The sequence below is a fragment of the Meles meles genome, chromosome 2, assembly GCF_922984935.1.
Source record: "Meles meles chromosome 2, mMelMel3.1 paternal haplotype, whole genome shotgun sequence".
In the NCBI taxonomy this organism is placed as follows: Eukaryota; Metazoa; Chordata; class Mammalia; order Carnivora; family Mustelidae; genus Meles; species Meles meles.
The window spans coordinates 185,441,881-185,513,969 of NC_060067.1; positions in this window are offsets into that span (position 1 = coordinate 185,441,881).

Sequence of the window (72,089 nt, forward strand, 5' to 3'; positions counted from 1 at the left end):
GTGTTCTTTCATCTCTGACCTAGGTTTGCTAAATAGAGAAGATTGGCAGCCCGGAGTACTGGTGACCATACCTGCTACTATAAAGGAAAAGTATAAATGAGAATAAAATGCATTTGAGAGAAAACAGAAGCCAGAGAAAGAGACAGAGAGAGAGAGATGGAAAGACAGAAAAACTATATTCTGATGCCACTGTTTAGCCTCTGAATCCACCTCTGCCTGAAATCAGAAACTTCCAGATTCTTACATAATTACATACATATCCATTTGCTTGAGCTGAATTTTCTTCCATTTGCAAGCCAATCATTTTAGGGCTACTGTTAATCCGCATATCTACCAAAACATATACTAATGAATATGAACAATCTTTACAGACTTCGACATGCTATATAAAAGTCAGGGATCATTTCTCCAAAATAGAACATTCCTCCTACACCAAATTGTAAATATGACCCCAGGTGAATATGCCCCTGTAGTATCACAGAGTGGGAAATTCTAGTCTAGCATATAAAAAAGTAATTTTTCTCTCAGTTTTTTTCTGAAACACTACATAATGCAAAATCCTTTTACAATGGCAACTAACAGTCTTCCAGAGTTGTAAAGTTGCAATTAACATTTCCTGGAATGTTTCATCAAAGACTTTTTGCAAAGCTAAGCAGTTTCAAATATGAGGCTGGTTCAGATATGCTGATTTCAGGGTTTCCTCTGGTCTCCAAATGCTTCAGGGTTTCAGTGACCTCAAAGGGATTGTTTTTAAGCTACAGAGGTAATCTTTTTTAACATTAAGATGTCGCTGGTCACACTCATATACTCCCTGATGGCTACATAATTTAGTTTTTCCATGATCATTACACTGGGAGGAAAAGACTTCCAACTAGGCTGAAGGTAGAGCAGATGAAGAGGGAAAAATGGAGGCTCAAAAGAGTACTCCAGGAATTTTAAACTTGGTCTTTTCCCACAGATTCAGAAGATCTGTGTTTGTGTCTTGTTCATCCCACCAAATAGGTGAAACAGGTCAGGGGCGCCTGGGTGGCTCAGTGGGTTAAGCCGCTGCCTTTGGCTCAGGTCATGATCTCAGGGTCCTGGGATTGAGCCCCGCATCGGGCTCTCTGCTCAGCCTCTCTCTCTCTCTGCCTGCCTCTCTGCCTACTTGTGATCTCTCTCTGTGTGTCAAATAAATAATAATAAAAAAAAATAGGAGAAACAGTTCAGATTGCTTAACTTTTCTGAATCTCTTCAGATCCACAAAATGAGATCAACTGTTTCTGTTAAAGCTTTGAGGAGATAGGGCAACTAGTTAAAGAGATGGTTAATATAACTGAAATATGGAATGTATTCATATTTATCTTAACCCTTTTAATTTGAACAAGCTCATTTTCTTGGTGAAGACACCATGGTCCATGATTTGGTCTTCAGCTTTGCAAGTCCAAAAATTAAACAATAGCAGCAGACAAATATACAATAAAAAAATCACAATAAGGGACTCCCCAAAACTAAATTCACTTGATACATAGCCTAAGCTGTTATTTATTATCACAATTTCAGCAAGCATCTCACAGCCAGCTACTTCATGGTCTCAAGTTTCTTGAGAAGCTTGAATTTGAACCAAAAAGGCCTTCAGGTGTATATGAAATGAGAGCAAACAGAAGTGGATATTTCTGAGAAACATTTCATCAGACCCCTTTAGCCAAGAACTTCCCACAGTGAACAGACTTTCCCATCCTTCCAGCTCATTATTCCAGCATTGCCAAGTTCACTATGTGTGAAGTACACTTCTTTGAGCTAAATGTGTTCTCAATGGCAATCTCCTTCTTTTCAAGAGTTGGGTTAAAAGATGCCTAGCCAAGATGATGCCCAAGTCCACCTCCATTTTCTCTTGCCTACCCTCGGTACAGCAGCTAAACAGTTGTTTCTTAGTCCCCTTGAAATCAGAGACAGCTTTTGGGGAGTTCTGTCCAGTGCATATAAGCTGAAGACTGGTGGGCCCTTCTGGGAAACTACTGCATTCCTGATACAAGAGGTAGGCAAAACATTCCCCCCCGTTTCCCTGCCTTTACTAGAGACATGATCTCTAAGGTTATAGCAACCAACTCTTTCATGATTCAAGAAGTCAAACCAACACCCTTTAGACAGCAGAGCAAAAATCTAAAAGAAAGTTAGGTTTTACTGACATCACTAAACCACTTCTAATCTGAACCATCTATCTAAACACTGTGTTATGATAGACCATTAAATAGTGTTACTGCCATGTTAAACCCTTTCTAGGTGAAATTGTGGTCTTTGTTTGTTTTTAGTAAAAGCATTCCTAATATTTATCAGCATCAATGGTTGATCTATAGTTAGGAGGCTGACACCTTGGGCCAAGGAGACATTGTACCTTGGAAACTTAATTAATTTATCTCAGGGCAACTGTATTTTCTGTATTTCCAAATTCTTAGATGGGTCCTCACTGTATCTCCCATGTATTGACTGCAATACCGACCTTAAAGGTTTATTGTGAAGATGAAATTACTTTTTTTCTTTTTTTTTAAGATTTTATTTATTTATTTGACAGAGATCACAAGTAGGCAGAGAGGCAGGCAGAGAGGGAAGAGGAAGCAGGCTCCCTGCTGAGCAGAAAGCCCAATGCAGGGCTGAATCCCAGGACCCTGAGATCATGACCTGAGCTGAAGGCAGAAGATTATTAACCCACTGAACCACCCAGGTGCCCCAAAATTGCTTTTTCTAAAAGTGTTCTAGAAACTATAGAGACCTACACAAAAGCAAAGCAGTCTTTTATGACTACCATTTGTAACATCTTCCAATTAAAAAAAGATTACAAGAGGATGTAAGAAAGCATTTGCTGTCTCCTAAATTAAAGTTATGTTTTGTAACATTCAGAAGTTGCTTACTGCTATTAATTTCCAAGATTTTTTTTAAAAGAGTTTATTTGTTTATTTGACAGATGGAGATCACAAGTAGGCAGAGAGGCAGGCAGAGAGAGAGAAGGGGAAGCAGACTGTCCGCTGAGCAGAGAGCCTGATGCGGGGCTCGATCCCAGGACCCTGGGATCATAACCTGAGCTGAAGACAGAAGCTTTAACCCACTAAGCCACCCAGGCATCCCAATTTCCAAGATTTTTAAGACAGAATCTATATATACAAGAAGACATTAGTCACTTTAATTTTGCCTCATTTTAAAAAAAAAGGTTTAATATGGATAAATATTTAAATAAAGATTAAAATAAGGCATATCAAAGTGACCAACCCACCATACTTACCCAGGACTGTCACAGTTTTAGCACTGAATTTCTTGTATCCAGAAATCCCTTAGTACCAGACAATTCTGCTGTTTGTTCCTGCTGTGACCCTTCCAATTTTGTCATCTTTCAGTCTTTTGAGGTGTGTTGCCTTTCAATGTTTCTACTGTCAAAGGTTCAGTGTTTCCATTTATTCGTACACTCAACAAGCATTTGCTGAGCCAGCTCACCTCTACGGCAGGCTCCATTGGTACCAAGAAGAGTAAGACATACTCAAAGAGTTCACAAACCTAGTGGGAAGACCTGACCTTGACACAAAATGGAATCATTGTAACACCACTTCAGACTGGCCCAATCCAATCTGGTCACTAATATCTATGAAGTTCTTTTGTAACTATCTGTTGCCTCCAGCAATAAGAGGCAGTAGGAGCTATTATTTTTCATTTTTTTAACCCAGCAAAAAATTACCATCAAGGCAAGTTGCGGACCAATTCTGGTACAAGTTGAAATACTTAGAAGCAAAAATTCCTCAAAATAACCATGAACAAACGAAAGAACAAAAGAACGAAAGAAAGAAAGAAAGAAAAGAAAAAGAAAGAACAATTCCAGGATGCCCTGCTCTCTGCCCTAACCACTCTGATAAAGACTTGACATCAAAGGTTTACTCCAAGAGAGGTAGAATTGCATTCTAATGGCAGGACAGGCTAACCTTTGAGTTACATCAGACAGAACAGCCGTGCCTAAGTCTCAATGGGCACTTAAACGCGAACTCAACTCAAAAGGGGTAACCCTGCTAGGTTTGCCAGATTCTAGTACTTCATTCACACAAGGGCAACAAAGTTCATAAACTTTTTTCTAGCTAACGATATACCTTGAGAAATGTTTCTTTCACCAAGAAAAAAATAAACTATTTTTAGCACTCTTTATGCTAATTAACACACCTCTGCTCTGTGGAGTTAGACATGAACTACTTGCCAGAACTACAGGTACCTCTAGAGTGTGAAATCTTTGTTCCAAAGCTTTTCAAATGCAGCCCAACAATCACTAGAATATAGATAAAACTTAATTTATACACACGAAGAGAGAGAGATGCACAATATGAAATATTTTAAAGTAAAATTATCTTGCAAAAATGTAAGATACTCAGTGATTATTCTTTTCAAATATAGAAGAAATCTCTGTGGCCAAACAAGATACTTGGGGGTCTCAAGGACTTGACAAGGCGACTCATGAATGAGGTCTTAAAAGATGAATATAAGTTTACAAAATGGAAGGAAAAGTCATGTTAAGCAGGACAGAGCACAGTGCAAAGTCATCTACATGAAAGGGCTTGCTATTTTGAGAAACAACAGGAACTGGCTGAAAGCTTACATACTTTCAGGGGTGGTACTGAGAAATGCACCTGAAAAAGAAATTGGAGAAGCCAAGATAGTGGCAGGATTTGCAGACCACACTAAGTGGTCTGGACTCCTTAGTCTATGTACTGGGATGATAACTTTTTTTATTTTATTTTATTATTTCATTTTTTAGATAATAGGATGACTTATTGCTTAGGTAACAATGGAAAGAATGGACTGAAGAGAGAGAGAGGTGAGGAAAGCAAAGCAGAGCAAGACATGATGTCGACTGAATTTAGGCCTCAGAATTTATTCATCCATTCAACATGCAACACAATATTAAATGAGCATCTGCTAGGCATCATGCTCTAGAGACTGGGAAAACCACATTGATAAAACAGTCAAAATTTCAGCCCAGAATGCCTCTCTGCCTGTTCTCTGAGGAGACCCTATCCACTGTTTTAAAAAGTCCAGCGCTTCCACCTATGCTACCCCAGGCTCTCAAACTGTGGGTTTCTTCTCTTTCTATCCCCATAGTCCATATCATGCTTTTAGGATGGCGTTTGCAGCATGTCATTTATTTTTAGTTATGGTAAAATCCAAAGAACATAAAATTTGCCATCCTGACCACTTTTTAACTATATGGTTCAATGGTGTTAAGTACCCTCACAACGTTGTACAACTAATCTCCGTAACTTCTTAATTTTGCAAAACTAAAACTTTATACTCATATTCCCATTTCTCATTTCCCCTGAGCTCCTGCTAACTACTATTATACTTTCTGTTTCTTTAAATTTCACTACTCTAAATACCTCATGCAATGCAATCGGATGGTATTTACTTTTTCTAACTGGCTTATTTACCTAGCATAACATGCTCAAGGTTCACCCTTGTTATAGCATGTATCAAAAGTTCCTTCCTTTTTAAAGCTATATAATATTCTATTGTGTATGTGGATATATATACGTGTGTGTGTGTGTGTGTGTGTGTGTGTAATTTCTGGTTCACGCTGAATTCTATTTTTGATTTTTAAAGGAACCACACACTGTTTTTCAGAGTGGCTATACCATTTTACAATCCCACCAACAGTACACAAGGGTCCCAAATCTTCGACATCCTTGCCACACTTTCATTTCCTGGTTTTTTGATAGTAGCCATCTTAATAAGCATGAGGTGATTATCACATGGTATTTTAATTATCTGTTTATTGTCAGACACTGACCTTCCAGAGAGAGAAAACCATGCCTTTTCATCCTGACTCACTCATCTTTATGTAACTGGTATCTAATCACAGGCCTGGAACATACTATGTTCTCAAAAAATGCTTGTTCAATTAATAAATATTGCCACTGTTAACCTCACAAGAACCTAAAGCTTTTTAAGGAATGAAAGGACAGGTGACTCACTGCAGCCTTATGCCCAACATGCTAAAGAAGAGAGGAGTCATGGTTGGAAGCTGCAGATGGTGGTAGTAAAAAGAGGAGCAACTGAACTAGTTTCATGACACTTTACAAGGACAAAGAGAGGAGGGAGACAAAATCAGGAGCTGAGCTGGGTCTGAAAAACAGCCCTGAGAGTTTGTATTAGAATTAAACCCTACCCGTACATATCCTCAATCCCTAACTTCTAGGAGACTGTATCTCCACCCATCTTCTCCTGTTTCTGGCTGTGAGTACCATTTAATATGTAGGAAGGGGATGTTTCTGTGCTCTTGCCACCTCGAGTCAGATCACTAGAGACACTGTGTAATTCCTTTTAATTAGGCTTTTGTGATCCAAACAATCTTGGAATACTGCTTACTGGCAAGATGGAGAATGCCATCAACTTTATCATAACTTTACGTGTGACAAAACCAAGATTCATCAAGAATATAAACAATGGGGGCGCCTGGGTGGCTCAGTGGGTTAAAGCCTCTGCCTTCGGCTCAGGTCATGATCCCGGGGTCCTGGGATCAAGCCCCACATCGGGCTCTCTGCTCTGCGGGGAGCCTGCTTCCTCCTCTCTCTCTGCCTGCCTCTCTGCCTAGTTGTGATTTCTCTCTGTCAAATAAATAAAATATATATATATAAAAAGAATATAAACAATGGCACAAGATCAAAGATTACCTCCCCAAAGGTCCTGATTCCTGCTCCATTATGGAGCTTGGCCTTGTGAACTTTATCAGCAATTTAAAGATGCATTTTGCATATTTTATTGCCAAGCTGTTAATATATTCCTTGCCCACAGCTCAGTTTTTCTAAGCCTAATTCCTGGCTTTATATTTTTTCTCTTCCTTCTTAATACAGCATCAGCAGTTCCAGAACTTGGTTATTGCTCAACATTCCACACTTCCAAAGCGTAGGTCTTCCTATTCAGTATATTCTTTAAATAATTACAGGTCTCTTTCATAATAAACTCTTCTCTACTTGTTACCAGTCTACATTTTTATCTGCTTTTGGTTCTGCCTTTAAAGTTGTTTCAGCAATGCTAATGATCACGAAAAAGATAAGGTCAGATTGCTTTTCTTCCCCACTCATAGCAGCTCAGAAAATGAATTGTAGCATTCTGCTTTCTTATTTGTGCAGGTAATGATGGATTCATTGTGTCAAAGTCTTCACAGATAATAAAAATTATATGCTTTTTGTAGATGTGCTAATTATCTCTTCTTGATCAAGAAAAAACATTGAATCAGCTTCCAACTACACAGTTTAATTTACACCCATACTTGAGGCTGGCAAAAAGCCACAGCTACTTCATGTCACTTCAGGTTTTGGCTAAGAAATTTAAGTATTTTGGAAAATTATTAAGAAATGCTTATAACAACTAATATATATGATTGATTGTTGAAAGTCACCATCATTTAACATTATAATGCTCATGTAAATGCACAGAAATGGTGAGGAAACCAAAGGACAAACAGGATGGATGGTTTGCAGTATCCAACTTGAGTAATGAGAACTAATTCAATCTATTTTGGACATGCAGAGATAACTCCGTTATTAAATGAATGTTTGCACCAGCAAAGGAACAAACCATATATTTTTAAGACATAAAAGCTACATCATTCCCTGGAGACAGAAAGAGGCCAGTATTTTCATGATGCTTCATGCACTTATTTCTTTATATTTGAACAACACTAAACCAGAACTGTTTGCAATTGCAGACTAGCTTTACTAGATTTTGTTACTTTTGATAACAGTTCCTTGTAATATTCTGAAAGCCCATTTAATCATGAAATTTGGTTTAAACCATATTTTAAGGGGGAAATTCTCTGGCCTTTAATTTATACATTTCAACCTCAAAACAATCACTCAGTAGAATTTAGCTTATAAAATAATACCTTCAATACTATGAAATATGGCCACTTTAAAACTAAAATGCTTCACTGTCAAGAGAGAGAAAATGAAGAGATGTAAAGACTTTTTCTGTGTACTTTGTTTTATTTTGGTGGAAACCAGATTTCTCTTCAATTCCAACCAATGGACATTCTCAAAATAAAAACTGGCTTGCCTTTGCTTCTAGAACATAAGTCATAAGCCAAGTAATTTTCCTCCTTTTCTCTTCTAATCTATCTGTCAGACACACAGACTTCCATGAAATGTTGCTGAGACATTTAATATGAGCCCACTAGAAGATCAAAGGATTGCTGAGCTCATCGCCACAGGTTGGTCAGGATATTGGTGGTCCTTGGTTAACAAACAATGAAGATATAACTTATGAAGTGGGAATTAAAATTCAATTGCTTTATTTTTATTTTGTTTTTAAAGATTTTATTTATTTGTCAGAGAGAGAGAAAAAGTACAAACAGAGGGAGGAGCAGGCAGAGGGAGAAGCAGGCTCCCTGGTTAACAAGGAGCCAAGGCAGGACTGACCCCAGAACTCAGGGATTATAACCTGAACATGAAAATACAATGTAAAACATAAATACAGTAGCAGTCTCTTATCCATGGGGGAATATATTTGAAGACCCACCCCCCCACCAGGGATGTCTGAAACCATGAATAGTACTGAACCCTATATATGCAATATTTTTTTCTACACATACATGCCTATAATAGTTTAATATATAAATAAGGTACAGTAAGGGATTAACAGCAAAAGTGATAATAGAATAGTAACAATGCACCATAATCAAAGTTATGTGAATGTGGTCCCTCTCAAAATATATCACATATCATTTGTGATGATACAAGATGATAAGATGCCTATAGGATGATATGAACTGAGGTGAATGACATGTGTGTTGTGACACAGCATTAGGCTACTGCAGACCTTCTGATCCTAAGTCAGAAGGAGAATCATCAGCTTCTGGACTGCGGTGAATGGTGGGAAAGTGGAACCACAGAAAGCAGAACCTTGGATGAGGGTCAGGGTATATCAACAGTATAAAATATGTTGACCTTGAAAAGCATAAAATATCTCAGTTTCAAAAAATTGATTGTATCACTCATCCTACACATGGATCAGAATTCCCTCTCACCTGATAATAGCAATAACTTGAGAAAATCTCCATGCAGAAAGTGGATAACTATTTCATGTGCCAACCCAGACATGTGCCCTTGACTTGGATTCTGGCCAGAGAGCCCCTGGCAAGAGCCAGGTTATTTCTGCCAATAGGGAATGGAGAATCCTCCCATGGTGGCTGCACAAATCATTCCTTCATGAACTCTACCTGGTGCCCCCCACCTGTTACTGATGCCATGTGTTGATATAAAAGTGCAAGATGCTATGGAACTTCCTCAACACCCATATATGTTGAACTCAGATGTATGAAGGAGATGATGCCCCATGAAGTGATATTTGACTGATGAAAGACAATTCCTTTCAGGTAAATCTGGTACCTTTCCCTCCCTGTATGACCTGTTTGGAGAAGCACCACCTTCCCATGACTTTTTTGATATTCTGTGGATTGTAGCTGTCATCAGCCCCATAACAACTCCTTTGCAGTTTCAGTCTCTCCTCCCTGTCTCTCTCACCTTTCAGTCCCTTTTAAATTCCTTGGATTACACTCAGAATAGAGTAGCCTCTAATATTTAGGTGAAGCACTGTTTTCTAAAGGACCCAAATGGAGACTCTATCTAACTAGAAATGAGAAAAACAAAAAAGAGTAATGACTGATTAAGGGCCCAGCTGATCATAGAAATTGTAAATTTATCTTCAGTCAGTAAATAGAGTTACAGGATTTTTTTTTCCAGAAAAGAAGTGAGAAAATAAAAGATGGGACTGGGGAGGGAGACAAACCATAAGAGACTCTTAAAATCAGGAAACAAACTGAGGGTTGCTTGGGTGGTAGAGGGGATAGGGTGGCTGGGTTATGAACACTGGGGATGGTATATGCTATGTTGAGGAGGGTATGTGCTATGGTGAGTGCTGTGAATTGTGTAAGACTGATGATTCACAGACCTGTAACACTGGAACAAATAATATATGTTAATTTAAAAATGGGTTTATTTATTCATTTAGCAAATTAAGCTTCTCCTAAGTGGAACTAATCTAATTGCAGGATTAGTCGTGAGAGATTTTAAGATACAAGAAATAGCAACCCACTGGGTTCTTGTTAGTCCTTCTTTAGGAATTAACATTATATGGTAGGATTTCAAGTCAAGATAATCCAAGATACAGATAGAGTAGTGTTTGTGAAGAATTGAGAGGGAAGTCACTAATACATCAGACAGTGAGAAGGGGCAAAGAAACAGAAGGTCCAGGTGAGATCAGAGAACAAGTCAATAAGTAGGGGGTATCAGACACATTTCAGATATTAAACCATTCTGGGTGACAGTAAAGTCCGGAATATAAGCATAATAGTGAGTAGTGTCAATGGAGTAGGGATAAAGATGGTGGAAGTAGAAGAATTCAAAGAACTAGAAAACAGGTATAGGGGTGATTTACCCGTGTGACTTGGAAATTTATAAGATAAAACAGAAGACGTTCACTTCTACCTTAGTCTTTGCTCTTCCCTAAACTTGTCTGAGATAAGAACCAAACTCCTGACTGAAACAAAGAAGGAAAAGTGCCAAATGCACCAGCTTCTCAGAATAACATGCATCAGTGCAGTAATGGATGAAATAAGACTTCACAGGCCTTTTCTGGATATAAATATCTTAACTATCACCATGTTAAGTCAATCCCCATGGTGAGAAGTGATACAAACAGGTCAACAGAAGGTAGGAATGAGAGGAAGCAAGGAATGAATTATTAGGAAACCAAATAGGAAGCTCACCCTGTATGATAAGGGCAACAAAGGTGGTGAGGAGGTAAGTCAGAGTGGGAAGGATACCAGGAGAGAAGCTGGAGAGAATACTATGTGTGTGGGCAATGAGAAGTATAGCTGTTGGAGCTACCATTGTGAAGACGGTGGGCAGGCTTTGCCACTCTCTGACTCAGTTACACTAGGAATGCAATGTCATTCCTAGGGTTAATGTGATGGCTTTCTTTAATTATGCCATTTCCTCTGCAAGCAATGCCAAAGTCCTCAAACTGAGAGATACTCGACCTTATTAGAAGACTCAAGAGTACTCATAATAGACCAAGCTGTGGCTTCTTACCTTGTAACACGCAGTATGGATGTGCCCCTCAGCAGTCTCCCAGGATCACAGACTTTGGAAGCCTGGGAACTGCATTCACCAGCATCTCCCTCCAGCAAAACTGCCAAGAAGAGGCCCTCATGGAGAATCCAGAATGGAGAGACAGAAGTTGTGTTGAAGTGTCTCTGGGGAGTGGACTTTCAGCTCAGGGTTGTCTTAAACCATGATCCAAGGAACAGCAGGGCCATTACTCTTTAAGCAGGGACCTCATAAGGGGCAGATCCGGGGAGACCCCTCTTCCTCCACCATGAAGAGTGGCATGGGAACACACTGCAAGAATCTGCTGGGTTTGGAGACTTCAAAAGGGACTGTGCACCAGAGACAGAAATGCTCCTTCACAGGCTGGGTGAGCTCAGAGTGTGGCCAGAGACCAGGGACAGTGATTGACTGCTTTTCTCTGAGGGCTCACTGAAGAGGACTCCCCTCCCTGAGCTCCCAGCAACTCCAGGATAGATATTGGGAAACTGCCATTTTCATTCTCGTCCTCCAAAGCTCTATGGAAAGCATTCCGACAAAAGCTACTGAGCACAAACCCAAGCAGATTACTTAGACTGGTGCCTGACAAGGGCAGTGCAATCCCATCTCAGGCAAAGACATTTGAGAATCAATACAAAAGGCCCTGCCCCCAGATGATCGGAAAGAACATCCAGCCAAGACCAAGTTTATGGATCAAAGAGAACTGCAAAACTCCAGAGCTAGGGAAAAAGAACATAAACAATTCATGTTTTTTTTTCCCCCCATGATTCTTCAGTCTTTCAAAGTTAAATTTTTTGAGAATCTGTACTCAGAAAATTATAGAATACTCATGAAAGAAACTGAGGAAGACACAAAGAAATAAAAAAACTTTCCATGCTCATGGATTGGAAGAACAAATATTGTGAAAATGTCTATGCTACCTAGAGCAATCTACACATTTAATGCAATACCCTATTGAAATACCATTAGCTATGGAACAAATAATCTAAAATTTATATGGAACCAGAAAAGACACTGAATAACCGGAGGAATGTTGAAAAAGAAAACCAAAGCTGGCGGCATCACAATTCCAGACTTCAACCTCTATTACAAAGCTGTAATCATCAAGACAGTATGGTAGTGGCACAAAAACAGATACATAGATCAATGGAACAGAACAGAGAGCCCAGAAATGGACCCTCAAATCTACAGTCAACTAATCTTCAACAAAGCAGGAAAGAATGCCCAATGTAAAAAGGACAGTCTCTTCAACAGTGGTGTTAGGACAGCCATATGCAGAAGAATGAAACTGGACCATTTCCTTACACCACATACAAAAATAGACTCAAAATGGATGAAAGACCTCACTGGATGAAAGATTCCTCACAGGAATCCATCAAAATTCTTGAGAAGACAGGCAACTTCCTGGACCTCAGCCCCAGCAACTTCTTCCTAGAAACATCACCAAAGGCAAGGGAAGTAAGGGCAAAAATGAACTCTTGGGACTTTGTCAAGATAAAAACTTCTGTGCAGCAAAGGAAACAGTCAGCAAAACCAAAAGACATCCAACAGAATGGGAGAAGATATTTGCAAATGACATATCAGGTTAAAGGGCTAGTATCAAAAATCTATAAAGAATTTATCAAACACAATACCCAAGAACAAATAATCCAATCAAGATATGGGAGGAAGACATGAATAGACATTTCTACAAAGAAGACATCCAGATGGCCAACAGACTCATGAAAAAGTATTCAATATCACTTAGCATCAGGGAAATACAAATCAAAACCACAATGAGATACCACCTCACACCAGTCAGAATGGCTAAAATTGACAAGTCAGGAAATGACAGATGCTGGAGAGGATGTGGAAAAAGGGGAACCCTCCTACACTGTGGGTGGGAATGTAAGCTGGTGCAGCCACTCTGGAAAACAGTATGGAGGTTCCTCAAAAAGTTGAAAATAGAGCTACCCTATGACCCAGCAATCACACTACTGGGTATTTACCCGAAAGATACAAACGTAGTGAACCGAAGAGGCACGTGCACCCAAATGTTTATAGCAGCAATGTCCACAATAGCCAAACTATGGAAAGAGCTTAGATGTCCGTCAACAGATGAATGGATAAAGAAGAGGTGGTACATATATAAAATGGAATATTATACAGCCTTCAAAAACCATAAAATCTTCCCATTTGCAACAATATGGATGGAACTAGAGGTATTGTGCTAAAATAAATAAGTCAGTCAGAGAAAGACAATTATCATATGCTCTCGCTGATATAAGGAATTTGAGAAATAAGACAGAGGATCATAGGGGAAAGGAGGGGAAAATGAAACAAGACAAAACCAGAGAGAGAGACAAACCATAAGAGACTCTTAATCTCAGGAAACAAACTGAGGGTTGCTGGAGGGGAGGGAGATTAGAGAGACGGGGTGGTTGGGTGATGGACATTGGGGAGGATATGTGCTATGGTGTTGTGCTGTGAATTGTGTAAGACTGATGATTCACAGACCTGTACCCCTGAAACAAATAATACATTATATGTTAATAAAAGAAAGAGATAAAGAGAGAGAGAAAGGGAGAAAGAAGGAAAGAAAGAAAGAAAGAAAGAGGAAGAAAGACAGGAAGGAAGGAAGGATGGAAGGGAGAAAGAAAGAGAAAGGCAGAGAATGTCTCTGGGTGTGACAGGGAAACAGGCATCATATGACAAACATGAGATTTTTGTGCTAGCTTCCAAGTGTTCTCCTGAAAATCACCTTCTTCAGTGTTGAAAAAGATGTGATGATTGGCATCTGTTTTCTGGATCTATGACCTTTTGATTCTCTAAAGGCTGACAGCGTACCTGACAGTCCACATGGCTTGTTCTGAACTTGGCTTTCCTGGTACTTCACAAAGTTCGAAAGCCTTAAATTCCCTGGATTAAATACCATTCTGCTTGAAAAACCTAGAGTGATTTCTGGTTATGGACAGAATTCAGACTGATACTTATTTATCTTTTTTTTATACCACCCATCTTAACATAGAAATTGGTTATTTTTTAGTGCAATAGTAAGTTTTAGGGCTTTATTTTTTCATAAGATATAGTTTTTTACTACTTCCATGAAAAGTGCCAGAGATTAAACATAAAAATATCTCTAAAACATTATAAAAATCATATTATCAGAAATTATTGGTATGTTGTTCTTGCTATTATAAAATCAAATGAATTCTTAATATTCTAGTTTCTTTGGAATAAATCCAACATTATACATTTCTAGCCTGATTTCTTCAGTACATAAATTAATAGAAGCCATAACATTCAGGAACTGGTTCCTTTGTAATAAGTGAAAAAAAATAAGGTAATGACTGTTTGGCATAAAATAAATACTTTCACCTCTTTCTAGGGAACGCTGCTGGATTCATGAAATAACTGCTTAACCATTATTAAGGCTATAGTAAAAACTGTTAATTAATGTTAATAATCTTTGTAATTTTAGGCATAATTTTAATTCATTTCCTTTACTCAAGCTTAAAATTACTAAATTACCCACTAAGAGTTCCTCATTTTTCTCACCTTTTTGTTAGAAAAATGTTTAGTATTTTTATTACCATTTCTGATATTTAAGAAATGAGAGTAATAGCTAGTACGTTAATAAGCATCTTCCAAGTTACAGACCAGATAAATCATTCACCTGATCTCAAACAAGTGTAGTTCATTTTACACGGAGAAGGACATGAGCCATGTACACCTAATGGCACTGGAGGGCAAGTCTTTGGCCACCATACTAGCTGCTGCCAAGGCAGACCCAGAGACCTCTGGCTAAGAAAGATTTTATTTTACTTTATTTTATTTACTTTTGGCAAAGAAAGATTTTAGCTGCTCCTTATTTCAGCCTCCTGCCTATATGAGTATTAGACCTAGTTATAATAATCATGCAGCTTTTCTATGAACATAATAAGAACAACTTAAAGAACAAAGTTGGTGGCACAGTGGAAATGGGAGAGAAGCTGGGATAAGTATTTCATTTCTGAAGGTGAATCTAGGGGAGTTCAGAGAGGGAACAGATGGGAAAAAGCATGCTGACTTCACCTGCATGTAACCATCTTAAAGACATCACAGACAATGCTCTGAAAAACTTCAGGGTTCAATACTGAAAAAATGAACTGATGATTTTGTGTGTGTGTGTGTGTGTGTGTATGTGCAGCACAATAACATTCCTAAAACTCTAAAAAAAAACTTGATCTGTTTTCCTCTGTCAAATAAATAAATAAAATCCTTTAAAAAATAAAAAGTAATAATAAATAATAATAAAATATCTTTTTTTAAAAGATGTTATTTATTCATTTGGCAGAGAAAGAGATCACAAGTAGGCAGAGAAGCAGGCAGAGAGAGGGGGAAACAGGCTCCCCGCTGAGCAGAGAGTCCGATGCAGGGCTTGATCCCAGGACCCCGAGACCATGACCTGAGCCAAAGGCAGAGACTTAACCCACTGAGCTACCCATGTGCCCCTAAAAATCTAAAATCAGAAAGAAGGGACAAGAGCTAATCACACAAGTACATACACTTATGGAAAAATTTCACCGTCTGTGTGTGGTTACCTTTTCAGTTCAAAAGAAATCACTATGAGGGTAATGCCATAGCAACTCTACTAGAACCGATGAACTGATCTTTAGAAGGTTTGCTGTGTTATCAAGGAAGTGGGCAGAGTGAAATCTTTATCCCTGATAAACACTACTGAATTTGAATGTGACTACAGATTCTAGTAATCAAAAGTGAAGGCAAATTTGAGGTCAGGACCCTTTCTACTTAGTTTACTCTATTCCCAACCACATTACAAATTCCTTGTGCAGGTGGTATTAAGGAGAATGTTAACAACTAGGTGTTCACTATCATGATTTTAAAAATTTTTCAAAAGGATGAAAATATCCTATAGAGAGAGAATAAAAGGGCCACCAAAAAATCCAAAAAAAACCCAAAACCTTTCTAAGCATGAGATTTCTCTTTTTATATAAAATTCATATATAGACAACATTTCATCTTTCCATATTATATAACCTCTATTCCATGGTTCACAAGGCCCAGGTACTATGGTACCAATCTCCATCCCATGTGAAGTTAGTAGGTAGAAGTTGACTATTCATGAACACAGAGATTCTAGAATGTGGGGAATACTTGGGATTTACTATATAATTATCTTTTCCAGAAGGTTGAGTAGTATAGAGAAAAGATGAGCTAAAAAGAGTTTCACAGGTTCTTAGTGAGTTCAACCACATGAAAAGTATTTGCTCTTCTAAATGATTAAAGGCATTAATATAATGGCTATGATCAGGAAGATAAAAGGGATTCAGGAAACCTAATATCAAAGGATATAGAGAATTTTCTTCCCTTAAAACTATTTAAATATGAAATTTCCTCCCCCTCAAAAAACACAAAAACATACATGCCCATAGTTGCATATATTTACTTTTTTGCACATGGATTTCACCTTTGATCAAAATTCCTATAAATACTTTGATTAAAAAGTATTTTTAAAATACTAAAAAACTAAGACAATCCTTATTTTATTAAAATTGAACTATACGCAATTCAGCAGTCCATTAAGGTAAGCATTCAGAAACATATTTGGCAGTCACTAAGAATGTTAACTTATGAGATTTACAGTTAGTCCTACATCTTGGTCTTCCTTATCTTCAGCCCAAAGTTTAAAACCTAGCTCAAGCCTTCTTTTTCCTTAGCACCTATTTCAATAAATATTAAATAAATGAGTGAAGGAAGGAATGAACATTGGAATTGATACTTTTTTTTTCCTATCCAAGTACCTTCCCTTAAAGACTACTATTTATTTCTATATATAATCTGATGTCCTAAAACAATTTTGTCCCAATAGCTAAGGACATAAGATAGAAGCCCCCTATCTATCAAAAAACACCTTAGACTTTTCTGAGATCTCCTAAACTCAGGCCCTCTCAAGTCATCAGAACACAATTGCCTGTTTTCAATCTGATTAGCTGATAATAAATCACAAACCCTAGCAAGATTTTTGTTTCAACTTCTAGATCTGAAATATGAAAATTTTATGGTCCTCTTACATGAAATTGTACTAATCCAATTCATTAAATTAGTTCAACCAGCTTTTCCTTCAGAAGGATTGACAATAAATAAGCTTGGGTCCACATCTTTGCTATTCTGCATTTAGCAGCCAGATCTGCTAAGCTTTCTGTATCTGAGACTCTTACCAGATACTATTCCATTCTGATTACATTCTTCCATTCTAGTAGACAATATTATTTTATAATGTAAGATAGTTGCTGCTATCTAAAAGATACACATAAGAGCAAATATATAATTAGCCTCTTTAAACCAGCAGGACATAAATAGACCATATTTCTAGGGTGACAGAGCAAGTAAAGAAATGTAAAGATGAATAGGAAAAGCCAAAGTTAGCTAATAAATGATATTCATTCATTAGCAAATGGTATTTACAAATCATTCAGATTCTCCCTCTTGCTAAATAAGTCATGGGATATGTTTTTGTTCTAAAGACAAAGTGATGAAGTCCAGATAAAAGAGTCACACCAAATCACCATTATTCACCACACATCTTTAGAAGGCTGAGAATGAGAAAGATAAAGAGAATTAATTCCTGATTTACATATTCTGCTAATAAAGTGGCAAGGTCTTATGGAACAAACACAACAGCTGCAAATTATGTAATTATGTATCTGTATGCAAATTTGCAGACATCTCATAAATGCTGGAACACTATTTGCAATGCTAATTAAGTGGCTTTTATTGCTGCTGCATAATTCCTACATGTGATTTGGTTCCAGATGTCATTGTAGCTTGTGAAACCTTTATTGTCAGGTTAGCTGAGGTAGCACACATTAACACCACTCATAAAAACTCTATTTATAATTAAATTACTTGCAGTGACTCAGTGATTTTTCATCATCCTCCTATCCAACTTTACTACTCATACAGTGTGTAGATTGAGTTGCAACTAGAACTTGGTCTAAAAGAAATTTCTCTGTATCTACATTCCCATACAAGTGGTTAATCTGTTTAATCTTATCCACATAAACTGAGTTAAGTGTCTAATGAGCATAGGGAAGTTCAGATAACAGACTAAAGCCAATAAGGATTGTTAGCAGATGCTACAATGTTTTATTTCAGGTTTTATGGTTGTAAGAAGAATAATTCCATTTGCTATAATCTAATACCAGTATTTTAATCACCTGAAGGGCTATCTATTTTGCAACAATACAAAGTGTTTTGAGAACCATACAGTAGAGAACTGGTAAAATACTTTTAATTTAAAAATAAAAAATATGGCATTATGAAAAAAGTATAAGGGTGCCTGGGTGGCTCCGTTGTGTTACATTAGACTTTTGGTTTCAGCTCAGGTCATGTTCTCAGGGCTGTGGGATTGAGCCCCATATCAGGCTCTGTCCTCAGCATAGAGTCTGCTTGAGATTCTCCCTCTCTCTCTGTCCGTCGCACCTGTGCTCTCTCTTCCTCAAATAAGGATATAAATATTTTTAAGAAAGAAAGAAAAAAGTATATATCAGACACCTACTCTGTGTATAGCACTGAAGGAGTTCCAAAGAAGTGTAATAGATCAGCCCTCAAAGAGCTTATAAATAGTTGGTAAGGCAAGACATAAAAAAAGATTTAGAATATAACACAAGAATATAAGATCCAATTGTTCAGTGGCAACTAAAACAGATGAATGAAATAAGAGATAGTTTTTAAAACTTTTTATTTTTTAAAGATTTTATTTCTTTATTTGACACAGAGAGAGAGATCACAAGTAGGCAGAGAGGTAAGCAGTGAGAGAGGGGAAAGCAGGCTCCCTGCTGAGCAGAGAGCCTGATGCGGGGCTTGATCCCAGGACCCTGAGATCATGACCTGAGCTGAAGGCAGTCGCTTAATGACTGAGCCACCCAGTAGCCCCCTTTTAATAACTTTTTAAATCTAATTATTTATTTCAGTCTTTTCCCCTACCAAAACTTTCATCAGAATCATTGACAATGTAAGAAATATAAACTGGTATTTTCATTGCTACTTTCTACTTCTTCTAAGAAGAATCAGGGCAGTTATATAACCAGCCTCTGATGTTTACAGGACTTTCTTTTAGATGATGGCATTATGGGCATACATCATAAACTATTGTAAGCAGATAACTACCTAATATAATAAGGTGCTGAGTGGGAATTTTCTTGATCGCTAGAGATGGCTCAAGCTCCAAAATAAAACTAAGGCACTAATAAATCCCCTACTTTAAAAATAAGTACCTGATAGCCCTGGTACGTGCTGGCAGGGCTTACCATGAGGCCGCAGAACTGGCAATACTACCATTAATCACCACCTTGCCATACCCTCTCCAGGCTACACAAAATGAGTAATGACTTCATGTACTGCTCTCCGTGAGAGAGCAGTATTCTAATTCTTATGAAGAGAGGAGGAGTTTAAGATTAAGGGAGTGTGCAAGAATGGGAATATAGGATATCATTCTTTGGTTTAATACTTACACAGTGGAAAAGATTCAGGTCCAGTTACTGCTACCCCAGGATGAGAGAGTCCCTATGAGAGCTTGACATCCACACCCAAACATTGGGAGCATATGTGAGTATAAAAATAAGTGCTCATCTCTCAGCCAAACATATTTAAAGGACAGACAAAAGAAATGGATCATTTCCCATGGTAGTTCCCACAGCTTGTGAGGGCCTACTGAAGACAATTGGTCGCTCCCATGGCTCCACATGGAAGCCCAAGGATGCTAAAGAAGTTACTCTACTGCTGGCAGGTAAAGAGGCTCCAGAGCTACAGATACAAACCTGGGTACATGAACCTCTGGTGCCAAATGAAAACTAAGCTACCCTATCCTCAGTGAGAATGGGGGCCAAGTTGAAGTTGTACATTAGTATGAGAAAACATGTGCAGGCACATCAACATCAACAAAATCCATCAATATCAGACTAAACCTAGACTAAACCACAGCTAGAACAATACCAATTCCTCTGCACTACCACGAACATCTTTAGATTCAATTATCTTCTTTCCTGTCCCTGCCCCAACATCAAAGGAGTCACCCTAGAATCAAAGGTGTGGAGCTAGAGGTATCTCAAAGCCAAACCATAACCAGCCCCCTTCCACACACATACATTCATACAAAGAAGGAAAAGATCAAAGCTCCAGGTGCATAAGGAATGAATTTTAAATCATGTATGAATATGAGATATGTGTTCTAAATGGACCAGAATTAAATTTCAATTTCAATAAGGATAAAGGATCAGATACATAACTATGCTATTATATCATTAAGTGTGTTGGAGGGAGGAGGGGGATGGATGGGGATTTAATACAGGGCATTGTAAAATATTAATTGAAAAATAATTTTATCTGATATCCCAAAAATATGAGAATCAAGAATATTGGACATCCTAATTTTTTCTACCTTCTTTCCTTTTCTAAACCTACTTCATTGCTGCCTTTCAAATGCTCTGTATTCAAGAAGAACAGCAATGCCCCAAGATTAGAAACCAAAAGAAAGGTTTGAAAACCAAAACCTCTTTTTTTAAAGATTTATTTATTTCAGAGAGAGAAAAAGCACCAGCAGGAGGGGCAGAGAGAGAGAAACTCAAGCAGACTCAGCACTGAGACAAGTCCAACATGGCACTCAGTCCATAATCATGAGATCACAATCTGAGCTGAAATCAAGAGTCTGATGTTTAACTGACTGTACCACCCAGTCATCTCAAAACACTTTTGAACAAAATTATCAAGACATACTTCACACACAATAATTGCTGCTCATTTAAAGCTCTCTGGTTTGGTCTGGTTCTGATGCTGATGGCCTTTATTGGTATTGAGATATCTACATAGATGGTATTCATGTTTTCCTCTCCTCAGTGTTCAATTTCAATGTGGCCTCCACTCTAATTAAGGAGAGGGTAACCCAGTTTTCCTTTGACACCATCAGGGGTTACTGGCCCCAGACCCCTGCTGTGGGTTTGAAACCTCATTACTGGGCAGCACTAAGGAAACATACAAGTCAATGGTTTTTAGTACATTGAGAATTGGACAACATCACCGCAATCATTCTGGAATATTTTTATTATAATAGACTATTTTTATCACCCTGAAAAGAAATCCCCACTAGCTGTCATTCTCTAGTTTCTCCAAATCTTTGCCCTCAACCTAGAGCTCTAGGTAACCAATAATCTACTTTCCACTTCTATAAATATTCCCATTCTGGACATTTAATATAAATGAAATCATATAATGTGTAGACTTTTGTGTTTGGCTTATTTCGCTAAGTACAATGGTTTCAAGGTTTATGCATATTGTAGAATATATCAACATTCTTCTATATTGATAAATGCTGCTATATTAACAAATAATATCCCACTATATGAATACATATTTTATTTTTCCATTCCTCTGTTAACACACATTTGAGTCATTTCCACTTTTTGACTATTATGAATAATAATGTATAAATATTCATAACGTTTTGTCTCTTTTTAGTGCAATCCTTATCTTATACTTGGGAAGTATTAATTGTTTTCTTTTCTTTTTTGTTTTTGTTTGTTTTGTTTTGTTTTTTTAGTTTATAGTATTACAGGTTTATCGTATATTTTTAAATCATCACATTTTTAGTTGTGTCATTATTCTTACTCTTAACATTGATTGCATCTTAACAAAACACTTCACTTAAAAAAACCCCAAATTTTCCAAGGTTTCTTTGTCTATTGGGCTTAAACATTTTTTTTTATTTGCGTATAGTAGGCACACAATGTTACTTTAGTTTCCGGTGTGCGACATAGTGATTCAGCATTTCTGTATGTTCTGCTATACTCACCTCAAGTGTAGCTACCATCAGTCACTGTATGACTCTAATATATTGTCACTGGCTATATTTTTTTTTCTTATTTTTTTATTTTTTCAGCATAACAGTATTCATTGTTTTTGCACAACACCCAGTGCTCCATGCAAAATGTGTGCTCCCTATTACCCACCACCTGTTCCCCCAACCCCCCACCCCTCACCCTTCAAAACCCTCAGGTTGTTTTTCAGAGTCCATAGGCTCTTATGTCTTGCTTCTCCCCTTCCAATTTTTTTTTATAAACATATAATGTATTTTTATCCCCAGGGGTACAGATCTGTGAATCGCCAGGTTTACACACTTCACAGCACTCACCATAGCACATACCCTCTCCAATGTCCATAACCCCACTGCCCCTCTACCAAGCCCCCTCCCCCCAGCAACCCTCAGTTTGTTTTGTGAGATTAAGAGTCATTTATGGTTTGTCTCCCTCCCCTTCCCATCTAGTTTCATTTATTCTTCTCCTATCCCGCTAACCTCCTATGTTGCATCTCCACGTCCTCATATCAGGGAGAACATATGATAGTTGTCTTTCTCCGATTGACTTATTTCACTAAGCATGATACCCTCTACTTCCATCCACATCGTCGCAAATGGCAAGATTTCATTTCTTTTGATGGCTGCATAGTATTCCATTGTGTATATATACCACATCTTCTTGATCCATTCATCTGTTGATGGACATCTAGGTTCTTTCCATAGTTTGGCTATTGTAGACATTGCTGCTATAAACATTCGGGTGCATGTGCCCCGTTGGATCACTACATTTGTATCTTTAGGGTAAATACACAGTAGTGCAATTGCTGGGTCACAGGGTAGCTCTATTTTCAACTTTTTGAGGAACCTCCATGCTGTTTTCCAGAGTGGTTGCACCAGCGTGCATTCCCACCAACAGTGTAGGAGGGTACCCTTTTCTCCGCATCCTCGCCAGCATCTGTCATTTCCTGACTTCTTAATTTTAGCCATTCTGACTGGTGTGAGGTGATATCTCATTGTTGTTTTGATTTGTATTTCCCTGATGCCGAGGGATGTGGACCACTTTTTCATGTGTCTGTTGGCCATCTGGATGTCTTCTTTGCAGAAGTGTCTGTTCATGTCCTCTGCCCATTTCTTGATTGGATTGTTTGTTCTTTGGGTGTTGAGTTTGCTAAGTTCCTTATAGATTTTGGACACTAGCCCTTTATCTGATATATTGTATGCAAATGTCTTCTCCCATTCTGTCAGTTGTCTTTTGATTTTGTTAACTGTTTCCTTTGCTGTGCAAAAGCTTTTGATCTTGATGAAATCCCAATAGTTCAATTTTGCCCTTGCTTCCCTTGCCTTTGGTGATATTCCTAGGAAGATGTTGCTGTGACTGAGGTCGAAGAGGTTGCTGCCCGTGTTCTCCTCAAGGATTTTGATGGATTCCTTTCTCACATTGAGGTCCTTCATCCAATTTGAGTCTATTTTCATGTGTGGTGTAAGAAAGTGGTCCAATTTCATTTTTCTGCATGTGGCTGTCCTATTTTCCCAGCACCATTTATTGAAGAGGCTGTCTTTTTTCCATTGGACGTTCTTTCCTGCTTTGTCAAACATTAGTTGACCACAGAGTTGTGGGTCTATTTCTGGGGTCTCTATTCTGTTCCATTGATCTATGTGTTTGTTTTTGTGCCAGTACCATGCTGTCTTGATGATGACAGGATTGTAATAGAGCTTGAAGTCTGGAATTGTGATGCCACCAACTTTGGCTTTGTTTTTCAATATTCCTTTGGCTATTCGAGGTCTATTCTGGTTCCATATAAATTTGAGGATTATTTGTGCCATTTCTTTGGAAAAAATGGATGGTATTTTGATAGGGATTGCATTAAATGTGTAGATTGCTTTAGGTAGCATAGACACTTTCACAATATTTATTCTTCCAATCCAGGAGCATGGAACATTTTTCCATTTCTTTGTGTCTTCCTCAATTTCTTTCATGAGTACTTTATAGTCTTCTGCATATAGATCCTTAGCCTCTTTGGTTAGGTTAATTCCTAGGTATCTTATAGTTTTTGGGTGCACTTGTAAATGGGATTGACTCCTTAATTTCTCTTTCTTCTGTCTTGTTGTTGGTGTACAGAAATGCAACTGATTTCTGTGCATTGATTTTATATCCTGACACTTTACTGAATTCCTGGACAAGTTCTAGCAGTTTTGGAGTGGAGTCTTTTGGGTTTTCCACATATACTATCATATCATCTGCGAAGAGTGATAGTTTGACTTCTTCTTTGCCGATTTGAATGCCTTTAATTTCTTTTTGTTGTCTGATTGCTGAGGCTAGGACTTCTAGTACTATGTTGAATAGCAGTGGTGATAATGGACATCCCTGCCGTGTTGCTGACTTTAACGGAAAAGCTTTCAGTTTTTCTCCATTGAGAATGATATTGGCAGTGGGTTTGTCATAGATGGCTTTGATAATATTGAGGTATGTGCCCTCTATCCCTACACTTTGGAGAGTTTTGATCAGGAAGGGATGCTGTACTTTGTCAAATGTTTTTTCAGCATCTATTGAGAGTATCATATGGTTCTTGTCCTTTCTTTTATTAATGTGTTGTATCACATTGATTGATTTGTGGATGTTGAACCAACTTTACAGCCCTGGAATAAATCCCTCTTGGTTGTGGTGAATAATCCTTTTAATGGATTTGTGAATCCTATTGGCTAGTATTTTGGCGAGAATTTTTGCATCTGTGTTCATCAAGGATATTGGTCTGTAGTTCTCTTTTTTGGTGGGATCCTTGTCTGGTTTTGGGATCAAGGTGATGCTGGACTCATAAAGTGAGTTTGGAAGGTTTCCTTCCATTTCTATTTTTTGGAACAGTTTCAGGAGAATAGGAATTAGTTCTTCTTTAAATGTTTGGTAGAATTCCCCTGGGAAGCCGTCTGGCCCTGGGCTTTTGTTTGTTTGGAGATTTTTGATGACTGTTTCAATCTCCTTACTGGTTATGGGTCTATTCCGGTTTTCTGTTCCTTCCTGGTTCAGTTGTGGTAGTTTATATGTCTCTAGGAATGCATCCATTTCTTCCAGATTGTCAAATTTGTTGGCATAGAGTTGTTCATAGTATGTTCTTATAATTGTCTGTATTTCTTTGGTGTTAGTTGTGATCTCTCCTCTTTCATTCATGATTTTATTTATTTGGGTCCTTTCTCTTTTCTTTTTGATAAGTCTGGCTAGGGGTTTATCAATCTTTTTAAGTCTTTCAAAGAACCAGCTCCTAGTTTCATTGATTTGTTGTATTGTTTTTTTGGTTTCTATTTTATTGATTTCTGCCCTGATCTTTATGATTTCTCTTCTCCTGCTGGGTTTGGGGTTTCTTTCTTGTTCTTTCTGCAGCTCCTTTAGGTGTAGGGTTAGGTTGTGTACTTGAGACCTTTCTTTTTTCTTGAGAAAGGCTTGTACCGCTATATATTTTCCTCTCCGGACTGCCTTTGCTGTGTCCCACAGATTTTGAACCGTTGTGTTTTCATTATCATTTGTTTCCATGAATTTTTTCAATTCTTCTTTAATTTCCTGGTTGACCCATTTATTCCTTAGAAGGATGTTGTAGTCTCCATGTATTTGGGATCTTTCCAAATTTCCTCTTGGGATTGAGTTCTAGCTTCAGTGCATTGTGGTCTGAAAATAGGCAGGGAATGATCCCAATCTTTTGATACCAGTTGAGACCTGATTTAGGACCCAGGATGTGATCTATTCTGGAGAATGTTCCATGTGCACTAGAGAAGAATGTGTATTCTGTTGCTTTGGGATGAAATGTTCTGAATATATCTGTGATGTCCATCTGGTCCAGTGTGTCATTTAAGGCCTTTATTTCCTTGTTGACCTTTTGCTTGGATGATATGTCCATTTCAGTGGGGAGTGTTAAAGTCCCCTACTATTATTGTATTAGTTTGATGTGTTTCTTTGATTTTGTTATTAATTGGTTTATATAGTTGGCTGCTCCCATGTTAGGGCCATAGATATTTAAAATTGTTAGATGGTCTTGTTGGAGAGACCCTTTGAGTATGATATATTGTCCTTCCTCATCTCTTATTATAGTCTTTGGCTTAAAATCTAACTGATCTGATATAAGGATTGCCACCCCAGCTTTCTTCTGATGTCCATTAGCATGGTAAATTGTTTTCCACCCCCTCACTTTAAATCTTTGGTGTCTTTGGGTCTAAAATGAGTTTCTTGTAGGCAACATATAGATGGGTTTTGTTTTTTTATCCATTCTGATACCCTGTGTCTTTTGATTGGGGGCATTTAGCCCAGTAACATTGAGGGTAACTATTGAGAGATATGAATTTAGGGCCATTATTAGCCTGTAAGGTGACTGTTACTGTATATTGTCTCTGTTCCTTTCTGATCTACTACTTTTAGGCTCTCTCTTTGCTTAGAGGACCCCTTTCAATATTTCCTGCAGAGCTGGTTTGGTGTTTGCAAATTCTGTCAGTTTTTGTTTGTCCTGGAAGCTTTTTATCTCTCCTTCTATTTTCAGTGATAGCCTAGCTGGATAGAGTATTCTTGGCTGCATGTTTTTCTTGTTTAGTGCTCTGAATATATCATGTCAGCTCTTTCTGGCCTGCCAGGTCTCTGTGGATAAGTCTGCTGCCATTCTAATATTTTTACCATTGTATGTTACAGACTTCTTTTCCCGGGCCACTTTCAGGATTTTCTCTTTTTCACTAAGACTTGTAAATTTTACTATTAGGTGATGGGTTGTGGACTTATTCTTGTTGATTTTGAGGGGGTTTCTCTGCACTTCCTAGATTTTGATGCTTGTTCCCTTTGCCATATTAGGGAAATTCTCTCCAATAATACTCTCCAATATACCTTCTGCTCCCCTCTCTCTTTCTTCTTCTCCTGGAATCCCAATTATTCTAATGTTGTTTCATCTTATGGTGTCACTTATCTCTCTCATTCTCCCCTTGTGTTCCAGTAGATGTTTGTTCCTCTTTTACTCAGCTTCTTTATTCTCTGTCATTTGGTCTTCTGTATCACTAATTCTTTCTTCTGCCTCATTTATCCTAGCAGTGAGAGCCTCCATTTTTGATTGCACCTCATTAATAGCTTTCTTGATTTCAACTTGTTTAGATTTTAGTTCTTTAATTTCTCCAGAAAGGGATTTTATCTCTCCAGAGAGGGTTTCTCTAATATCTTCCATGCCTTTTTTGAGCCTGGCTAGAACCTTCAGAATCGTCATTCTAAACTCTAGATCTGACATATTACCAATGTCTGTATTCATTAGGTCCCCAGCCTTCGGTACTGCCTCTTGTTCTTTTTTTTTGTGGTGAATTTTTCCGCCGTGTCATTTTGTCCAGATAAGAGTATATGAAGGAGCAAGTAAAATACTAAAAGGGTCGCAAAGACCCCAGAACAATGCGTTTTAACCAAATCAGAAGAGACCCCAAATCGTGGGGGGGGAAGGGGATAAAAAGAGGTTAAAAAAAAAAAAGAAAAAGTTCAAAAAGAAAACAAATAAAGAAAAAATATAAAAAAGAAAGAAAAAATATATATATTAAATAAACTAGTTAAAAATGTTAAAAAAAAGAAAAGGGTAAAAGTTTAAAAAAATTTAGCAGAAGAAGAAAAAAAATTGAAAAAAAAGTTAAATTAACTGCAAGACTAAAGAATCATGGGGAGAAAGCCACGAGTTCCATGCCTTGCTTTCTCCTCCTCTGGAATTCCACTGCTGTCCTTGGTATTGAACCTGCTTTCTTTGGTAGATGAACTTCTTCCTGGCTGGATTTTTTGTTGATCTTCTGGGGGAGGGGCCTGTTGTAGTGACTCTCAAGTGTCTTTGCCTGAGGTGGAATTGCACCACCCTGACGGGGCCTGGACTAAGTAATCCGCTCGGGTTCGCTTTCGGAAGCTTTTTGCCCTGAACGCTTTCCATAGAGTTCCAGAGGACGGGAATGAAAATGGTGGCCTCCCATTCTCTGCCCCGGTGGAGCGGAGAGCCCGGAGCTCCACTCCTCAGTGCACCCCCAGAGAACAGCGCCCAATCACTCCTGTATCCCCGGCCTCAAGCCGCGCTCTGAGCTCACCCAGCTGTGATTGGTTCAAGATAACCCTGAGCTGAGAGCTCAGTCCTCAGCTCTGTCTCTGTAGCCAGCTTCCCCATTCTAATACCTGCGAGCTCTGCGACACTCCAACACCCCCGATCCTTCTGTGACCCTGCGGGACCTGGGGCCACGCTGACCATGCGTGGGCTTCACCCCGGTTTAGCCTCTAGAGCAATGTCCCTCAGTGGAATAGACTTTTAAAAGTCCTGATTTTGTACTCTGTTGCTCTGCCGCTTGCCAGGAGCCGGCCCCTCCCCCCATGGTCCATCTTCCCGTTGCTTTGGATTCACTTCTCCACCAGTCCTACCTTTCAGAAAGTGGTTGATTTTCTGTTTCTAGAATTGCTGTTCTTCTTCTCTTCGGTCTCCCATTGGATTTGTAGGTGTTTGCCATGTTTAGATAATGTATCTAGTTGATCTCCTGCTACCTGATGTAGTCTCAGCCTGCTGCTTCTCCGCCATCTTGACTCCTCCAGGTATTCTTTTTTAAATGCTTTATAAACTTCACTGAAGCCATCTAGGCCTAAGCTTTTCTTCAGGACAAGTTTTTAAATTACTAACTATATCACTTTCTTTGTTATGACTCTAATTAGATTTTCCATTTCTTCTAAGTTCGTTTCAGTAGTTAATGTCATTCTAGGAATTTTTCCTTATTAATATTCTTTGCTACTTGGGACATTGTTATCTAAACTTTAATCCTTTAGACACAGTTTTAGTTCTTGAAACATATTTATAATAGCTATAAAAGTCTTCATCCTTTAAGTCCAACATCAGGACTTCCTTAATGACAATTCCCATTGATTGCTTTTTTTCCCTGTGTCTAGCCATACTTTCCTTTTTCATTTTTTGAGTTTTTTATTCTTGCTGTTGTAAATTGTACATTTTAGAAAATATAATTTGTCAATGAAATACCTCCTCTCAGGTTTTCTTTTGCTGCTATTTTGTTCTTGATGCCACTGTTTTAGTGACTTTCCAGGAGTAATTCTATAGAGACCGTATTCCCTGTAATTTGTGGCTTCTGAAGTCTGTGCTGGATAACTTAATCATTTTTCAGGGATTTCCTTGAAACAGTAAGTTTCCCAGACTTTGTACAAGTCTGTGTGTGTGTGTTGGGACATACAATCAACACTCAGGTGGTTTACAACTATCCTTTAATCTTTACATTCTCCTGATTCACAGCCTCAAGTAAGTCGGATGCAAGATATTTGGGACCTCTCAAGTCTTTCAGGTGTACACACACCTCTTTATTTGTACATGGCCTTTTAGATCCCTAGGAATATAATGGAACTTTTCAAAGGTCCCTATGGGTATCTCATTATCCAGATATTTAAGATTTTGACAAGCCTCTTATTTGTTCCAAGTGATTATCACAGACCCCAGGAGGGCAATGTTAAACAATGCAGTGTTTTAAACAAATGCATTGTGGATAAAAGAACTGAGTCAAATCAAATAATGACAGTAGCCTACAAATGGAGCTTTTGAGCGACATACTATACAGATTAAAGAGTGACAGTGATCTGGGAATGAGACTTCTTGATGGGCTCCAAACCCACTGTGATCTCCAATTGCTGCAAAGTTGCTGGTTTTCACAGCTTCAGTGGTTGAAAGGCTGCTGGTTTTCAAGTCTACTACAAAGCTGGGGAGAGGAGGATGGAAGTAAGTTACAATACCACCAAAGTTGCTCATCTTACCAAACTTCCACACTTTTTCTTGAGTAAACACCCCTCAGATGTTCCAAGTTTTTAGTTGACTTCCAGATTTCTGAAAAGGTTGGTGATGAACAACTTGTGCCACCATTTTCATTGTTTTTATGTTAGGGCAGATTTATGGAGGTCCTCAGTCCACTATTTTACAAGTCTTGCCAGAGTTAATGTATGTTTAATTTGGGGTATGAACACTGAATATTTTTTTTCTGTAAATTTCTTAGTTTCATTTCCAGAGATGCCTGGTTGGCATAATCAGTTAAATCTGACTCTTGGTTTTGGCTCAGGTCATCATCTTATGGGTCAACCTAACAAAGGCTATTATCACATGACAAATCAAGGATAGTGAACTCATTCATGATTGTATAACTAAAAAATCCAGAGAATAAGATTTGCTGTCCCCATCAGAGATTCCAAGGTACTTGTCCTTCACCTTTGCAGTCTACATGCATAACACGTACTTGAAAGGTAGAATTTTTAAGATGTTTAAATAAACCACATGGATATGAGTACTTTCTCTTTTTTTCATCTGCAATATATTCTTTGATTTCCACTTTCTAGAATGTTTACTACTGCTTAGCTGGTAGAGATAAAAAATGAAATGCTCAAAGAAGAAAGGAAATAAGTGATAGAGATATTGGTGGATTAAGAAAATTGAACCACTCATCAAAATAAAAGAGATGGAAGATTATCTGGGAAACTGCCATCTGGGAAACTGCCATTGAATATGTGTATGTAGATCAACCTTACCCTCTCTGGGTTTTGGCATTTTGCACAAGTAGCAAACAATTTCCTAAATAAAAAATAAATCAATCCTGGGTGAGGACAAAGTATTATTGATCTAGGTATACCATGTCTGTCAAAACATCACAGTATGATTTGTGAGAGTACATCATTGTGGTTTTCCATGATGTTGAACTCAAAAGATGAAGCTGTCTACTGGGCATATTAAATGTATCTTTAATAATTCCATATAGATCCCATCCATAATTTTATTTATTTTTTTCTTAATTCCATAGATGTTTTATCCTTTTTATGAAGTAAAATTCAGTTTGATTTCAACCTTGACGTATTCCCAGTTCTTTTAACCCTTAAATACAAATATGTCTCAAATACAGCCTTATATACTAAGTAGAGATAAATAGGGATCACTTTCTTAGATCTTAAGGCACAAACTGATCTGGAGCCACAAGAACTATAAAAAAGCCCACTGAAACTATATGCTAGTAAGCCCAGAAGATCACCAGTTATCCAAGTCTCATGTTCTAATCACATTTCTACCCAGTTCCTTATTATTATTTTTATAAACTTTACCAGTCCTTTCAGAATGATTACTCCTTTGGATGATATACTGGGGTTTTTGCTTCTTTTTGCTCTAAGACTGCCTTTTAGAGTACCCAGTGGGTTCTACTTTTGGTGGCTCTGCTCTAGGAGTGGTACAATTTACCAATCCAAACTGTTCCATATACTGTTGCCATACTAAATTTCTTATAGTGATTTTTTATCTGTTACATATCTGCTCAGAAATCTTTAATAACTCCCTATTTCATACTGTACCAACACAGAGCCTCCACAGCTTTCAAGGATTTCAGATTCATGGTTGAACCCTGGTAATCCAACATAATTACTTGCTACTCCAAAACCCATATCACCCAAAGCAAATAAACTGATCTTCCATTATCTTCCCCCAACTGACCTTAATATGATTCTTTATTTATCGCCCAGCTTAAAATGATTTTCTTCTTGTTAATCTATAAGTGCTGTTTTTGATGTTACTGTTATTTGTGGGGATATTGGTTTTACATTTTATTTACCAATGATAACTAAATATGGTGATTATAAAACTTATTGTCCAAACCAGGACACTTTTAAAAGTGGAGTACTATTAATGATATGGCTGGACAAAATGCAAAAACCAGAATGCTTCAGACAAACTGGAACAGTCACAAGCAAACCAGGTCTCTTAGTCACCTTGTAAGGCAATCTGTATATAAAATTTTTAAAATAATATTGCACACAAATTACAAAGTTATTGAGCAAATTATAACTCTACTGTGGATTCATATTTAATTACCAAGGAGAGAAAAAAGCAGCTATAATCTTAATAGCTTAGACAAATGCAAACCAGACTTTAAAATACCTATTTCTTAGCCATAGATGTTCCCTGTTTGGCTCATCATAGTAAGCCACTATCTTTTAAATAGATAAAGTAAATCCAACATATCAACAATTTCTATATTAATTTGGAATGCTTGATTTTTTTTTTTTTTTGCAAGCTAGTTGAAGAACCCATTAGTAGGAAAGTGGTGCTACTTTTATCCTCATCTCATAAAATCTAGCTGCTCAGAGAAATTCAAAGTTCATTTCATGACCAAAGGTGAATTAGCCAAAAGTTAATATAAAAGTTTAATTCAGTTAATCAAAACCAATCCAATCTACTTGGTCTGTTTAGCTTTACAAAACACTGATAGAAATCTCTCCATAATTAGTCTTGAAATATTAGGCATTATTAATTGAGACAACTGAAAAAAAGGCAATTGTTTTAATCACTTAGAAGATACCCATATAACAAGACATCCATCCCAGAGAATTGAGGAAAAAGACGGGCCTCATATAAGGCAACCACATAGTTTTCCTGTGAAAAGGACAGACTAAGGGAACATAATTCTGACCAGCTGATGATAGCCCAAGGGAAAAAAAACTTCATCTCTTTCAAGAACAGCCAGAAAAAAACCAGCTCTGAGGCAGAAGACAGAGCCCTGGTTGTGGTGCCAGTGGACCGTCTCATAAAAACAACAATAAGACGTCAATAATACCTGTATTTAACATTTATTAAGCACTTACTACATATCAGGCAATACTAAACCTTCAAGGCTTCTTTCCCCATACTTAATTATCAACTGAAATTCTGCTTTCTCCTTTCAGTACCTGGAGACTACCCTGATCAAAAACTATGTTAAAAGGTCGGTGGAAATGAGTTAACTGAGAATGTCCCAGAACAAATGTTTACACAGCTATTAGACAGTGTACATGATTACATGTCCTTGGGCTTATTAGTCCCTACCCAACAGAGATGGATTTTATAGAAGTTATGACTCTGATGTAAAACTAGTTTGAGATGTTTTATAAGTAGCCTGGGAGTTCCTTTCACCGTTACTCAGGCACTGCGCAGTGTCTTTATTTCTGTGATGTGAGTGGCTCTCACTGGCTTTCATGTTCCAACAAAAAAGCCATTTACCCTGCTGTGGGAGAAGTGACCAGGTGGGAAATACTGTTAATTCTGCATGAAAAAAAAAAAAAAAAAAGATGAGACTTTAACAAATGTTTCAGCTTTTCAAAGTCAAAGCTTTGTGTTCCTCTGGCACATCATGCACGTTTTCAGGCATTCCCAGAGAAGAGGCATTTATTTGGAGCTGCTTTATGCAGATTCATTTTCTCTGAATGCACCAGAGCAGAGACACCGTCAGTTCTTTTGCCAACAGGCTGGCTTCCTTACAAAGGAGTTGAGTCACAAGCCCGCAGGACAGGCAGGCCTCACAGAGCAGAGGCCCCTCTCCTGAAGGCGGCCACTCTCTTCCTCTGCACCAGGAGAGGCTGACCCACATGACACTGAATTCCATCAAATTCACCCGGCACCTGCCTTCTGAGCTCACTATGCCACCTTGAAGCTTATAAACCTCAACTCTGATCCTATCTCCAAATTAAGGTTGGGAGAAATTAGGGAGCAGAAAAGGGAACTGAGATGGCAGTCATTACAAGAAACTACCCCCAAATCCTTTTGTAAATCTACAAAAGAGCCAAAGCCAGAGCAATCACTATTAGAGTTTACTTTGCATAATGACCTTGAGAACGCTGAGATACTTTGAAGCAGATCTGCAAATCCGTTCTTGAACTCTGAAAGAGTTGAGGAGTACTGCCAAATTTTTCAGACCCCTGAGGTTGCCCACCATTGTTGGAATGTCATGCAATGCCCTAGGGACATAGGTGCGGCCTGAGGTGCAGGAGAGGGCGCCTGGGTGGCTCAGTGGGTTGAGCCGCTGCCTTCAGCTCAGGTCATGATCTCGGGGTCCTGGGATCGAGTCCCGCATCGGGCTCTCTGCTTGGCGGCGAGCCTGCTTCCCTCTCTCTCTCTCTGCCTGCCTCTCTGTCTACTTGTGATCTCTCTCTGTCAAATAAATAAATAAAGTCTTAAAAAAAAAATCCCTCCTGAAGGGAGCACAGCTCCATCCGGCTAGCATGACAGGAGCTGGAGAGGAAGAAGAGCAGCCTGCCATTCAGCAGACTTGCTTCTCCAATGTACTCTAACTGCTGTAAATAGGGCACTATAGATCCACTAACTGGAAGTCAGGGCACTCAGTGGCTCTTTGCAGACACATTGCTGTGACTGCGTCCCAGAGGGCTCTTGACGGTGACCCAGGGACTAGCTCAGTGAAACACCAGGGACCAGGACCAGAAAATCTATACTTCATCACCCTTCCATATCTAACAGCACCAGCACAAAGAAAATAATCTGCAAGGGCCTGGACTAATAGGCCACCTGACAATAAAATCCATATTGGAAAAACTTCCTTTCATAAATCCTGAGATATTCAGATCAGGATTCCCCAGCAAGATCTTCCTAGGGTTTAGAGACCCTGATATAGGACTGCTCTATTGATTCCAGTCCCCACTCACTCCTCCTACTAGACGCTCTTCAGGGCCTTGATCGTGAAGAAGCTGAGAGATAAAAGCCACACGTGGTTTTTGAAAATAAAAAGATTTCATTGATCAGCCTCTTGCACCATCTTTCACCTAACAAGCCTCTGCTACTTTGGAACAGCCATTTGTTGCTGAGCACCTGCCAGCCCCAGGCACCGAGAGAGGTATGGCAGACACAAGGAACAGGATGGACATCTTGCTCCCCTGGAGTATATGGGCTAGTGATAGAAGTTCACAGCAAATACACCTACAATAAGACAGTTATGTGGTGATGAGAAGGAGGAAGGCATGAACAGAGCTCTGAGACAGAGATAACATTGGGACAGAGGATAAAGGTTCCAGGTAGTGTGCTCAGGGGAGGCTGCTCTGAATCGCTGAGACTTCAGCCGAGACGAGAAATATGAGAAATGACCAGACATTGGCAGGGAAGAGGGAAATGAGCTCCTTTCAGAAAGGAAAGCAGTAAGCCTGAACACTAGAACTAAAAGAGAGTTGACATGAGATGAAGCTAAGGAAGTAGGTAGGGACCGTATCATGCAGCCCTGAGAATCTGGGAGAGAACCTTGCTTTGTACTTCTGTATAAAAGAAAACCACTGCAGGGCTTTACTCAGGGGAAGAAAAGGATGAAGATCAATATTTGCTGAATGAAGGAATGAATGAGTGGATGAATTCATCTCTTCTTAACCTCACAGTGGACTGTGGATGGAGTCTGTGGATCTTGTGTCCTCTCTCCCCCCACTCTCTCCTATTACTGTCTTTTTTTTTTTTAAGATTTTACTTATTTATTTGACAGACAGAGATCACAGCAGACAGAGAGAGAGGAGGAAGTAGGCACCCTGCTGAGCAGAGAGCCCGATGTGGGGCTCGATCCCAAGACCCTGAGATCATGACCTGAGCTGAAGGCAGAGGCTTTAACCAACTGAGCCACCCAGGTGCTCCCTATTACTGTCTTTTCATGACTACTTTTGGCAGTATGAAAGCCAACTCCTTTCTCTCCCTTATAACTCACTTCTTTCCACACAAATTTGGACCACACTGGGAGAGGAGAGCCACGTGCCAGTCTGGTTATCCTTTGAAAGATATGGAGACCTGCAGAAGTGCTTGCTGACTTTTGTATTTGAATATATATATATATTTAATTTGCCATTTGCTCACCCTAGCCGCTGTCCTCTTCCCTAACCATGGGAGTATTTATCTCTTAGAATGGAAATCCCAAACAGCCTCAGTAACTTCTTTACTCCAGTTCTCTGTGCAGATATGCTCCCCAGCTCTGCAAACCCAGAAGCACCAAATCTGCCCTTTTGTTCCTGCTTTACAGGTGTGCTTACAACCTCCAGCAATTTCCTAACATCTCTCTGAGGAATGGATTTTATTTGGACCCAAGTTTGTATCACAAGATTGGCATGGAAATCTCAACTGATCACAGCCTTTCTGCATTTTGAAAGTATCTAAGGTCTGACCTCGTCTTTCTATAGCGCAAGAGAAAGCCTTATGGCTGCTATCTAAACACTTCTTCATGCAGCGCATATTTTGCATAAGTTAAATAGATAATGGGCTGCTCTAGGGTTGTATAATGTTCTGCATTTGTTTTTCTTCCCTTTATCCTTTTTTTTTTTATCTCCTCTAGGTGATTCATCAGGCACACTTTCTTGAACCAGCTGTGAGAGATTAAGAAATGTTATTTGCATTTATGGGAGGATTTCTCAGGCAAGGAACAATCTGCCTGTTGAATACATTCATGTAAATAGAACAAATGTTTTAAACCTGAGCAAAACGAAAGCAAGGGGCACATGAGAGAGGGAAAAAAAAAATTCCTCTCAGCATGAACCATGCAGAACTTTGATCTTAACTTCAAATGAGGCTGGGTCTCACCACGTGTGACAAGGCTCTCCATCCAGGATTTCTGCAGCTCTGGTTAGAATTCAGGCTTGCGCTAACAAGGCTTCCCTTTCTCTTTCAATTCCACTGTTGCAGTTGTGGAAGATCCTTCATTCAAACCTGTCTCTCACAGGAGACCGCAGGGTGTAAGGGAAGTGCAAGGAAGAGGAAAAAAAGCACTGGACCAGGAGCTGAGAGGCCCAGGTTCTGCTTTCACCTGGGCCAATGATAAATATAATTATTACTAATAAACTTAAAACTCAAGGCACAATTTTCACCACCATAACAAAGCCCATATTCATTGCCTTATATGTGTCAAGTACTGTACTAGGCATTTTATTAAAATATACCCTTAAATCTTCCCAATATGTATCTTTTTAACAAATGCAGAAACAGAGACTTGGACAGAATAAGTGATTTTCCCATGGTCACTTTGCTAATTATGGGACTTTGATCAGCTAATTAAACTTTTCTAGGTTTCCCTCAATCGTTGTTGTCTTTTGTTTTTAATCTGAAAAATGCAGAGCTGAAATGGGTGAGCTCTATGGTTTTTTCTAACTCCACGGTTATTTCATTAGACCCATGAGGTGTTTCTCTGCACTTTGAGTTCTACCAAAACAGTTCTGCTACCCCACTCACCTGAGTCTCTACCACCTGAACAAAAGAAAAAGAAAGGAAAATAAGGCAGTGGTGCTGTAATGGAAAATCACTCCAAGTACAGCTTCTGGTTTCTAGCATCTGTCTCAGAGCACACATTCAGGGGTGGCTCTTCGTATCGGTTGGTGTGTGGGGACATCAGTCGACTTGCTTATTCTTAAATTTTCACCAAGTTCCTAATCTCTTCATTTTTGAAGGTGTGGGTCTAGATAACCTCTAGAATAGCTATACATTCTATTATTATATATCTAGGAAAACTGAAACACCAAATTATGAAAAGCTACAATAATCAGCATCAGACTCAGACCAGAAAAAATTTCTTTTATTCTGCCTCTCCTTGTTAGCTAGTTCCTTCCTGCTTGCTTTGCTTTCTAAGGTAATCTATAAACACACATGGGCATCTTTGTTCTCAAGGCCTAACATTAAGAAAATTATAGAAAGGGACAAGCAGTTCGGCAAATTTCAAGTAGAAACGGTGAATGGCCTTGAAATCTCTAGACAGTACAGGTGCACCTGGGTGGTTCAGATGGTTAGGCATCTGCCTTCCGCTCAGGTCATGATCTCTGGTCCTGGGATGGAGCCCCACATTGGGCTCTGACCTCAGTGGGGAGCCTGCTTTTCTCGCTTCCTCTGCCTCTCCCCCTGCTTGTATTCTGTCTCTGTCTCTGTCTATCTCTCAAATGAATAAATAAACTCTTAAAAAAAAGAAAAAAGAAAAGAAAGATAGTACAGATGTGAGATCACAAATGCAAGGGTAAAAGGGAACAGCAAGTTCAGCCCTAAATTTTCCCGGGATTATACAGTGTTCTGATTGCTGTCTACTTACAAGCAATAAATAATACTGAAGTTATATATATGGGTGTGTGTGTGTGTGTGTGTGTGTGTGTGTTTGGGGGGGCAGAGAAAGAGAGATGGGTAAATTATTTGAAATATCACCATTGGTAAATACTAGATTTGATTCATTTTGTTGCTTTGTTTTGTTTGTGGAAGAACTTTGATGTCACACAAAACTAAATTGTGATATAAATCCCACAAATTTCCATTGAAGAGGAAAGCTTTATTTTTTGAAACTGAATATAACTCCTGTCCTCAAAGGTTGCAGATAAGTCTTTGAGTTGCTGATAATTTACCCACCAGTTGAAAAGCTTTATTCTTCAGCTTTGGGTCCACACCTAGGGCTGAATATTTGCTTGCCAGAGTTTAGAACTGAGTGGGGATAAAATCAAAGCCCAGTTAAAGTTCAGGGACCTGAAATTTCTGCTATGAACCCCATGCTCTCTGCGTATCCCCTTCACCACACTTTTCTTTCTTTCTGAAAATAATCTGACTAGTTACCAATTATTTACTTTATACCATAAAAATGCAATTAAATGATAGAAATAATTCAAGACTTGCACAAAAATCTTAACTGGAAACTGATTTTTAGGTATCCTAAATGTTTCAAAACTATTTCCAGATATTTTAGTAAACCCTTAGAATTCCGGGCCAGAAATGTATTTAGTTAGTTAGAAATAATTTCAAACTTTAAGAAATGCTGCAAGAACCTTATTGACATCCACTCTCTGGTAAACCTAACTCAGAATGACATCAACTCAGAAATGCAGAATCAGAAGAGAGAGAAAGATTACTAATGTTACTTTATCTAAAATCTATTTAAAGTCTATGCCTGATGAAATTAAGGTATCCTTCTCCTCTGGCATCTTGGACCTGGACCACAGAAGGAGGAAGGGAAAACTGGATGGGAAGAAATCAGAGAGGGAGACAAACCATGACAGACTCTGGAATCTGGGAATGAAAGTGAGGGTTAAAGAAGGGAGAGGGGGTGGGTGTGTTATGCCCAAGTTTTCGTGTCCAAGAGACCACCAAGGAGTCAAGCACCGATGCAATCACATGAGGGTTTATTTGACAAGCTTAAGCTTGGGCCCCAAGTATACCTGACACAGCAGAGTAGGGACTTTGACCTGAACCAGATTACAGTCAGAGTTTTTAAAGGCAGAGTAGGGGTGGACTGGGCGGTGGGTGAGGAAAAAGGGGATTATGGATGATGTAAGTCTCTAAGGAATTTTGGAAGCAAGGTCTCCAGGACCTTGAGGGGCTAGCTATTGTTGGGAGGAAGGTTATTTATTACCAATAATAAAAATCATCTTGTGAGACCCTTTAGATATATATCGGTGGGCCATATGCTTGGGAATGATTCTCGACATAAAGTTTCCTAAAGGAATTATTAAAGTAGACTTACAGGATCCTGGTTGGACCTGTTGCAGCAGGGGGTCGGTCAGGCTAGGATTGTCACAGCAAAACCTCAAGGTGAGGGCAGTTGAGTCCCCAGGGGAGAGCCACTCTGTCTGTTTCAAGGGCTTGTCAGTAGGTAAGGAATTTTAATGATTTTCCTCTGCCTCTGTTTCCCACATCATGTGGATGGGGTAACTGGGTGAGGGATATTAAGGAGGGTATATGTGGTGATGAGCACTGGGTGTTATATGCAACTAATGAATCGTTGGACACTACATCAAAAACTAATGATGTACTAATTGAACATAATAATTTTGAAAATAATTAATTAAAAAATAAAGTCTATCCCTGAACTTACCAATTACAGGCAATAATAAATTGTTTTTCCTTTAAAAAAAGCTGATACCATGCAACCTCCCCCCACCTCTGCCCCACTGTGGGACATGTGTGTGACATTCTTCCAGGAATCTCCCAACTAAATGTTAGTATCTTTGCTAGAGGGGAAAAAGGAAAAACAACCTTAACCTGACAATGGCAAGGCCTCTGGTACCTTGTTGGTCCTCTTTAGTATATGAAAGTTCTTTTGAAACCTCCCTTTTCCTTACCTCCCCAACCCCAACCCCATAGTATACAATCAGCCACCCCTACAACCCAGGTGCAGCACTGCTTTTACTGCCCAAGGGCCCTCTCTTCATGCTTCAATTAAACCACGATTTTGCACAAGAAAGAAAGAAAGAAAGAAAGAAAGAAAGAAAGAAAGAAAGAAATCCTGTAAGAATAAAAATAGTACAAAGAACACCGAAACACCTTCAATAAGATTAACTAATTATTAACATTTTTTTAAAGATTTTATTTATTTATTTGACAGAGATCACAAGTAGGCAGAGAGAGAGGAGGAAGCAGGCTCCCCACTGAGCAAAGAGCCCCATGCAGGTGCTCGATCCCATGACCCTGGGACCATGACCTGAGCCGAAGGCAGAGGCTTTAACCCACTGAGCCACCCAGGCTCCTCCTAATTATTAACATTTTACCCCACTTCTTTTATCATGTACTTTCTAGCTGTCTCTTTACTTCTATACCTCTCCATTTCTCTCTCTCTCTCTCTCTCTCTCCATGTGTGTGTATAAGGTAAATTAGTTAAGCTGCATATGTTGTGGCCTTTACACTTCAGTTATATTTCCTAAAAACAGGACTATTCTATGTACCCTCAATTTCAATTTTCAATGTGAATAAATTCATAAAATACATTTATGCATTACTCTTATCTAATTTTCTATTTTCCTATTTTTTTAAGATTTTATTTATTTATTTGACAGAGAGAAACACAGCAAGAGAGAGGGAACACAGCAGAGGAGTAGGAGAGGGAGAAGCAGGCTTCCCACTGGGTAGGGAGCCCAATGCGGGACTCGATCCCAAGACCCCGGATCATGACTGAGCCGAAGACAGACGCTCAGTGACTGAGCCACCCAGGCTCCCCTATTTTCCTTTTTTTTTTTTTAATATTTTATTTATTTGATAGAGAGAGATATCACAAGTAGGCAGAGAGGCAGGCAGAGAGACAAGAGGAAGCAGGCTCGCTGCTGAGCAGAGAGCCCAATGCGGGGCTCGATCCCAGGACCCTGAGATCATGACCTGAGCCGAAGGCAGAGGCTTTAACCTACTGAGCCACCCAGGCGCACCCCCCCATTTTCCTATTTTTAAAATTGATCCAATAATGTACTTAATAACATTTTTTTTCTCTTCCATATAGGATCCAATCTAGAAGCAGGAATTACAATTACTTATTGTGTCAAAATCAGATTTTCTAATATTGTAATGGTGCTGCATAAAAACTTACAATTTTAGTTTAAAAATTAAAAACCAAACATATTAAAACAACTATAACTACAATAATATGTTATTGAATGCATAATTTTAAAAAGATGTTACTCGCAACATAAAATGTGAGGAGTAGAAATAAACATATAAAGTTTCTATATGCTACTAAAGTTAAAGTGTTACTAGTTTTAAATAGGATGTTACAACTGGAAGAGGTCTCATGATACCCACAAAGGAAAAAACCTGTAGTAGATACAAAAAAGCTTATGTAAAAAGAGTCAAAGAAAACTACCAGAAAAAAGTCATTAAATCACAAATGAAGAAAGCAAGAAGAAAATGATCTACAAAATGTCCCAAAAAATTTTTACCAAAAAAGCAATTTTAAGTCATTACTTTTCAGTAACTAATTGAAATGTAAACGGATTAAATTCTCTAAACAAATATCAGAGAATGAATGAATGAGTAAACAAACAAGGCTCATACACAAGCTGCCTACAAGATACTCACTTCAAGGACTCACATAGATTAAGAATGAAGGAATGATGGGGCGTCTGGGTGGCTCAGTGGGTTAAAGCCTCTGCCTTCAGCTCAGGTCATGATTCCAGGATCCTGGGATGGAGCCCCACATCAGGCTCTCTGCTCAGCAGGGAGCCTACTTCCTCCTCTCTCTCTGCCTGCCTCTCTGCCTGGTTGTGATCTCTGTCTGTCAAATAAATAAATAAAATCTTAAAAAAAAAAAAAGAATGAAGGAATGCTAGAAAGTATTTCAAGCAAATTGTAACTACCATATGATCCTGTAATTCTATTTCTGACATAGATCTGAATGAAATGAAATAACTACCTTAGAGGAGGTCATCTGCATCCACATGTTCACTGCAGTATTTACAATAACCAAGACATAGAAACAACCTAAGCATTCATCAACAGGTGGATAAAGAAGATGGAGTATATATATTCAGTAGAACACTATTCAGTCATTAATAAGAAAGTAATTCTGCCATTTGCGACATGTATGAAACTTGAATGGGTTATACTAACTGAAATAAGTCAGACATGGAAAAACAAGTACTGTATAATCTCTCTCATAGGTAGAATCTAAAATCATCAGACAAGAAAACAGAAGTTGGTGGTTGCCAGGGACAGGGTGGGGGATATGGGTGAATGTGGTCAAAGAGTATAAAATTCCAGCTATAAAATGAACACATTCTGAGGATCTAATATATACACGGATGACTAGTTAACTATACAATAACTATACTGTACTGCATAGCTGAAAGTTGCTAAGAAAGTAGATTTTAAAAGTTCTAACCACAACCACCCCTGAAATGGTAACTATATAAGGTGATAGACATGATAAGTAACCTCACTGTGGTAAACACTTCACAATATATATGTATATTGAATGACCACATTGTACACTTTAAACTTACACAATGTTATATATCAGCTGTATCCCAATAAAGCAGGATTTTTTTTTTTAATTTTAAAGTCATGGAATTAAATGGAAAAGAAAAAAATAATTCCACAAATAACACATTTGGCTTCACATATCTGTATTTCTGCATGGGATGAGGGACTTACCTTTGTTTGGGAAGTTCTATTTTTCAGGATTTTTTTTAAAGTTTTTATTTATTTATTTGAGAAGGAGACAGGGAGAGGGACAGAGGAGAAGCAGACTCTCCACTGAGCAGGGCACCCAACATGGAGCTCAATCCCAGGACTCACGGATTCGTTTAGGAAGTTCTACAAAACAATTTTGCATTTGGAATCTTAATTAATACTTTCAGTGATTAACCAATTGAATTCCTTCTTTTCAATCATTAAGAGTAATAAACTCTCCACAGACATAATTTCTAAATCATTTGAGTTAGTTCCTTGGAGGGAAAAAAAAAAAAGAAAAGAAGCTTCAAAAAAAAAACATAAGGGCCTCTCTTATGTGAAAGTCTAAAATACTTTCTAAATGAAAGTGCAAAGCAAGGTCCTTCCTTTGAGATTATTCTTCACCAACTGTTCTAATTAACATGGCTACTAACCACACTAACCTAAATAATCCACAGTATAGACAAATAAATATTATATATAATTTAAAATGTACTCAAAGATGATCTATTTAGAAAAAAAGAGAAGTCGAGAATCAGTTTAACTTTATGTGATCTTCAAATCATCAAATTTAAAAAACAACAAAAGTTAAAAAAAATTTGTAAATTCCAGGGGAAAAACTCTTCATCAACTTTTGTCTAATGTCTAAAACACAGCTTTGACTTACCTTGTAAATGTTAATGATACGGGCCATCTGCTTTTTGTGACAAAGTGAAGTGGTGATTTATTTCTATATCTTCATCATGTGAATAAAACGCAACTCAGATTGCATCAAAGAGGAAAACCAAATTACACACTGGGATGAATATAAACACAAAGTTTCCAACATCTTCGAAAAAGAGGCAGGCCTCAACTTATTACAATTCAAATCACATTCAGGTCAGGTTGACTAGGGTTTTTATAACATGAAGTTAAAATTAAAAAGTAAAAATTTTAATAAGATTCTCCAATAGAATAAAGTATTCACCAATCTGTGTCATAATCATTAAATTAAAATTCTATTCAACAAATAGAAATCAAACAATTAAAAAATTAGCAAACAATTTTGGAAGAAGCACAGGAACATCTAATAAAAACTGTTGGGTGCTACTAAGAATGAAAGAACAGATGATGAAAAGAGAGAGGAAGGAAGGAGGGAAGGAAGGAAAGAGGGAGGGAGACAGGGAGGGAGGGAAGGAAGAACTTCATTTGAAAGCAGCGATTACTTTGTACTTTTCTGGACATCTAAGGAAACTATGATTTCATTTCTTTGACTTTCAATTTTTTTTTTTTTTATTATCAGATGCCTCAAACACCTGCAAGTTTTAATATAATCAAATCTTGAATAATACACATTTTTGGAAATCCCTCCTAATTTTTCTAAGTCACCAAGCTAAATGAAGTAAACTTAGTGCTTTCATTCTGTCATTTTTTCCCCCATTTATTGCTAATGCTACCTCCCCTTGTTTCTTTAGATCAAAGAAACAAGTAAGTAACTCAAGGAACATGAAAGTGAATTATTGGTCTAATGTTGACCTCATAATGGTATTCTCTAGAGAAACCAGTAAAAAATCACTTTTGGTTGAAATTAATCATCTCAGAATCTTGAGAAGATTTAATATGCTTTCTTTTATAGAAGAAGATGACAACTGATGCATTATTGGGGCATCTGCTTTCGAGTTGCTTTTCCAGATGGATGCACACCTAACATATTTATTCTAGTTGTTCTCATGAAAAATTACTTCGTTTTAGGAAATGGCTATTTCAATAACAGACTAACTGGGTCTCTTGAACACCAGTATTCTCAGTGTCTTAGTTCTTTTTTTTTTTTTCCAGTTAAAATAATAATAATAATGCCTAACTCCTAAATTTTATCTGGCTTAAATCAGATTTGTAGATATACAGATCTAGAAGTTGGAACAGTGTTCAAAAAATTTATATAAATACTTATAAACATTTGTTGCATTTGAAAGTCTTGGTCTCATTAGGAAATACATTAATCATATACTAAAACAAAGGAAAAATTATAATTAAAAATAGATCAGCAGTTTTTAGAGTTAAGTATAGGAAACGTCTTTAGTTCTTTTAGATTTTGGAATAAAAACTGGTCTAAAAATAGGCCATGAATTTATTATTTGTCATTGCTATTATTGTTTGGGAGGGAAATTTGCTGCTAAGGCCTCAAACCAAAGACCAAAGTCACTAATTACCATGCATTCAGAGTTCAGATTCTGCTAACAATTTGCTAAAAGTTAAGGCCAGTCTTGCCCAGTTTACTGAGAAACTACAATTCAGAATGGCCTAACAACTACCACTGTATCAAAATAAAGAAGAAATGAGTATGTAGTTAGAGGGATTGTTAGAAAAAACTGATTGTAGATAAATTCCTCCCTTTCCTCCATTGCAAGGAAGGGAAAGCAAGAGAATCCTCTATAAAGATGGCAGTACCTAGTGATGCCTGGGTGGCCCAGTTGGTTAAGGTATGAGAAGGAAAGGGAAACAGGCTATGCAGAGGTAGAAGGAAGTGTACAAAAGGTCAGTCTGGAGCTTACAGTGGGAAGGTCCTTTTCCCCTAGTAGCCCTCTGAAGAGTCCATGTCCCCTTAGAGAACCAGCATTTAGGAACCCTCCACTTAGATGCATCAGAGCCCAACCAATACTCACTGAAGAATGAGAAAAAAGCAGCAACCCACACAAAAGAAGACTGCATCCATCTTGGTTAACCAAGGAGACATTTTCCATTTTCTTTCTTCTACATTCCCTTCAAAACACTGAAGACATGAAGCTATCACTAAGAAGGGAGAAAGCTGATTTATGAAAGAGCAGATGAATCTCCCCTACCTTCCCCCAGACAACAATGACAGGTCTAACTGCACTGGAAGAAGAGGAGTTCTTCAGTGGAATATCTCAAACCATTCCTAAAATGTATGTAAATGTGAAGGACCAAAATTAATGGGACAGTCTTAAAGAGGAACAAGGATGGAAAATGTACACTTTCAGATTTTAAGACTTTCTATGAAGCTGTAAGTAGTGTTGGTGCAAACACCCGTGACTAAACCAGTAGTCAGAAGAGAGTTCTGAAATAGGCCCATATTTTTAAGGTTACTATGACAAATAATGGTGTCGAAGCAACTCAGTATCTGCATGGTAGGACGAAAAAGAACCTTGACACCCATCTCACATTATGCACAAGAATCAGAGATGGATTGTAAACCTAAACGTGAAGTGCCAAACAATAAACCTAGAATCAAGCTGCATGCCAAGGCATCTTAGGAAACTATAGCAAACTCAAAGAGAACCATAGGATATTTCACATTTGTGAGACAAACACAGCAATATAAACTTCTATTAGACTCTTAAACTACCAGCTCAAAGTCATACACAGTTTCAATATTACATTATGCTATATTACATACCCTATTTATCTTTGCAAAACTAGGTGTTCAGGGGTAGCTTTCAGACAAAGTACTGTGCAAGAATTAATGTGGAAAAGGTTATGAAGGTGTTGGTGTCCAATCCAATTCCTAGACTCCAAGACTTGAGAAGTTGTACAGCGTGATATACATATATCCCATTATTAAGTAATGGTGGTGAAGAATAAAATTAAAATGATATTTTAAAGTAAAAATATAATTTTTATTTTATTTAATTTGTATTCTTTTTTTAAACATCAACTATGTTTTAGGATATAAATCCTTATTAAGTGGTTTGGACCTACCTGCTCAATAAACTCAATTGTTAGGTTGATTCTTTTAGCCTATTAGGTCTCTAAAAATATTTCTAACATATTAAAGTCTCCATAGACCAAGAAAGTATGGGAAACTCTTTTGTAGGAAAAAAAAATATGGGGGGAAACATATTTATGACCTTGGGGTAGGCCAAAATTTCTTAAACAGGAACAAAAAAACACTACCCATAAAATTTAGTAAATTAGATTGCATTAAAATTAGGAATTTCTCTTCACTGAAGACACTGAAACAAAAGGCTAGCCATAGATTGAAAAGATATTCATGATACTTATACTTCAATAGAAACTTCTATCTAGAATATATAAAGAACTCATATATCAATAAGAACTCAATTTTTAGATATACAAAGAACTTGAGCATTTTAACATCTGCTTCAGCAAAGCAGATATTAAAATGATCAATAAGTATAAGAGAGAAATCATCTTCATTATTTATAAAGGAAATGCAAATTAAAGCCTTCATGAGATACCACTACACACCCACCAGAATAACATGAGAACTGTTAATGCCAAGTATGGTTGCAAATGGAAAACAATAGGAACTTTGGTGTGTTTCTGATGGGAACATACTTTTACTCAGTTTGACGATTTCGGAAAAGTGTTGACAATATATATTAAAGCTTAAACATATACCTATACTATAACCCACGGGAATTCCATTCCTGGCTGTGTATGCATGAAAAATGAATGCATGTGTCCACCAGAAAACACCTACAAAAATGTTTGTAGCAGGTTTATTTGCAATAGCCAAAAATCAAGTCAACACAAATGTCTGTTGACAGGAGAATGGATAAGAAAGTAATGGTATCCTCAAACAGTAGAATATAAAGGAACTAACTACTGTTTCACACAACAATACAGATCATTCACAGGCTCTGTGTTGCATGACAGAAGCCAGGCACTACAAAGCATATATGTTATGATTCCATTTACATTGTGTTCAAAATCTGGCAAAACTAACTGGTGATTATTGAATTGAGAATAACAATGACCTTGGAGGGGGAGCTATTGGCCAGGAAGGAACCAAATATTGGTGCTGAAAGTGTTCTCTATCTTGATCTAGGTGGTGGTTACTTACTTTATACATATATAAAAATCTACTGAGCTGCCATGTTATTTACACACATTCACAGACACACATATACACACATACAAAATACCTCAATAAGAAAATCAGAACTGAATTCTAAACAACAAAATAAGGCAATTCGGAACAAATTACTAGAATATTACATAATCTAATGGAATTATTAAGTGTAAAGGCATTCAACCTAACATAGTTAGTAGCATTATTTACAGATAAAAATATTACATATTTATATCCCACATAATTTGATATCCTCAATATATAGGTCAGTAGTACAATATAGCACTGTGTTTCCAGTAGGAGTTTTTTGGGTTCTACCTCCTTACTTATTATCTGTGTAGCCTGATAAATTACCCAGCCTTTTTAAAGCCAAGAGAAAGTGTTACCTACACATACTGGATTACTGAAACAATTAAGGAGACAACACGTGCTTGGCAAAGGGTAAGCACTAACTAAATGTTTTATCATTACATTATTTTCATTTCTCTTTCACAAACCACTGGTAAGCCCACATATGTTTCCTATCAGTTTATGCAATTATAGCACCATCTTTTGAAGTTTAGTTACTAATTTAAGTTATTTTGATTGAGGCAGTTTTAAAGCCAGGAAATTAGATGGAAGTTGAGAAGAAAACAGGCAGGTAGCATTCAATGCATGAGAATGAACAAGAATAAAGATATTTGGAGTACAGCTTTGAAAAGGAAAAAAATAATGCTAAAGCACAATAATCCTATTCCTGAATTCCTATACCAGTATCTACATGCAGGAGGGTCTAAAGTTCATCTCAGCAGAACTAAAGCAATACAACGCTATCTATTCCAGAAGAGGAGTGAGAAATATCTAGTCAACTCCACCATTATTCATCTTAAGAGTCCGAGTTATTGTATGTCTGATGCCAAGATGACACCAGATAAGTGGAGAGGAAAGGACTCATCATCTTGGAGGTTATAAAATCACTGTGGCAATGAACATCTAAACATGTGGCTAGGAAAAAAAGCAGCACACTTTGACTCAGTGTACGTAATTTCTGTATCAAAGCAAAATTAATTTCAGTCATTTTTTGAAACTGAAGGAGTCTGAAATTTTTTAGCAATTACTGGATAATAAACAGAAGTCAGTCATATTATACACACTAACTTAAGACATGTGAAATGTTTTTGTAATCACTATGCTGTTTTATTGGTTTTCATAAACAGAAAATTATTTATAGCTTCGCTCAAGACCTTAGGCTCTCAACCCTATTTTGTGCCCGTAACGTATTAACCTTTTCTACTGGGAATTCTCTTAACATATGATTATTTCATGATGTTGATCCTCACAAAAGGGGACATAATGCTTTAGTAAAGCATTATCTTGAGTCAATACCTGCAACTCTTAAGATTTCTCAGTCCATTTGAGCACCTAGAGGATTTTTAATTCCTCATTATTTGTGTTGAAATAATGGACTTGATTCTCTTTCTCTCTGACTACTAATCGATACAAACTAATTTCTTTTTCCCAGGCTGAACTAGTTTTCAATGGCCAAAATCCCTAGCAAGTGTATCTGTTAGCCTTAAGACACATTAATACATTAAAGAGATGCTTTCTGCATTGTTTAAGGTACAATTTTATGGGTAGTAATGATGAATATGATCTCTTTCCTATGGGCAGGTGAAAACTGGCTGAGCATGTTGTCCTTTCCAACAAGCCCCCTCTGCATGCCCCTAATCCTGGCCCCTTCATATTCTGACGGCTTTTCAGCTGTTAGGATCATATCCAGTTAGAAGGGACCTCTAGGGCAAATGAGGACAAATTAAAAGAGTAAAGAGCTCGGAGACATTTGACCCCTCCCTCATGGACCCTGAAATAATAAAAAACGAAGAAACTTAAGAGACCAGCGACTTGGGAAAGAATGTGAGGAGTGTTTGACATTGCCCAGGATGGCACAGCTAAGATGAATACACTCGCTGTTCTGGAACAGGCAACACGGGATTGCAGCCCCAGCTGTGATAATAGGAGGACGCTGACCCGTGACTACATCTCGACTGAATTGCAGGCCTTGAATCTAATCATTATGTTAAGAAGAGGTGTTGAGCCTCCAAGAGGAGGGCAAGTCTGGAAAAGGAGACATGGCAATATGTTAAAGCCAAACTATAACCCAAAATCCACAAATACATGTCATCCCACCTGCTATTTGTTTCTGCCAGAGCTGTCATCCAGTGATCTGGAGATGAGAAAGGGGAGCAACGCTTTTACAAGAAGTAATAACGTGTGGTGTGAAATTGTGTCTGTTGCTGAAAGGCCATATTCCTGTGCAGCACTATTTCCATCCCTTTAGGCGGTGCTCCATGAACTCAACACTTATCTGAGACACACACTGGTTCAGCAAGCGAACAGTGTGCGGATTTCTACTCTCTGCTGTTTGAAACAAGAAAAATGACGAAGCTGTGTTCCTTAAATCTTGAGCAATAGCACACACTGAGAAATATGTCCTACTAAAAATGAAAATTTAGTCTCCTAGAAAGTAGGCCGTAGGCCTATTAAACATGCTTAGGAAAATCACTCCCAACGTCAGCGTCCCCAGGGATCTCCAGAGCTCATCAGGAATAGCAGCTGCCTCTGGGAAGTGAAATTGGAGACCCACAGAACTGGGGAACAGCAGGCAGAGGAAGCTTGCACAGTGCACCTATTTGTACCGTATGGATGTATTGCCACATTGTGTATTCCCTTGTATTAGGCCAGAGTCCAGTGATTATAACAACTTGCATTTATAGCATTTATATCAAAATTGGCAATCTTAAATACCTTTTATATCCACTCTCTCATTTGAGACTCTGTGAGTTGCATGAGTTTGTATTATTAGCTCCATCTGACCAATGGGGAACTTGAAATCAAGGAGCTTTATATGTTTTCTATGCAAATATTGGAGGACAGACCAAAATCCAAGTTTCCGAACACTAGTCCAATCCTCATTGGACACGATGTTGCTTTTAAGAGAGAGGGAGGGAAATGAGAACAGAAAGTCCAATTTTTTTTTCCTTCAGAGGAGAACAGTCAGAATTATCAGTTTTGGAGAATATTATCAATAAACCAACCAAGGTGATGCCACTAAGATTTCAAAATCTAATTCAAATAATTTATATTATTAGGGAATAAAAAATTTCTTCCCCTTGTATTTCATTTACCAAGCATAAATAACAACATAAATTTTAGTTATCTCAGAGTGATTAAGAATGAATTTTCTCCTATCATTTATAAGGCCAAACCATATTTCTAATATGAAACTTAATCTGAAAACTTACCAGTAAATACACTGCTCTTATAATTAGGTAATTTAAAATTATATATGTATTTGGAAATGATCAGCTCTAAGCACAATTTATTAACAAATTCGGTTACTGTCATGGCTAAGAAAGCAATACTAATCCAGAAACTGCAAATATAAAAGGGAGCAACTAAAGGCTTATAGGCTCTGGTTTGCATAGCAAACAGTAATGGTTTGCATTACTATGGTTACCATAGTAATGGGTGTTCCTAATGCATGAGTGAGGCCCACATAAGCATCCCAAAGACATTGACCACATGAGTTCCAGAGCCCTCATCAGAGACCTTCCATTTCTGTCTCCAGCCTTTCAGTATAATTTATGTGGCTTATTAACACAGATGGTTCCAGCCCAATCATTAAGCTCAGGTTCTAGTTTCCATCCTTCTGTTGGTGCCCTTACTACAGATTTGAGATCAAGTGAAGGTCTCTAAGCCTCACAACCTCACACCTTGTTTCAAGTGGGCCTTGGGGACGGAGTGTGTAGAGAGCAGGACAAATCTCTCTTTGCAAATAAAAAAAACCACTCGGGACACAAGACCAGAGCAGGAATGTACTCAGGTGTACCACACACACCTGAACTTGATTGTATACTGTTACCTTCTGCCCCTTAAAAACCTTTCCTCTGTAGTCAAACAAATGTTTCCATCTATCAGCAGAACTTTATGCTAGGAGACTCACTACACAGGGAAACTCCAGGGCTAGGACTTTCTATCTCATTTGTTGTTACATTCGCAGCAGTCAAATAGGATCTTTTACATAGTTCTTCTTGAATAAATTAATTAATAAACTAATATTGAGGTAAGAATATATTTAGAGAGAACAGCAAATACCCACTTGACCATGGTTTAGATTATAGAATGGGAGAACAATGAGATCTTACAATTAAATGTGTGTAATAAATGCTTTCTATATATCTGATTTGGTCCTTACAGTGGAGACATCATATAATCAAAACTGATCTCACTCAAAATGTCTTCCCAGTTATTAAAACAGGTTATTTGACTTCATAGTGAAGTTTCTCTCAAACTGCCAAGCCATTCCACTAAACACAGTTCAGTGTTAAATACTGCTGATATAATTGGAAATTCATGGATTATTATTTTCAAATACTGTGATTTAAAAATAGAATAAATAGGCTTGCTTTAATTTCTCCCATCAGTTATGATTAATGTCCCTGAGAAGTTTAGGGAGGCAAAGGGCAAACATTTGCTTATAACATACCAAAGGGTTTTTAAACAACTATAGATTATGAATATCAGAAAATTAAATATTAAAAGTTTTAGGGCATGTTTATTCTTATACTACATATTGGAGGAGATTTAAAAATAAGAGCTATCATTGACATTCTAGCACCTCCAAGGGGAGACTCTGTCCCATACATCACCCGTCTAACCCATATGAGTCACCACACAGAAACCACTCATTCCCTTGATTCCCTTTAAATGATCCAAGAGAATGCTTCAATCTCGAGCATGCACAATTGGTATTCATTTTGCACTGGACTTTAGGGGAATGACCTTACAAGGAACTAATGGGCCTTGCTTCCTGAGAATCTCTATCAGGGCATGTAACATAAGATAAATCATAGCCAAGGATTTCTCCAAAGTTTCCTGATGAGCAAACCATGACCTTTTCAAGTGAAAAGTGATGGATTGAACTAGGAAAGCAATATGTAGATTTTTAAAAACAAGGCTGCCAAGAAACCAATGATGTATCTACAAAAGTTAGCTGTAACACCTCACAGGTGTCCTTAGCCGGGAAGCAAAAGGAAAAGGTTACATGTGTCTGAAACAAAAGAACTGGTTCAGCAAGATATGAAGCCAAACCTAAGTTCACCATAAGAAAATGTTACATGGCCCAGGTCTTAATTGTCACATCAAAAGTCCTCAGTGTTCCTGGAAAGGTGGGTGTCCAGGTGTCTGTGTTCTGCATGCAGCCTGTGTTCTGCACCTAGGGCCTCTGAATTGGCTGCTGAGTGGAGACTGAGCAAGAAGCCTTTCAAGTCTATGTTGAACAGAGTAGTGTAAATCCCTTTAGACAACTCTCCATGGTGTGAATTTATGGAGTCCCATGTGGATTATGACTTTTATAATAGTCACTTAGTTAGTTTTATGCTCACATCACAAACTTCATTACATCCTAGCTCTTGAAGAGCTTTGTACCTTGAAAGAAACAATTCAAATTCTTTAGTCATCATCTGACTCCAAATCCACAATCTTAACTGTCCAGAGGGAAGTCTGAGAATGTGAAGTGAGTTTATGTCTCTGTAGAAAATAAACATTTGCAAAGGCACATCTGCTCTAATTTTATTTTTCTATTGAGTTAATATAATTGGTGGTTCCTTATGTGTTAACTTTCTCACAGGATCCAATCACAGTCTTCTGTTGCATTCCAATTGCACTGTCAGGTAGAGCTACAAGACATTCCAAATAGACCCCAGACAGAAACTGGAGACAGGGAAGAGGGCAAGTGTACAGGCACTGTTCTGCTGAGGCATCAACCCTTTGGTACGTGAGCTGGGGGTATTTCTACTTAGTAATGCCTGTCTTGCTACTAAGGTGAAATGAGAAGACAACCCAGCAGAAAAGTCCCTTTTCGGGGCACCTGGGTGGCTCAGTGGGTTAAAGCCTCTGCCTTCAGGTCAGGTCATGATCTCAGGGTCCTGGCATGGAGACCCGTTTTGGGCTCTTTGCTCAGCGGGAAGCCTGCTTCCCCCTCTCTCTGCCTGCCTCTCTGCCTACTTGTGATCTCTGTCTGTCAAATGAATAAATAAAATCTTTTAAAAAATAATTAAAAAAAGAAAGAAAAATCCCTTTTCTTATGATAAGCCTTAGACTCTCTCAATAGAAAGTGTTCTGATTATCCTAGCTTTGACACAGAGAATGGTGCTGAGGTCTTCTGCTTTGAATGGACCTTTAGGTCCCTTGGCATTTGTTTCTCCTCTCCCTATACTCATCCTAGGTAATGTCCTCCCCTGATTCTCTACCAGGCCAAGATCTCTCCCCAAGTCTTAGTCTGTTTGCTCTCAGATTAAACTGTGCCTCTCCCTTCCCCTCCTCTGCTCTGTAGCCCAGAATATGACTACTTTTAGCTGTGTCTCCTGGGATCAGAAGCTTTGGCTTCTGACTGGTGTTCAGGAAATGGAAAGCCCAGGCAGGAGACCGGACTGCAGGAGAAAGGGGAGAAAAAGGTATTCCTCCCTCCTCTCTTCACCTCAAGCAGCACTGCCAGCAGCAACCATGCATCTTCAACAGTGAACAGAGCAGGAGAAAAAAATTAAACTCCGGATCTCCTTCTCCACTGCCAAGAAATTTTCTCATTTGACATGTGAATGCTCAATATATTTGCATTTTTTCCAGTCAGATTTTAAAGATTCAACCACAAGGATTTAACATCAAAAACAAAAAAAACCCACAAAAAACCAAATGGACGGATATGAAATTCTAAGTTACTGAGTACACTATGATGAGGCAAATGAAGAATTATGAAACCACCTCCAGCAACACTCCACCTTTCTAGGGGCACTCAGACTTAGAACTCTTCAAAATGTCTAGGAACCATGGGTGTTATCAACCAGGGCATTTTCAGAAGAAACCTCAGAAAACCAGGTCTGGGAATGTGCTTTTAACAAGCCCCAGATGATCGTTCTGAACATTAATCTTGGAGACTAACTTCACATATCACTGCAGTCAAAAGCTGCAGACAAATATATCAGGATGCGATATTTTTTCTTTCCGCATCTGCACACTGACTCTTACATAATAACACAGTCTTGAAAAAAGAAAATAAAAAGGTACATGTATTTTGAAATAAGCACAAAATATGTACAGGTCCTCTTTTCACTTACTTTCATGGGGAAAGGACAGGGAATAAATAAATATGGTGTGATCCTGGCCAAAAAAGAGGGACATTACACTAGGAATGTGTATGTGTATAGGATGTGAATGTGTATAGGAACATATATGAATATTCCTAAATTGCATCTATATTCAGTCATTACTTAGAAATCACTGGACACACACACACACGCACACACACACACACACACACACACACACTTCTTTCTTCTCTAAGACTCCTTTTAGGGAAGGTTAGAGGGAGCTTTCAGTTATTTTTTGCTTTCAGCTTCCACAATTCGGAATCAGATGAAATAGTGGCCTACGTGTGGGAGACTTTTATTTTTATGATATTCTTCTTTCAACTGTTATAATAAACATAGCTACCTACAATCAGCATGCTTCAAAACTGGATGGAACCATGGCCTACATTATGCTCCAAACAAAATTGCCTTGTGGGAGAAATGTAACCATCTTGAATGCAATCCGCTTGAGTCTTAGAGTAACACTGACAGGCAGAGGACTGCATATAAAGTGACTTTAGTGTGCCCCCTGTTAAAGTGGTCTACATTTCAAAGTGGAAACCAAATCTTTAACACAGTCTTAATATTTTTTGAGTTATCGAAATACTTTATAATGAGGTGCTCCAAGGCAGTATAGGAAGACTCCCCTCTTTCTGCAAACACACCAAAACTATAGCTATCTATGAAATAACTGCTGCCTTAAAAAGGGAAAACTAGCTGAAAAGCTCCCTCCATGACAAGGAATAAAAGAACCACGTGGATTATAAAGGGGGCGGGCACAGTGAAACAGGTAGGTGAGGCAGAGAGGAAGTCTTTCCATAAATCCACCCCTTGGGGTCACCTGCATGACTCAGTGGGTTAATCATCTGCCTTCAGCTCAGGTCATGATACTAGGGTCCCAAGACTGAGCCCTGCATCCTTGGGGTCCCTGCTCAGTGGGGAGTTTGCCTGTCCCTCTCCCATTGCCCCTCCCCCCTCACTCATTTTCTCTTTCTCTCCTCTCAAATAAATAAATAAAATCTTAAAAAGGAAAGAAAAAAAAAAAGCCACCCCACACATGACAACACACAATAAGGAGGGATCTCAAAGGTGGAAGTCTCTCCTAGAGGGATAAGGGGTTTGTACCATACATTGAGTGCCCAAGCCACTGGGGCCTGCACTGGAGCCCACAAAAATGTTTGGTTTTGGAAACCAGTCGTGCTTATGTCCAGGGGACCTGGGTGGGGTGTTGAGGTTGTGGAAATTTGAGGTATTCCTTTTAAAGGGCTCACACATAGACTCACCCTGGGACCCAGGTGCAAAGGGAGCCATTTAGAAGTGACTGAATTGTATGTAAAGAAGAGTCATTTGCTAATCTTAAGAATCTACTGGAAGGGCAGATACCATATCAGACTTTCTTTGGAGGCTGTCAGGCACCATTTTTGCACTCTTTCTCTACCTGGATAGCACAGGTGGGGTGTGGACGCAGTCTTGCTAAAGCCATGGACGTGCCCTGCCCCAGGGTTCTTTTCTAGCATCACTAAAACCACAAGTGGGCCCTGCCTTCAGTCTTGCTAAACTGGTGGGTAAGTACTGTCCACAGAAGGGACAGTCTGGGCAGGCTACCACATGTCGGGCATAGCACAGATAAAAGGCTGAAACACAAAACCGGTCTACAATAAACAGTTAAAGAAGACGGAAAAATAAAAAGATGAGAAATATGACATCAAAAATACCAGCTTCACTGATGAGTACCACCAAATATTCAAAGAACATTTAATATCTATCTTTCTCAAACTCTTCCAAAAAACTGAAGAGGAAAAAAATGTTTCCAAATTCATTTTGGGAAATCAACATTACCCTGATGCTAAAACCAGATGCTACCACAAAAAAACAAAACAAAAAAAAAAAAAAAACAAAAAAAAAAAACAAAAAAAAGAAAGAAAGAAAACTACAAGCCAGTATCTCCAACAAACACAGATATAAAAATCCTCAAAAAATATTAGCAAACTAAATATAACAATACATTAAGAGAGTCATACATTAAGATCAAATAGGTATTTGAAAAAATTCAATATCCATTTATGATAAACTTTCAAAAAAGTGGGTATAGAGGGAATACACCTTAACATAATAAGGGCCATATATGACAAACAGACTGGTAACATCATACTCAACAGTGAGAAGTAGAAAGTTTTTCTTCTAAACTCAGGAACAAGACAATGCCCACTCTCACTACTTTTACTGGATGTTGTATTTAGAAGCCCTAGTCAGAGTAATTAGTCAAGAAAGAGAATTAGGCATCTAAATTTAAAAAGAATAATTAAAACTATCACCATCTGCAGATGATACAATATAGGAAAACCCTAAAAACTCTATAAAAAGCCTATTGGAATTAATAAAGGAAGTCAGTAAAGTTGCAGAAATCAAAATTAATATACAGAAATCTGTTGCATATCTATACACTAATAATGAATTATTGGAAAAAGAAAGAACTCAATCCTCTTTATAATTGCACTGAAAGAATAAAATACCTAGGAATAAATTTAACCAGGAAGGTGAAAGATCTGTACACTGAAAACTATAAGACACTGATGAAAGAAAATGAAGAAGATAAAAATAAATGGAAAAATACCCTATGCTCATGAATTGGAATAAATAATACCGTTAAAATGTCCACAGTACCCAAAGCAATCTACAGATTCAATTCAATCCCTATAAAATTCCAGTGGCATTTTTCAAAGAAATCGAACACATAATAACCAAAGACCCCAAATAGCCAAAGCAAACTTGAGCAAAGAGAACAAAGCCAAAGATATCAACCTTCCTTATTTCAAATTAAACTACAAAGCTATAGTAATTAAATCAGTACCACACTGGCATAAAATATTTGCAAATCGTGTATCCAATAAGGAGTTAATATCTAAAATATATAAAGGACACAAGGAACTCAACAGCAAAAAACCAAGCGGATTAAAAGATGAGCAGAGGACCTAACAGACATTTTTACATAGAAGACATACAGACGACCAATGGGTATGTGAAAATATTTCAACAACACTAATTACTAGGGAAATGTGAATCAAAAGTACAATAACCTATCACCTCACACATATTAGAATGGCTACTATCAAAAAGACAATAAATAACAAATTTTGGCAAGGATGTGGAGAAAAAAGAACCCTTGCACATTGCTGGCAGGAATGTAAATTGGAGAAGCCACTGTGGAAAACAGTATGGAGGTTCCTCAAATATTAAAACCAGAACGACTATATGATCCATCTATTCAACTCCTGGATATTTATCCAAAGAAAACAAAAACATTAATTCAAATTGATACATGCACCCTTGGTTCATTGTAGCATTATTTACAATAGCTAAGATATGAAAACAATCTAAGTATCCATCAGTGGATGAATGGATAAAGAAGTGCAATACACACACAGTTGATTACTAATCAGCCATAAAAAAGGAAATCTTGCCACTTATGATCATGTGAATGAATCTTGAGGATAGCATGCTAAGTGGGATAAGTCAGAGAAAGACAAATGTATGATTTCACTAATGTGCAGTATATAATAAATGAATGTACAAACAAAACAAAGCTCATAGAGACAGAAAACAAATTGACAATTATCAGAAAGGGATGGGTTTTGGAGGGGTGAGAAAATGGGTGAAAGGAGTCAATTGTATGATGACAGACATTAAGTAGACTTATTGTGGTGATCACTCTGTAATGTGCACATATATAAGATGATATGTTTTATATCTGATGCTAAAAATAATATTAAATACCAATTTTATATCCATAAAAAAATTTAAGATTTTCATCTGATACAGGACATCTGATGACTTGGGGTTGAACATCAAACCTGCTACAACATAGCTGTGTGAGGCACCTAATTTCCTAGGTCTCAACTTCTTCAACTTTAAGACAAAGGCTTGAAATTTAAGGATACTTCCAGCTTGAAAGACTATTATGCCACACAACAGAGATGAAGCCCAAGAACCAGACTCTTATCTAAACCATATTCTATCTTGCATTTCCTTATCAATCTGTAAAGCTGTAAACAGTAACTTAAACAAAAATCTCTGTATCATTGAGTACAAAATAATTTCAGGCTAATGTTCATACTAAGTGGTAAGTTAGAGAACACCTGGCCTAGCCCCATGAAGTTTGGCATTAGAAAGAGGATGATGGAATTCACTTAGGGGGCTGCTCTGGACGGAGGTAAGTTTAGTAACTCACAAGGGGGAGTTATTGTCTTCCCCAGTAACTACCTAGGTAATAAGGAAATTCTAGGGCTCTTAAAAATTATCATCTGCTAGAGTAGTAGCTATAAGGTGCCTAGATTTAAACAGTTCAGCTTAAACTGTCCACAAAAGAGAAAGAAAATTACAGTGGTGATCTAGGACTTCCCAGCTTTTTCTGGGGGTACTGAGGACTTGGAGGGGGTCTCATCTAGAGCTAAGAATAGATATTCTGAGTTGTGGAGGATGGTATCCAGAAAGAAAAATGTGGTTTAGAGCAGCTCCTTGAGGTAAACTCTGAGATTCCTTTACAAACCTACATCTTTCCTATCCAACAGTTTTTATACCACTAGAATACAGAATTTTGCATTTGTATCTATTAATGACCTTTGAAGTCAATTCAGAAATAATGATTTGCTGATATATTTTGGTGTAAGATTATTGACATTGAAGCTAATGTCTCCTTTCCGGGAATTCTTTTCCAGATAGTGTTGTAGGGGTTAGAGAGTGGAGGGACAAAATACGTCATTTGGTCTTAAGGTAGTTCAATGGTATTGTGTTGTCGTGTACAGGAAGCTCTACTGTATTAACTATGATTTCATTTGTATTCAGCCTCAATCATGTTTGAAATAAATTAGTTTTAAAAAAACAAAACTTAAGCTCAAACTTACAATTTAGATAAATACATATAATAATAACAGTGTTTCAACAACCCCAAGGACATGTATAACAATGAGATAATATCCTTGGTTTACTCAAACTTTGGTTTAATTCACAATTGAATATTTTACTAAAAGAATCAAAAAGTTGAGAAGATTCTGTTCTGCCATGTAAACCAAACACCACCCAGTAGTTAAGAAATTGAAAACCACAAAGCTTGGGAAGAAAAATTAATGCTTTGGAGCATAAATTTTTCCATTAAATTATGCCAATAAACTTAGGACCTTGAAAGTTACTTCCATCAAATATAAAAAAGGAAGGAAATGCTCTTTGCCTACCTTCAAATTAGGACTGGAAATTTAAAGACTAGTATAGCAAGATTGTTAAATCTTACTGAGATAAATTGATCAATTTACTACTTTTGTGTTACTTTAATATCTATCAATATAAACTGAATATGATTTTAGTAATTTATTATGTAACTTTCCAATTTTTCAATTAAAAAAATCATATCTCCAATTACATCTTTCCTAAGTTCTCCATATTAATGCCTGTTTTTCCACTGGTTGACTAAGAACTACTGAAGATAAATAAAGGTTGTTACATTAAATCAGAATAAGAACAACTCCCAAGATTTAAAAGCCACAGAAAGTTGCTGAGCTCCAGTGTTTCTATCTTGTACTGATTAAAGGTTGTGAAAATAGAAGAGTGTATATAATTAGGCTTGGATTGAAATGAAAGGTACCATGTTATCACAGTCATATCAGTATATTAGTGTCCCCTAATAATTCAGCGAGCACAGGGAATGGGATAAACTGGTTTTATTACAGTGACTCTATTCCCTCCATTTCTTTCTTCTCTGCCCAATGTTCTTCTTCTTGTCTTCCACCCACTGAATAAAAACAAAACATCTATAGTATTTACCAGAGAGCGTACGGATGGATAATCAGGATTTGGGGGTTCCACAACAGATTTGCCAGTAATTAACAAAGTAATCATCCAGTCATTTAATTTCACTCTAAATGACAGTAGTTGATTTCTAAATAGTCCTTGATTTTATGCTTTTAACATATTATTGTCCAATTTTATTTCAAGGAGGGAAAGAATAGAAGAGAGTTAATATAAAGCCCAATGGAATAAAGAAAGAAGCTTAAAATTTAATTTGAGACATAATCCCAGTATTCAAAAATTCTTAAATTGAAGTTTTGTTGTATACAGATTCATCTATGTAAGATTTTCTTCTAAGATTTTCTTATCTTTAATAGGAATATTGATTCCACAATGACCTCTGTCTCTCTTGGCTTTTAGAACTCTAGAGATCAATAATCAGGAAAATTCAGAAAATCACACCATGGGAACAGGTTTGCTCAAGAACCAAGTATCCTTGGGGCGCCTGGGTGGCTCAGTTGGTTAAGCAACTGCCTTCAGCTCAGATTATGATCCTGGAGTCCCAGGATCGAGTCCCAGGATCGAGTAGATCAAGTCCCAGGATCGAGTCCTGAATCAGGCTCCCTGCTGGGTAGGGAGTCTGGTTCTCCATCTGACCCTCCCCCTTCTCATACTCTCTCTCTCTCTTTCATTCTCTCTCACTCGATCAAATAAATAAATAAAATCTTGAAGAAGAAAAAAAAAGAACCAAGTATCCAGTAACTTGTCACTGATATGGCAGAGTACTACTATCAGTAGTTACTGGATGAGTCAATTTCTAAATAGTTATTTTCCACCCAAATATCACATTCATACCTTATTCCATCATCACCCTCTCCATTCCTGTGCAATTTATGCAAATGCACAACCCTTCCTCTCACCCTGTTCACACTTCTCTGTTAGGTACACAGGTGCTATCCTACTCATCTTGTCTCAATGCCCTATCCCTCTAACTTTCGCCCTTTAACTTAACAAACCAGTACTTTCTATCTTTCCCATGCTCCAATCCCCTGCCTCCCCCATGCCTATTATCCTCAATAAATACATACACAGAAATTATACAGAGCTGGATGTACCATGAGAAAATACATTAGCTAACTTGTTAGTATGGATACACAAGTGTGAACATTCATGTAGTTTGAGAAAAGGAAGCCTTGGGAATTAATCAGCAGAAATATTCTAATTTTGGAAAACATGTCAGAAAAGGCATCACACATGAGATGGGATTTCTGAAACTGCCAATTAAGATTTATTTTCCTTAGCTATGCCTATTTTAAATATTCCTTTCATAATATCCTATCTGCAGTACCTAAAATACCAGTGGTCTCACTTTGCAACCCTCCATTATCATCGCATCCAAAGCAACTTAAAAGAAAGTTCTGCTCTGAATTGCATTATCTTCCCAGAAAATTGTGGCAAAGAGCCAGGTTCTGAGGTTGATAGACAGACAGAATTACCTATGGCCTGGCATTGCCTGTTGGGTATCATTGGTTGCTTTATCACATTCAAAATTGGAAAAGATAGCCATGCTGGTAACTGCAAAATAACACCAACTATCTTTCAGGGATATTTGACCAGTCTATTTTTTCAAATGACAATGAGAATGAAATAAATAGGGTAAGCTCTGAGCTTTCCTATTGCCTAGAGCAACGTGGGACATTATTACCAGTATTAAATCTTTTTCAAAAAGGGAAAGAAAAACCTAAAACAATCTTAACAACAACAATTAACAAAATATTTTTGTTTCAGCACTTACTAAATTCTTTTCCACTAAGCACAGCAAGAAGCATTATGACACACACAAAATAAAATAAAATAATTTGGACAGAGAGAATATAGCCCAGGCCCCCTGCAAATATTATCATAAGGAGAGGGCCTTGTGAGCACTTTGCTTCAAATGTTTCAAATCATTTAGCTTTTAATTAGTGACAATAATCACACACAAACATACACACACACAAATATTTATCTTCTACAATGAGGCTTCTAAAATAGTGTTTTTTATTTCAATTTGGTTAATTGAATGAGGAAAGAGATTCTTCTAGTAGACAGGTGCTCAGAAGTGGAATTTATGTTTTCTGCTAGATATGATATTCCTTCAAATAGAACATCCTTGATTAAAGAGCCCAGACAATACAATTCATACTGAAGTCAGGAAATTTGGCTTCAGAACATAATGAGAATGGGTTCACTCTGCAGCTTTTCTCATTCTCGTTACACTCTTTGTCATGAGGACAGATTCATATTGTGGCATTTTCAACTTCTATTATCATCTTTGTCACAAGCATGAAGTATTAGAATTTTAATGCCTAATAAGTTCTGACCACAGAATCCCACACCATTGTGTAGGATTTTATTCTTCTGGACAGGGAAAGTACTCATGTCTGTTGGCAAATCCCACTGGTCACAGAACTGTAAACCAAGGAGGAGTAGGATACTAGCTGATCACATCAGCAGATAAATTCTTAAAAATCAAAATGCATATTAATTTGCATCTTGGAGTCTAATACTATTAAAATTCTGCTCATGTATTCTGCAAACAATAAATACTGCACCCCCAGACACACTCATAACCAAAACACTTTAAATTCTGGAAGAATGTCACCCCATGGCCCTTTAAGTGGGGAGAGGTGACACTGTCTTATTCTTTAGAGTTGCACAGAGCCAACAACATGTTGATAATAAAGGCCACAAAAATGATGCCAAATGATCACAGCTTTTTTTTTTTTTCTTTAGGAACCAGATTTGTAATGTACAATTATTTTCTTTCCAGAGATATGATTTCTTTTTTTACCAGCTTCACCAATTTGGGGCCTGATGCTACTCCACTAATAATTAGTTCTGAGCCTCTATCTCACCAGCCATAAAGTAGAGATAACAGTACCTGCCTTGCATATCAAACAGAAGCTGGGCAAGAATCACATGAGACAATGTGTCTGCAAACACTTCAACAAATACAAAGTGTTTTCCCAAACACGACATGATCATAATTGAATCACTTTTTTTTTAAATTTACAAGTATAGTTTATTGGTTTGGTATGACCAAGTCTGTGTTTTTGTTTTCTGGGTTTTTTTTTTAATTTAATTTTATTTTTTCAGTGTTCCAAGATTCATTGTTTATGCACCACACACAGTGCTCCATGCAATACATGCCCTCCTTAATATCCACCACCAAGCTCACCCAACCCCTGCCCCCCTCCCCTCCAAAACCCTCAGTTTGTTTCTGAGTCCACAGTCTCTCATGGTTCATCTCCCCCTTCGTTTTCCCGCAATTCACTTTTCCTTTCCTTCTAATGTCCTCCATGTTTTTCCTTATGCTCCACAAGTAAGTGAAACCATATGATAGTTACTTTCTCTGCTTGAATAATTTCACTCAGCATAATCTCCTCCAGTCCCATCCATGTTGATACAAAAGTTGGGTATTCATCCTTTCTGATGGAGGCACAATATTCCATTGTATATATGGACCATATCTTCTTTACCCTTGAATCATCTTTAAATGAGGCATATATTGACTACTATGTGAAGCCCCATTTTGGGGATGCCATTATAAAATTCATAACTGAGGCCTCCAATTTCCAGGCAAAGGGGTGGCTTCAACTAGCAGTGAACAAGTCACACTGAGGGGCAGTACAGGTATACAACAGAAGGTTTTCCTCATTCCTTCGGGCATTTTCAGCTCTATTTGCAATCCTTCAGAGCACAGGGCAGAAGCCCTTCTTATATTCTCTGTGAGTTTTCCTTCAAATCACCTCTTCTCCTCTGACATGGTTGAAAAATGTGCAAGCTAAGGAAGATGATGCAAATACTGCCCTGTTGTCACTTACCATCCCAGCCAGCACTGGCGCTGGGAAAATGAAAAAGCCTCTGACATATTGAAGCTTAGCAGCAATGTTCTAACTGGGACAAGAACAATATTTTTAATCCTCCCTGAAAAGATCAAATTAAATCTTTGGTGAGCTCTGACAGATATAGCTCTATGTCACTGACTAGATGAAAAGCCTAAAAAGAAGTCTGCAGCTCTTGACATTGTAACCCATGTCTTTCCATAGAAATTCAGGGAGCAGTGATAAGCCATTCCTGCATGAAGATTAGCCTCAAGACAGTGAGATGGTGTCAGAGGGGAGGGGTGGGAAATACACAATTTGCCTGACATTTAGATTCAGCTAAAAGTCATCAAATTTTACAGCTGAACTTCAAACATGACTTGGTCAGAGGTTTGACTCTCCTCTTCTCAGCAATGCGATGCCATCTGTATATTTCAGTCTATACAGCTATGTGTTTTAGCAATTATATATTAAAAGCAGATTCTATTAGTCAATATTGTTATGAAATTATGGCTGCATCCATTAAAAGTTCTTTTTAAAGGCAGTTAAAACTTGAGGGCAGTAGTTTTAAAACTTCAGTATGCCTAAGAAACATCTGGAAAGCATAAAAAATGCAGATTCTAGGTGCCTGCCTACAGAGTCTCATTGAATGGATCTGGAATGAAACCCCAGAAATTGCATTCTTAACAAGCACCCCAGGTTAAACTTATCCTACAGTCTTTCAATCTTAATGTGATTTTTATAATCCCAATCTCATTTAAATCCTTTGAAGAAAAAACAAAAAGAAAAATAGAAAGAAGAGGACAGTCTAAAATGCATCCTGACAGTTTTGTAGATAGTCTTACTGTGGCTTTTGGAGATTTTAAATCAAAATTTTATGCCCTATTAATCCATAATATGAATGCTCTTTTTGAACTAAACAAATCAAACAAAGAAAAGCTATGTTCCCAGAAAATTATTCAGCTCCCCCAAAGCAAATATTTTTCATATGGGATATTTCAAGGAGCCTAGTTTTGTATGTTTGTTCAATAGTCTTAACCACAGTATTTAATTTAAGCTTAAGGCTCTAAGTTTTTGCAGTAACTTTGACAGTAAACAAAAGTATAAAAATAATGCAACCAATTCAAGATGTTCAAATATCCACAGCACATTCAATCAGCAATGAAATATTACTTCAACACAACTCCATATATAAAGCTCAATACTTGTTAACACAATACCAACATTATTTTTTTATCTTAAAAGACCGACTTCTAACTTATCATAATGATAGAATTAAGGATAGCAAATCTAATTTGACCAATGGCATATAACATATATTAAAAGCGCTTTTCAAATCAGCATATTATTCTTCAGAAGAAATGCTGAATTCTCCAATTCTGGGAAATTTGAAAACCTATGTGTTATTGTTTTGGTTTTGTTCTATGCATTTGAAATTAGGTTTTACTTCCTATAGTTGGCTTCACAAATGTATGATACAGATGATCACACAAAGCCCAGACCTTGGTTTAATAATCTACTATCACTGCCTTGAAAGTCTTAATAGTTTTTGAACATGGTGCCTCATTTTTTCATTTTCACTGGGTCCTGCAAATTATGTACCTACTCCTACTCCTTAATAACACTTAGGTGTGACTTTCTTTCAACAAACATTTCAAGCATTAATACAGTGCTTCAGTGTGCCCATAATCCACTAATGTACTTGTTCACTGTACATATGCTTATTGTCAATCAGTGGACTACAGAAGGGAAAAAAGATGCAGTCCATGTCCTCATGGCATTCCAAATCCAGTGGAAGAGCTAATTATCTCTGAGTTAGATAGCACGCATTAAATAGTGAAGTCTTCACCAATATACTCTCATGATTCCGTATGAATTTATTGAGATACTACCAAAAACACTGCACCTATCATTCTAGATAAAAGGGGATTGGGGCTATGTCTAAAAATCAGGTAACATCAGGTACTCTACATTGTGAAAAACAACAGAATTTTCACTATTTAGCTGATCTATCTACTCCTATTGATTTTGTTTCTCTAGAGAACCCTGACTAATACAGGAGAGTATTCTCTGTTGTGGAGTCAGGCAGACCCAGCCACAGTGGTTCACAATGCTCAAAACACCCTGTGGAACTATTCCTCAATAACATCTGAAGATGACTCTTGAAGACATAAATCATTTTCCCTTCCTCCACCTGAATACGGATACTGTTTTCTCCATTAACTGGATTCAAGAAATAACCAGATTGTGTCTGGCTTTAGTTTCACATACACATGTGTTAATAATCTCCACATAACTATGGGGTAAAGGGCACAGATAGAACCAGTCTGGGATCATTAAAGGCCACAGAGTAGAGGTCAACAGCAGTTATTCTTAAAGCTTCACTTGAAAAAGTAAAGATAAAAAAAAACACAAATACTGAGCTACATGGTGGTCATGTATGTGCTTTAAGAAGCAAATACCTATTAGTAAATCTCACAGGGGTTTTCTGCCTAGAAGTTAAGGAGTGAAGGACAGTATATACATATTTACAGAGGCTGGGCTAACACCCCTGTGATGCATTTTCCAGACATTCTTCCTTGCCCCAGTCATCCCAATGGATTTTGTTTCTTCAATAAGGAACAATTTCCCCTAAAGGCACCTGCATATTAACTTCCCAAATACTGTAACTGTTCTTGCCATAGCCCGTCTCTGTCTCCAAAACCCTTTCATAAAAGTTACTGTATAGACCAAAGATTTTGAGATATTTGAGTTTTTACCATTTTTGGTGCTAACACTTTGGGGTATTTTTTTTAATAAGAATAAAAAAAATTTTGTAAATTGTACTATATAGCTTTATCTTTATAAATACCATATTTGATAGAAACTACTTTGGACATTTCTTTATGATCCCTAATTATAATTTAGATCATTAACCAAAGATTTCTGTATCCAGATAAGATGAAGTAGATTTGTCCTCCCACTTGACACAATCAAAATGTAGGAAACAAAACCATGAAAGAGTAATTTTCAGGGCACTGAATCAGCTAACAAAGTACATTTAGATGAGAAACAGATGATGTGAGCCCTACAACTGCCCCAGCTTACTGATATGAGAGGGTTTGCATTGATGATGCGAGGAGGCTGAACTCCAGTGGAGCTCAACAGTGCTGAGGACATGGAGCTGAAAGTCTAGGGAGATCAAGGTGTCTGAAGTGCTAAAGGAGGGAAAATCTCAGAGAAAATGTTCCCATATTAGTCAGGGTTCCCTAGAGAAACACAATCAATAGGAGATAGAGAGATAGACATATAGATAAGATAGATAATAATAAGTAGATAGACAACAGATATTTGTTATAAGGAATCTGCTTACATATCACAGGCTGACAAGTCCCAAGATCTACAACTGCAAGCTAGAGACCCAAGAGAACTGATGATGTAGTTCCAGCCCAACTCCAAAGCCCTGAGAACCAGGACAGCCAATAGTTCCAGTTAAAATGCTGTAGGCTCAAGACCCAGGAAGAACCAATATTCCAGTTCAAAGACAGGAAGAATTCTTTCTTACTTGGGGGAGTGTCAGCCTTTTTCTTCTATTGGAATCTTCAGCTGATGGAATGAGGCCAAGGCACAACCTAGGGAAATCTGCTTTACTCAGTCTACCAATTCAAATGTTAATCTCATCCAGAACAGCCCCCTCCCCAGATGCACTCAGAACAATGTATCACCAGTTATTTGGGCATACCATGGTGCATAAAATTAACCATCATATTCCCCTAGAGTATTTAGAATACTGATTAATGCATAATGTAATGAAGTGATCTGAGTTAAGAAAAAAGAACTACCCAAAAGAACTAGGACACAAAAGTAAACTCAAAATGGAATAAAGATCTAAATGTGAGACCTGAAACCATAAAAATCCTAGGAGAGAGCACTGGAAGTAATTTCTGACATCAGCTACAGCAACATTTTTCTAGATACATCTCTTGAGGCAAGGGAAATAAAAGCAAAAATAGCCTATTGGGGCTAGAGCAAAATAGAAAGCTTCTGGGTACCTGGGTGGCTCAGTCAGTTAAGCATCTGCCTTTAGCCAGGAAGATCCCATGATGCTGGGATAGAGTCCTACATCAAGCTTCCTGCTCAGTGGAGAGTCTGCTTATCCCTCTGCTCCTCCCTCCCTGGCTCATGCTCAATCTCTCTCTATTAAAAAATAATAATAATTAAATAGAATCTTTAAAAAAAATAAAAAGCTTCTGCACAGCAAAGGAAATAACAAGACTAAAAGACAACCTACTGAATGGAAGAAGATATCTATCTGCAAATGACACATCTGATAAAGGGCTAGTATCCAAAATATATATAAGAACTTATGCAACTCAATACATACATATATATATATATATATTCCAATTAAAAAATGGGTAGAAGACATGAACAGACATTTCTCCAAAGACATAGAGATGGCCAAAAGACACATGAAAAGATACTCAGTATCACCCATCATCAAGGAAACACGAATCAAAACCACAATGATCGCCCCTGTGAGAATGGCTAAAATAAAAAAACACTAGAAACAACAAGCATTGGCAAGGATGTGGAGAGAAAAGAACCCTGGTGCACTGCTAGTGGGATTGGAAACTCATAGGGCCACTGTGAAAAATAACATGGGGTTTCCTTAAAAAATTAAAAATAGAATTACTATGTGATCCACTAATTCCACCATACTGGATATTTCCCCCCAAAGAATATGAAAACACTAACTCAAATAGATATATGCACCCTTATGTTTACTGCCACAGTATTTATAATACCCAACATATGGAAGCAACCCACGTGTCCATCAATAGATGAATGGATAAAGAAGATATAGGATGTGTGTATTTGTGTATGTGTGTGTGTAATGGAATATTATTCAGTCCATAAGAAAGAATGAAATCTTGCCATTTGCAATGACATGATGGGTGTGTGTGTGTGTGTGTGTGTGTGCGCACGTGTGTGTGAGAGAGAGATGGAATATTATTCAGGCCATAAGAACGAATGAAGTCTTGCCATTTGCAATGATATGGATGGATCTAGAGAGTATAATAGGGGGGAAATAAGTCAGAGAAAGACAAATGCCATACATTTTCATTCATATGTCAAGTTAAAGAGACAAAACAAATGAGCAAAGAAAGACAGACCAAACACACACACACACACACAACACAACTTTTAACTATAGAGAATAAACAGATGATTACCAGACTGGAGGTGGGTGGGGGAATGGATGAAAAAGGTGAAGGGGATTAAGAGTACACTTATTGGGGGCACCTGGGTGACTCAGTCCATTAAGTGTCTATCTTCTGTTCAGGTCATGATCCCGGAGTCCTGGGATCAGCCCGGAGTCCTGGGATCAGCCCAGAGTCCAGCTCCCTGCTCAGCTCCCTCTGTACCACTAGCTCTGTTTGTGCTCTCTCTCTCTCTCTCTCTTTCTCTCTTTCTCATTCTCAAATAAATAAATAAAATTTTAAAAAAAGAGTATACTTACCAGAATGAGCTCTGAGTAATATACAGAATTGTTGAGTCACTGTATTGTACATCTAAAACTAATACAATACCACAATACTGTGTATTAACTATACTAAAATTAAAGAAATAATAAAAATAAAATAATTAGAAGGAATAATATCCAGCACTCACACACAGATAAGAAAATTGATATTTCCTATCAAAATAGAAAACTATGATCATGGATTATTAGAGAACTCAGAAGGGCTTTGCCTCAGTATTGGGAAACCCAATACTGCTCAATACTCAATACTGTCAGTTCAAGACTCAATACTGCTCTGTTCTCAACCAACAGATCTTGAAAGCAAGACCCAAAAGGATTAAATCATTTCCTAATAATATAACTGTCCTAGACCAAAGCTCAGGAATACTATAAAAACACAAAAATATTCAGCACCCTAAAAGATTAAATTTACAATATCTGGCATTCAGTAAAAAATCACTAGGCATGTAAGGCAGCAGAAAAGTCATTTCATAATGAAGAGAAAAATCAGTCAATTGAAACTGACCCAGAACTTACACAGATGTTAGGATTACCAGAAAAGAATATTAAACCAGTTATTATCATAGTATCCATATGTTTAAAGTTAAGTAGAGGCATGAGGGATATTAAAAAGGTCCAAACTGAACTTCTAGGGATGAAAACTGCAATTTTCTAAAGTAAAAAAGTACTCTAGACAGACATAACAACAGATTAGATGTTGCAGAAGAAAATATTAATAAACTTAAAAGCAGGACGATAAAAGCTGTTCACAACATACAGAGGACCAACAATAAGAATGACAGCAGATCTATCATTCAAAGCTGGGAGAAGACAGTGGACCTGTTTACTTTAAAGTAAAGTAAAAGACTTAAAAGTCTTTAAAGTATTGAAAGAAAAGAAAAAAAAATCAACCTAAAATTCTCCATACAGTTAAAATGCCTTTCAGAACTAAAGGTAAAATACAGAGGTTTTCAGACATATAAAGCCAGAAGTCATTTATTAGCAGCATACCATACTATAAGAAATGTTTTGGATGATTGCTCAATGCACATTATTAAGACAGAGTGGCCTTCAAGGTCTATTGAACCAGTAATTTTATTTTACTCCTAAATAGTCCTAATCAGCTAATTTTGTTTTTGTTTTGTCATGTTTCATTTTACGTGCCCACTTCTACAATTTTGCCTTTTTCCAGCTTTCAACCCTTAGTTCTCACAATGATCACTTGTCCTTTTCTGAAACAGTCCTTTTCTATAACAGCTTTAGTTATAAAGCTAAAGCTTTATAAGCCCTAAACCGTTAATTTTATGCAATACACTTATTCACCAAGAGTATTTATCCCCCAGATACATTCCAGAAAAAAAGTAATGTAACAATTATTCTAAGGAAAACTACTACATATTGAATGTCCAGTGTGTGCTAGTCATCATTCTAAATCCTTCACATACATTATTTCTAATCTTTTCCATAGCCTTTTGAATCTCCAGAGTCTGCTTCTTTTTCTTTTTTTTTAAAGATTTATTTATTTATTTATTTGACAGAGAGAGATCACAAGTAGGCAGAGAGGCAGGCAGAGAGAGTGAGAGGGAAGCAGGCTCCCTGCCGAGCAGAGAGCCTGATGCGGGGACTCGACCTCAGAACCCTGAGATCATGACCTGAGCTGAAGGCAGCAGCTTAAACCACTGAGCCACTCAGGCGCCCCCCAGAGTCTGCTTCTAAAGTAGATAAGTTTAGGAGTAAAAAGGCAGAATGATAAAGTACTTTAGAGAACCAGCTTGGAATCCAGATATCCCAAATAAAAAACCTCCACTCTGCTGCTTCCCAGCACTACATGTATAGCCAGATCACTTAACCTCACATTCTTTATTTAGGAAACTCCAAGGATCATGCTTTTACCAGTGGATTATTTGCCCCTACAATTACAGGAAGCACAGTATATAATAGGGCATTCAAAATTATATAAGAATGTGTGTGTGTATATATATACACACACACACACACACACATATATATGAAGCTATGTATTCAGAATCAATATTTAAACATATATTTAGAATACATATAAATATTTATGTTAAGTGTATATATACCTATGTATACATATATGTATATACTATATATATACAATATATATAAAACTAATTTAACCTTCACAAGATAAACACAGGTACACAAAAAGTTACCACTATACATCTCCTAACTCTTGCTACCTTAATCTTACTTTACCAAATATCCGTGTCAAGGAAATGGAAATTTCACAATTAAATGGCAACTTTCAGATACCTCAGCAATAACTAGATTGATCATCCACCTCTAATAATCTCCCAGGGATAGCAAGGGCCACACAGTTTCCTT